Here is a 72089-nt window from a genome sequence, read left to right on the forward strand (position 1 = left end):
GGAGGTGCCCATTCCTTGGGAAGTCTGACTTGGCCACAGTGGTCCATGCTCTGGTTACATCCCGAATAGACTGCTGCAAAGCTTTCTAAGTGGGGCTGCCTTTGAAAACTTCTCGGAAGCTCCAATTAGTCCAATGGTCGGCAGCCAGGCTGTTAACCGAAGCGGCGTACAGGGAGCATACCACTCATCTGTTGCACCATCTCCACTGGCTGCTGATCAGCTTCTGGGCACAATTCAAAGTGCTGGATTGAACCTTTAAAGTCCTGAACAGTTCTGGCCCAGATTACCTGTCAGAACGTATCTCCTGCTATGAACCATCATGAAGCTTAAGATTGTCAGGAGAGGCCCTGCTCTCGATCCCACCACTCTTGCAAACGCGGTTGGTGGGAACGAGAGACAGGGCCTTCTCAGCAATGGCCCCCCGTCTGTGGAACTCTCTCTCCCTAAGGACATCAGGTTGACCACCTCCCTCCTGTCCTTTAGAAGACAACTGAAGACCTGGCTCTGGAGCCAGGCATTCAATTAGAGGCCAGCGGCAATAGGAAAAGGAATGTTGGGTTTTGCGACATGGATTTTCCCAGTTTGGTTTGGTTTTACTGGCACGTTAATTTATTGTTAAATTTATTGATCATGTTGTACAATGTTTTAAAATGATTTTATTGTGAATTTATGGAATTTGTGTTGTTAGCATCTTCTCATGCTTGTGTGAGGCTGCTCTGAGTCCCCCTTGTGGGGAGAAGGGCGGGATAGAAATATACAAAATAAATAAATAAATAAAATTTGAACTGTCAAAAAGTTTTCACAACTTCTGAGGATGCTTGCCACAGATGCAGGTGAATGTCAGGAAAGAATGCTTCTAGAACATGGCCATATAGGCCAAAAAACCTACAACAACCCACTGTTGAAAAGTTCTTCCTAATGTTTAGGTGGAATCTCTTTTCCTACAATTTGAATCCATTGCTCTGTGTTCCAGTGACTACAGCAGCAGAAAACAATCTTACTTCCTCCTCAACATGATATCCTTTTGAATATTTAAACATGACTACCATGTTCCCAAGCAGAAAGGATGCACCCTCAATTTTAAGGTCAGGCATTCCATAGCTGTTGAAAAAGAACTCTCCAAATGGCAATCCTCATTAGGGAATAAGGTCCAGCAACTGAATGGCTCCCATGAAACTTGGAGCAACTGTGGGAGGAATGGTCATAAAACCATGAGTGGATTCACCATCCCCACAACAATGGATTCGCCAGCTACTTTGGAAAAAGAGGGGCAAGAGGGAAAGCAAACTCAGGCACTACCGTAATAGATTCTTAGTATCAATTTCATGCAGAAGTTTCTCCAGCAGACAAAAGAAAGCAAGCTCTCTTCAGGGGATCCTTCTCCGGTGAATGTATGGGTGCAAATCTTTCTCTCTGTCACTGGGAAGTTTTTTTTTTCTTTCTGGCTGGTGCACTATGAATGGATGTAATCGGAACAAGTGTGGTCTTAAGCAGGTAGCCAGGTGTCCTCTATAGTGCTGTACAGGCAGTCCTCGAGTTACAAACATCCAACTTACAAACAGCTCATAGTTAAGAAAAGGGGTGAAACAACAGAAAGGGAGAGAAATCTATGACTAGAAAAAGGCAGTCACTCCTGAAAGAGTTATCATGGGGGAAAGGTCTGTCCAATTCTCACAGGGACAGGAAGTGAAGTGAAATTTTCTGAATAGGGGCACAGACAGCAAAACAAACACTACAGTGGTGTTAACCCTTCCTTGTGCTATCCAAAGATAGATAGATAGATAGATAGATAGATAGATAGATAGATAGATAGATAGATAGGGTTGAAATTACACTTTAAAATGTGACTGTTCTGATTTACATACAAATTCAACTTAAGAACAGACCTACAGAACCTATGTTGTTTGTAACTTGGGGACTGCCTGTACTCTGTGAAAATTCTGTTTAACGACAACAGCACTTTTTATATTGTAGAGTTAAAAAGCATTTCCCTTATTTGAAAAGATCATTGAGAACAATACCAGGCAAAAAAAAGTCTGAAAGATTTTTGAAACAGCTACTGAGAAATCTCCATAGTAAATATTTGACACCACTTTTACTGCCATGGCTCTATGCTATGGATTCCTGGGAGCTGTAGCATTGCTGTGCTTGATGGATACATTCTTAGGATTGTGATCTGAAAAAGTAACTTTTCCAATATTGTCTCCCAAGGTGAGCTATGATAAAAACAAATGGAGACTGAGAACATTTTCATACCTTGTATCGTTTCTATAAATCTGTTAGTACCATTGGGATTTGCATCAGTGTATTCCCTAAATCCAATATTCAGCTTATCTGTTTCACTTCCACTGTTATAATAAAAGAACTGCAGGCACTGGAATCCTCTCTTTGGGTACAGAAAGCGGCTCTCCAAAACAGCTTTGTCCCCCTGGTTGCCACTATTGGTGTTAAAATGTAGAAAATAGCCAGTTTCTGTTGAGGCCAGAAGAAGAGAGGGGAAAGACAAACAGACTGTTAGAGCACAAAAATGACCATCATTCTAATAGGCATGTAAGATAATGTCATGAATTGAAAGATACTCAGTTTTCAGATATAGATTATGGGGGTGACCAATTTGTTCTTTATTGCCCTCTATATGATTGCCATTGTCTCGTACGTCTGTTCCAAAACATTAATCCCTGGCTAGTGATCAATTATTCAATTCCAAAACTGGCTTTCAGTAGTTAATGGAATTGACATACATCCATGTTCAAATTGTCTGACAATGAAATGCCCATTTGTAGCATTTGGGGACAGGTTAGTAAAACTATAATCTAAATCAGAAGTGGACTGTTTTCCAAACCTGAAATTCCATTTTAGGGCATTTTCCAGGGACCAGGATATTGTCCCCCTCCTGTCAATATGTGCCAAGCTTTCCATCCCTGCTCTAAAACTATCAGTGGAGATGGCTGAAAGGCACATAGCATTTTTGCAGCTAGGTCATATACTGTTGGATATATTTCCCGGAAAGATGTGTATCAATATCTCTTGGAAATGTTTATCCAAAGCTTTGCTGCATATCTCTTTCATCTTTTGACTTACATTTACATACTTTCATTCCTTGCTCTCTCCTCCTTATGCTCTACTACAATCCCGTCTTGCATATCACCTCCTTGACTTTAGACACATTTTCACCCCTCCATCTCCAGAACAATCTTCACAAGTAACTTAAACTACTGCACGCGAATGCATTCCCAATAAAACTGACAATCTTATCTGTATTGTTTCCTCAAGTACCTTACATAAGTACACTATTTTCCAGGCCTCAATACAAAACTGCAGAATTTGCTCATGTGTATTTTGATACATATTTGGGAAAATAAGTCAGAAGCTTCTATTGCATATTCGGGAAAATAAGTCAGAAGCTTCTAATGCATAGCTCAGGGTGTATCTACACTGCAAAAGTATTGCAGTTTGGCACCACTTTAACTGTGATTACTCAAACCAGTGAAATCATGGGAGTTGTAATTTTGTAAGGCACAGTACGCTTTGGCAGAAAAGATTTTTAAAAAATGTAAAATTGAGTCAAAATTCCCACATAGTTCAATTTCCAAAAAGGCTTGTTCTCTGAATATGGAGAAATAGGTTTCTATATGTGCATCGATACTCATATTCTCAGAGTGAATGCAGTGGTTAATATAGTATCGGTAAGTTAACAGAATGATGCAAAGAAGACAAATGAAACCAGAGGAAATACTTCTCTAAGAGATAAGTATAGTTGTTGTACATTACCTTGGCAGGCTCCTGCATAGGTATGGTCCTTTTGTGGTCCACTAGAAACTTCAGTTATGCGCTGCCAGTCAGCATTATCATCTGAACTCTGAATCATGCCACACACATTGGCAAGTTCAAAACTGCATGTACCCATAAAGCTTAATGATGAAGCTACGGTGACAAATAACATGAAGGGAAAAAACCTTAAATTATTAATTTTTTGAAACTTAATAGAAATATTCACTCAAAAGAATTGGTGCTTAGATCCAAATTAGATGTAACACCAAAAGATTTGTGCATAGCGGATTTGTGCATAATTGGGCTAGGATCAGGGTGACAGCACCATTTAACATCATTTTTTTTCTTAAGTTGAAGATATAATCATAGTTATGTCTACATCTCATCTGTGTGGTTTAAAAAGAAACCCAAAAGATTCAAAGAATAAAGCTTCTACAAACTCTGCCATCTTACAATCAATGAATGCTGCCAGATAGTCCTACTTCAAAAAACAACTAGGTGTGAATTCACTTTATTTTATAATCAATCAAATTTACATTAAAATAATAAATTTTTCTTATGTAATGAACTGATTTGCATATTTCCTCCATGACTAGTGCAATAAAAATCTATGAATATGCTCAGAAATGTGCAAAAGGAAATAAAAAGAAAAACAAGAAGAAAATATGTGACACCTTTAATACAAACACGTTTTAGAGGATATGCTTTTATGGGCCAGATTCCAAATAGAACTGGAAATAGGAAAAACCAGCTATGCATACAAATAAGTCATCATAGAATCCTAGAGTTGGGAGAGACCTCATGGGCCAATCAATCCAATCCCCTACCAGAAGTAGGAACATTGCATACAAAGCACCCCCAACAGATGGCCATCCAGCCTCTGTTTAAAAGCCTCAGAAGAAAGAGACTCCACCACACTATAATCACTATCACAATTCTACCACTCTTACTCAAAGTTGTGGCCCCAAACCAGCACCAAAACTCAATCCATGGCAATTTCTAGAGAGAGAGAGAAAAATTACGCCAATGAGCATAAAATTAGTGCATAGTAAAGGTAAAGGTTTCCCCTGACATTAAGTCTAGTCGTGTCCGACTCTGGGCAGTGGTGCTCATCTCCATTTCTAAGCCTTCAAGGTCATGTGGCCAGCATGACTGCATGGAGCGTTGTTCCTGCAGAAGCAGTACCTATTGATCTACTCACATTTGCATGTTTTCAAACTGCTAGGTTGGCAGAAGCTGGGCCTAACAGTGGGAGCTCACTCTACTCCCCGGATTCAAACGGCCAAGCTTTTGGTCCGCAAGTTCAACATCTCAGCAGTTTAACCTGCTGCGCCACCAGGGGGCCAATAATAGGCAGTATCCCACATTGATTCACCTAAGGAGCACTGATCAGATCTGTTCTGCTCTTCAGTATATTTCTCCTTTTAAAAAAGATGAAAGTATAAAAATCCAAAAAGGATGAAAGAAAAAAAGTGAAATTGCACACGAAAGGGAGCTATGTATGCAATGAGAGATTCCATTTCATTTGATTCAAGCGTGCACACTTTTTTCAAAGGCAACAACATTTGCTTTTTCCAATAGCATATCACAATGTTCTTGTTTCAAATATCCCAAAATTATCTGCTGGACTACAAAATAATATACTTGCTATCAATTTTCCTGTTATTAAGGTTAATGAATATTAATCTTGACTGATTCAATTCTTAGAATCTAACACTGAACTTTGAGCCAAGCCTAAGGTGGAATTCTTTTGATAAGATTCCATTTCTGTTCATAGTTCTTCATTGAGCTTCCTTGTAGCTGGTTTGAGTCACCTTGTAGAGAGAAAAAGCGGGGTATAAATAAATATAAACAATTATTATTATTATTATTATTATTATTATTATTATTATTATTTCTTGGACGGATTTTTTGTGGGAGACTTGATATAGATTGGTGTGAAATAGGACACTGTCATGTAATTCAAGTGGACATTTGACATCCTGAGATTAAAATATGAAAGATGTTGAGTTTCACAAAATTCTTCATTTAGAAAAAAAACAGCTTTTCTTTGAGATGCCAATAAGAAACAAGAAAAAAGCAAAAAAGTTGAAGTCATACAGAAAAAAAAGTTGCAATAGAACCTAACATACTTACAGCAGTTGTATAGTCGACTCAGCTTCAAGACATCAGATTCACTAAAATCAATTCGCTGTCCAATCACATCAATGAAGGCTGGGATGTTTGTGACTATAGTTGGTTCGGTCCCATTCATGAAGGCAGTTTTACTGTAGTGCATTACTGAGGTGTAGTCATATGGGACGTTAAGGAAATCTGATGTTTTATCATCATACTTATTGAAATTACTTTCTTTGCCTGACAAAAAATGTAAATTAAATTGAAAATAATGAAATGAATGCCTTATCCCAATAGCATAGGCCCACTTCCACCATGTTAGGACCAGAAGCAGATGAAGGATCCCCCATCCATCCCAACTTCCACAGCCCTGGCTTCAGATTAAGAGAAAAAGAGGCAGTTTCTGCTTAACTTAATTCTGTTTACCTTTTACTTGTATCATGTAAAGTGATGACACTATATAAACAAATAATTTATTGAGCACCGAATACTTATCACTTATACTGATGAGGTTGGACTCTATTATGCTGGACTTTACATACCTTCAGCCCTAGCCGGCATAGACAAGGTGAGGGATGCTGGATGTGGTGACAGGTAAGAGGGCCAAGTTAAGCCAATTTAGATTGCTCAATCTGGCGAGGAATCTCACAATGACAGTACTGCCCCCCTTAACTATGTACTGCTTGGAAATGTACGAAGTGTGAAACAAGATGAAACATTTTCAGTCTTTTAAAGGAGAGTGAGATCTGTTACCTGCTTGAATTCTGTCTCTCATTATCGTGACATAATCATCTCGATCAGATCGTGACTGCTCATGCCAAAATCCCAGTGCATGAAGGAATTCATGCTCAATTGTTGCAATCCTGTCACAGTTGGCTCCTATGGAGAGTTCTTGCTTCCCAGTGTGGCGGTTTCCTACATAGGACCAGCAGCTGAGAAAGAATATAAACGTGAGCCAGATATGTGCTGTATTTAATCTTGTCCTAACCTGACCATACAGCGAAAGAAAGCGTAGTGATGTCACATGAACTGCAATGGCTCAATGCTGTGGAATCATGGGAGTTGGAGTTTACTGAGGCACAAGCACTCTTTGGCCAAGAAGGCTAAAGAACTTGTAAAACCACAGCTCCAATTATTTCATAGCATTGCACCATTAAAGTGGTAGCAATCTTCATTATTCTATAATATAAATGCCCCTTAGTAATATTTCCTAGCCAAAAAAATGTGCATACATGCAGTTTAACAGAAACATAATTCACCCATGCTCCAGTCACCAGAAGAATTGATCTTTTTTTTGGGGGGGGGGGGGGAAGCATTCATAACCTTTTGGGGGGAAAATGCCTTTTGAAGATAATAACTTTTTGGAAAAGCACAACCTTTCAGAGAAGAGTCAAAAACCCTTTAGAGAAGAATCTTCTCTTGTTGTATACAACCAGATATAATTATGCAAGGCAACGGTTACAGTTGCTAGACTGAATAACCTGTTACCTCTGATATGTTAGGAAAACAGAGATTTGCCAATGCATTAAAAACAGTGTTTTTCAGTGCCCAAAATTATATACTCTCCCATAAAACAACTTGTTTTATATCATGAACTCAAGAGACAAAAATGAAGTAGATTTTGATTAAAAATAGCATATTTGGTTTACTCGCAACCTTCATGTGTTCAGCATACACAGTAAAAAAAAACTTATTAGTCCAGTTTCAAATACCCTTGAGATGGTTCCCTGTGCCAGCTGTCTTGTAACAAAATAGCTATCAGCAGGTCACATAGTCAAAAGGAGAGAGAGAGTGTGTGGTCTGCAGCATGTGGTCTGCAGTCCCTTTTATAACTTCTCAGGAACCATAGAGTAAAGAAAGCTGGATAACAGAACATACATACAAACAGTAAGCAACTGGAGTATAGATAAACATTACTAGAGAAGGCTTGAAGAAGATTGTCATTTCCAACATTTTCCCCTTCCATGGTAAAGTAGGTTTATGGGGAAGGCACTATCATGACAATAGTGTCACAACCATGACCAAGTAATGATTGTGAATATAATAGTCACAACACTATTGTCATGATTGCATCTTCCTAAACCTGCTTTATTTTTCAAGGCATTGACCATAAAGAAAGAAGGAGATTTATATGAAGATAGGGAAATCATCCATTTCATTTCAAAACAGAGTATGGCTGAGCTCTACTCTGCCAAACACTTCCCTGCTTCAATGTGATGAAGTGGTTAGTTAAGTAAACTTAGCTACTTAATCAAGTGTAATTAACATACTAAACTAGGTAGCTGATATGGTGGAAGGAGGAAGTCTGTGATCAAGGCTCTTTGTCATAGAGGATGGAGTGACAGCACCCCCTGTGGCTGGAATTGAGCACAATCTCCAGGATGGCGAAGTTGGGAAAAAATGCCTCTTATCTGTTGTCTGTCCTATCTGTTAATGGCATTGCCATGTATGTGTTCTGTGATCCACCCTGAGTCCCCTTTGGGGTCAGAAGGGCAGAATGTAAATGCTGTAAATAGTAACTAAATAATAATAATAATAATAATAATAATAATAATAATACATGATTCTACCCATTTTTTTAAGTTAGTTCCCCTAATCCTCCTATTTTTTTTCTTGTAGATTCACTGACAGAACTGAATATTTTGCAATTACACAGATGTGAAGGAAAATATCATTATTTGAATTAGGAATGTGCAATGTTAAACTCTATCTACTTTATGGGATATGAATGATGGCATAAATTTGAATCCACATTTCAAATGAGATATGACTATCAGTTATAACCTGGTCCTCAAAACTTCCTTTACTTAATGGAGGGCTAGTTAAAATATTTAGGCATCTTGCTCAAGTTCTTATTCTCCCCGAGTCCATCTTTTCTTTGCTATTAATGTCACAGCTTTGGGCTTAAGTTGTTTAGTGACTCAAAAGGAAATCTCTCCTTCATCTATCTTTTTTATTTATTTAGGAAACCTAAATACAGCCGTGGGATGCAATCTCCAATGTGTGACCCTAGTCCCTAACAGTTGCTCATCCCTGCTATGTCCTATAACAAGTGATCCTGTATGAACAGCTGGTTTCTACCCTAAAGCTGTATGTTTAAGAGATATTGGTGGGAAATTTGTAATCTCTTAATCTTAGATTGTTTGGAAGAAGCTGAGACTATGAATCATAGATCAAAATCCATCCTGAATTTCTTTCAACAAGATCTAGTACTCCTTCAGTTAAAAAGAAGATTCTATTAAAATACTTAAAACGTATGAACTACAGCTAAAATCTAGTCACTTTATCACCTTTAATCTCTTCACATTCTATAATCAGGACTTTGCAAACCAGTGAACATGGAGTCAAGTTTTTATGCAATCGTTCTTCCAGAAGACAGTAAATTCACATTTAAAGGCTAAATAATGTTATCACCCTTTATGACTTTTAGTAATAACTAGCCACCATAAAACATAGGAACATACTGCACTAGGCAGAGAACAGAATCCTCTATTAACACTATTTATGCATCTATAAAAAAATAGCCTGCTCTATTTCAACATTCTGAGCAATGACAGATGACGTATGGTAGAAAGGAAGACAAATTCCAGGCTTAGATTAGATAAATCAATAGAATCTCATGAGATATGGTAAACTCCTCTATAGGTATATTCCTGATAGAAGGAAGAAGCAAGACTTAGGAATTCTACAGTTCTGTTTCTTATAAGTTTCTTCTTTTCTCAATTTTATGCATATTTATATTGACTGTGCAGCAAAATGTAGAAAAATCCAAAATACAGATCACAGTAATAGCATTAGGTTGACCAAAAGGTATAAATTACATTAAACAAGCTGTCAAATCTCACTGGTTTCTTCACCAGGCAAAGATGGTAAAAATCATACAGGGAAAGAAAAAGGATGGTGTTAGAGCCGTCTTGTTTGAGATGTTTGCTGTAAGGTGATATTTAAGGTGGTCTTCAGAGAGTATTGATGCAAAACAAAACTCAGCTCCTTTTTGGTCATTTGGGGAAAACAAAGATAGTACTAACCATGTAATAAAATATTGGTCATTACTAGAACACCATAACCTTCTCTGAAATCTCAGCCTTTTCCACCCTGTTTGAAGATAGGAGTAAATGTGGTATAGCACAAGTCCATTTTTGTAAGCATGTGAGCTCTTATTTGTTCCTGAAATCCCATTCCCTTGAGAGGTGATGACAGCTACACAGGACTGGTCTTGAATGAGGTAAATAAGGAAGCATATTATGATGATGTGGAATGTGCATCAACTGGAGAAAATTGTTTGCAAGACATTAATGTGATCTATGTAGGTGAAGTAGTCATCTTCCTTTGAGTGAAGATTGGAGATTTCCATGTGAACCAGCATAGCATGACCCTTCATTGGCATAACTCAATGGGATTGTTGAGATAATAAAAGCAAAAAGACTGGGGAGGGAAAGACAGAATTACAGGCCACTGGGGAATGTTGATAATGAGATCTCAGAAATTACTTAATGAGGGTGAAAAGTCTGACTGCTTGTGCAATCAACTGGCTACGCACCCATAAAGCCCCACAAGAGTTCTGAGCCCTTGTATTGAAGTTCTGAACCAATTTCAAAGGTATGTTCTTGCTGCCTAACATTTGTTACATAGATCTTATTTTAATTTAAATACCTCTGTGCCCTGCTGTTATACACATATCTCTCGGAAACACCAAAGAGCCCAGTTATTCCTCTTTCCCTGAGCTAGCATCATGTTGGAGTAGAACACTAGGAGACTAGAGTTTAAATGTCTTCGGCATGGGATCTTGGAGAAGTCTCATTTTGTCAGCTTCAGAGGAAGGATAAGCCCATGATAGGAACACTTTAGGGTCACCATATCTCAGAAATGACTTGAGGGCATACAACAACGGCAATCATTGTACCTATTCTGATTCTTTTCCTGTATTGATCCACTTGTTTTATTGGAGAATTGTGCCTCAGTATGGCTTCCCAAGGCTTCATTCTATTATTTTTTTTGTCCTCAAAATATTTTTAAACTGGGAGAAGGTGTTCCAAGAAGGACATGAGGCCAAAAACAAAGCTTTCAGGGCTATGTGCAACTTACAGGCTTCATAGTTCTCATCCCTGGCATAGGGGAACCCCTGTGGTTAAAAAAAAATGACCATAACAAGTGAAGAAGATCAGAAAAGAGTGATAGGATTCTGGGCCACTTTTAATAGCATGCATAGTTCCTCGCTGTTCAGTGAGTAAGCATTGGACACTGGGCATTTCCAAAGTGAAACTCTGGAATGCTCTTAATCAAGCATTGTTCAACTAGGTGCTACATGCAGGATTGCACTGAGAATATGTAGAAGGAGACAGGCATGTAGCCGGGGGGGGGGGGGGGGGCTTGAAGGGCTTCAGCCCCTCCCCCCAGAAATTGTCAGGGTGGTCCACAAGAAGGCCTTACTGGTACATTATTTAAATTGTTATGTTCATTCATATCATGATCTGATCACCATGCTCAATATATCCCATATGCATGGGGGTATTGGGATAACAATACAAAATATTTGCTAGGGTAGATCCTCACCCCACCCCCCACCCCGCACAAATCAAACTCAGCCCCCCTCCCCCCCCAATCAAAATCCTGGCTACTAGCCTGGAAGGAGAGAAGATCACTGAAATTATGATTCCTCTTACCCACTCCCTTTGAACACGGATATGTAATTTGCTTCACCTTCCCAGGGTTTGAAATCAATGCAGGTTTTCAATCTATACCGTTCAAATGCTTCCAGGATCAGCCCCTTTGCATTCATATCTGGAAGAAAAACAATGCATTACTTACTATTGGACTAAAGTTATGAATTTCATTACTTACTATTGGACTAAAGTTATGAATTTGAAATCTTTCAGCTACCTAATATCCCCTTGTAGTTCTGAACTATGATAACATCTATTTATTTGATTGATTCATTTTATTGATTGTGCCAGTTAAATAGCTGCAACTAGGAAGTAAATGTATACCATGCAAGTTATCTTGTTATAATGATTTCTACTGTTAATAAAATGATATGTGGCATATTTTCTCTTAAAACTTGCAGATAATTGTCCACTTGAAATTCCTTCCAATATGATATTCACACAAGCCAAGATTAATATTTTTCTCTCTCTGATGAAGCATTGGACACTTGTGTCATGTCAGTACATGTGCCAAAGTTGAGAATGAATTTTCCTTTTCTTTGGATACTTAAAATGTGATTCTAAATTCTCTGATGCAATTTTGTTTTCATGTCAGGAGTAACTTGAGAAACTGCAAATTGCTTCTGGAGTGAGAAAATTGGCTGTCTGAACTTTTTTGATATTTTACCATCCTGTGGGAGGCTTCTCTCATGTCACTGCATGGGGAGCTGGAGTTCATAGAGGGAGCTCATCCACAATCTCCCCAGATTCAAACCTCTGACCTGTTGGTCTTCATTCCTGCTGACACAATGGTTTAACCCATTGCACCACTGAGGGGCCCTTGCTGCAATATCAAACTTGGGTACTAAAGGAGGCTCTGCTTTCACCTATGGTGTTGGCTGTCTCCATAGAAATCTGATATGTGAGTGGTGGACTTTGATTGCTTGTTGGCCTCCCCAAGCTCTGCTTTCACCTATGCTCTCTGATCTTTACACTAGTAAGGCTCCAGTGATCTCAGGTATGTAACAACTGGAGAAGGGAATGAAAGCATTGGCCCTTCAATAGTATTTTCCACAATGGATATTTTCCTTTAGTGCAATACTAAACTTAGGTACTAAAGGAAAATATCAATTGTGGAAAATACTATTGGAGGGCCAATGCTTTCATTCCCTTCTCCAGTTGCCACATTTCTGAGATCATTGGAGCCTTACTAGTGTAAAGATCAGAGAGCATAGGTGAAAGCAGAGCTTGGGGACACCAACAAGCAATCAAAGTCCACCACTCACATATCAGATTTCTATGGAGACAGCCAATACCATAAATTGATTTCAAAGCAAATAATCATAGGCTAGCAATATAATATTTTGTTTACATCATAGTATCAGTCACCCGACCAAATTAACAAATGTATTCATGGAATTTAGAAACAAACTCATAACAGAATGGGATTTTTTGTAATGAAAACTTACATAAATACAACTATATAAAGACTGAACTTTCATATGACTAAACTGAGGCTGTTATACCTCAGGCGTATCATGAGATGGAAAAGAAAATAATGCTTGGGAAAATGGGAGGAATTTTGGGGGGGGGGGGGAGACCACAATACATTCAATCAAGGAAGCTGTAGCTCTGGGTTTGCAAGATTTGAGCAAGACAGTTGATGGTCAAGGAGGTTTTTCATTCATACGCTGGCCATGAGTCTAAGTCAGTGGTCCTCCAGGTGTTTGGGACGCCAACTCCCAGAGGACCTAGTAAGTTGTTCAATGGTCAGGAATTCTGGTAACTAATGTCCCAAATACCTGGCAGACGAAGGGTGAATACCACTAGTCTAAATTAATGTGATGCTTAGAGTAAACCGGATGTTCTAATAATAAGTATTATTCCTTTGCAACATTTTTAGCAGAATTCTTAGCTGCACTGCCATCTCCGTATATTGGTCTATCTCAGTGGTTCTCAACCATCCTAATTCTGTGACCCCTTAATACAGTTTTTCATGTTGTGGTGACTCCTCCAACCATAAAATTATTTTTGTTGCTACTTCATAACTATGATTTTTCTACTGTTATGAATCATGATGTAAATATCTGATATGCAGGATGTATTTTCATTCACTAGACCAAATTTGGCACACATATCCGATACACCCAAATTTGAATACTGGCAGGGTCACCCACAATCAAAGAGGATTCTGAACCCCGCCAACTATAAAATTGGGACAAACTTCCCACAAAGAACCCCCATGTCTTCAAGGGACTGACTGGTTTGAGCCTCCCTCCCTCCTTGCACACCCTCCCTCACCCTGCACAGGTGCACCACGGCATATGCCAAGTACACCTGCTTTCCCCTCCCTGCATGCAGTCTCAGAAACAGCCCTCTCCTTGTCTGAGAGGCAGGCCAATCACAGTGGAGGAGGGCTTTTGGTGGGAGGATTTACTGGCTGTTTCCAAAAGAGAAGAACAGGCAAAAGATCTTCTGCCTTCTCTGCCAAAGGGTTTCCTAAGACCATCAGAAATAGATGTTTTCTGATGATCTTTGGCAACTCCTATGAAACCCCGTTGTGACCCCCCCCAGGGGTCACGACCCCCAGGTTGAGAAACACTGGTCTGTCTGGTTTTATTAACATGACGACTCAAATCATATTGATTAGGTCCATTGAAATAGTTGTTGAATAAAGAAGTTAATGCATAAGTAAGTTTCATAGATTCAAGGGATGTGACTTAGTTGGGACTAGAGTCATATTCATGCCACTTTCTGAGCACTCATATCCTAGATATTTCTTTCTTTTTAAAAGACTATTCAATAAAATATTTTCTTTCTTCGTTTGTTTTTCATATATAACTTTAAAAAAATCCACTTGGATATTGCAAAGTTTATGTTTGCTTTTATCTTCTACTTCTGCCAAAAGAATTTCAAAAACAAATACTAAATAAATGAAGAAGTGCCCACTTTGAAACAAATAATTTTTAAGAAAATCATAACCATACCTAGGCTGTCCTCAAGGACATATGGAATGGTGTGAGGCCATCGATACTGACTGCCAATGATTGAGTTTCGTTCATGTCCCTGGAAATGAAGGCAAATATAAGAAATTCAGGGAAAGAAAACTGTCTGTTGAAACCATTGAACCATTCAATCCAATCATTTAAACTTTAAACACATGTAACATGGTGAACCTCTGCTTCTTATCATTCATCTTTATATTATAACATAAATAGTTGCAGCTAGTTTAGAAGATCACACACAGACTATGTATAAGACTAGACTATATGCAACTGTATTTCTTGTGCACTCCTGGGATTTGTGCTCTGACTCTTGAGGTGGACTCTGGTACAGGATATTCCTAACCCTAACCCTAAAATCTTTTAAACTTGCTCTTTGAAAACATTCTTGTTCATTTTTACACTAAATGAGCTGTCAGAATTTAAAACACATCTGAAGACCCGTCTCTTTCCCGTGTTGTCCGAAAAAGCATCTGGCAACGCTTTTACACTAATTGGAGGCAAAGCCACATGTAATGTCATCTGATGGCTGTTGTGGGGCTTTGTCCCCAAAGCTGACTCTAAGCATCTTTGGATGCTTATTTTGAGCCATGTGAGATGAAGGGAATTAATATAGTCAAAACGGTAATCAAATGGCTGAGTTGGTTATTCAGTGTCATAATACTCTGCTTTGTTGTTGTCTTAAGCAATCTATATGAATTCATTCATGCTTAATTACAATTTCATTAAGAATACATGTTAAGATAATAAACAAGGTTATTATCTCTTCACTTTAATGGCTCATGCTCTTTGGAGTTTCATAGACGTAGAACAACTTTTGAACTGATACATGGTTCTTTCTTTTAAACTGCTGGCTATAGTGTAATACAAAAGGTCTACTACTGAGCTACTAAACTTCCTAACCAAAAGGTCGCGGGGTGAGCTCGCATGGATAGCCCCAGCTTCTGTCACCTAGCAGTTCGAAAGCATGCAAATGTAAGTAGATCAATAGGTACCACTCCGGTGGGAAGGTAGCGGCGCTCCATGCAGTCGTGCTAGCCACATGACCTTGGAGGTGTCTATGGACAACAACGGCTCTTAGGCTTAGAAATGGAGATGAGCACCAACCCCCAGAGTCAGACACAACTGAACTTAATGTCAGGGGAAAACCTTTACCTTTTACTTATCGGGATTAATTTCCAAGACATAAAAATGGCAGTAGGATGAGCAGGACTGCTTCACACCACATATGATTAAATTGATTGCTTTTTTCAAATTGTAAGCTCTATTGTTTTTAGTGTTTAGTCATGTTTAAGAGAGCCAAGTGAGATGATGATGATGATGATGATGATTATGTTGCCAATTTGTATGGGGATTAAATAAATTCATGGAGCACAAGACTACCCACAGTTGTTGGTCAAAATGGATATATATTATGCAAAATATCAGAAACAGCATGTTTTTGAAAACCAGTTGCTGGAAAACACAAGCAGGGAGGTACTATATAATTGGATACTGATTATGATTTTGAAGTCTTTTTAAGGCATTGGAAAAATAGCATTAGAACATAATGAGCCCCACAAAGCTATGTCCTATAAGGCACATGTTGCTCAGGTAGGTGTTTGGCACAACCTAGCACAAGGAAAGGTGAGTATTTCACAGCAGTACTATAATGAAAATCAGGCTCACAAGCAGATCAGATAGCTCTCCCTTCTGAATCTTTAAGTCAGAGAAATATTTCGGATTTGTAATCTGTTTAGAATATGGATGCACATTCTCACCGTCTCCTAACTGGTGGCAATTTAAACTGATGCCAGTCATTTGAACTCACCCCATTATCAAGTCTGATATCACCCTCGAACAGGTCAAGTCCTAAAGCTGAAGGAAGAAACCCCAGTACAGGTTAGTACATTTTAATGAACGCTGCCATGCTAATTATAATTATAATGTAAATAGTAAAATTATGTTTTAAAAATAGATGAAACAACCTGCATTGATGTCAAAGATATCTTGATCTGTTCCATCATCTCCATCTATTTCTGAAAACCACAAGAAAGAAAGAAATGAGATTAGTAATTATTGTCACTTTATTCATGAATTTTAAGAGCTAGGCTGGCATCCTAAGAAGAGTATTTAGAAGTAGGAATCACAATTCAGATTTTTTTCCCCAATTAGCTATGCTTAGGATTAAAATGCCAATGTATTAATGGTAATAATAGTTCTTTTTTGTTTTGTTTTTTTATTTTAAAGATGTTTTCCCCCATCTCTCCCCCTGGACATATAATTTACATACTGATATTTCAAATGTAATTTCTGTAGTTTATTGTAAGTTTATTGTTTATTGTATTGTATGGTAATAATAGTTCTTGATAGCATTATCAATCACTACTAGGAATGATGATGATAGTAATCTGCGTTTATATTTTTTAAGTTTGATTTTTTTTTTGCCCATGTTTTACACTCTTGACTACGATATGACATTAACTCACCAAGTGATGCTTGAAGAGGCTAAAGGGAAAGGTAAAAACAGTTAGATGTGCAAAACTGTTGTTCTAAGAACTCAGAAATCTAATGCCATAGCTATTATCCAATTGCAATTGGCAAGTATTTCCCCCCAGAATAATTGAAGCCAAATTCATGGCAACACTTACATCCACAGTAAGCCACTCTTATGGCTTCATATGTATAACTGGGTTTTCGCTGACTTTGAGACATAATTTCTTACCTCGTTTTCTTAAATTATTCTTAGTTAACTGTATTTTTTTTTCTCAATAGCAGCTACATCTTAAAAACTACAATGATAAATACGACTGAGGTTTGGATTGGTGGCAATCATAATAATTAAAATTATGGAACATAGCTCACTGAGATAAGTGCTCCAATGACTTTAAGCCTGGAATCCTCCCTCAATATACTATGTTGTGACTTGGTTGAGGACTAATGCATGACGGCTAGTACTACTCAATCAATTCTGCTTTTTCTCCTCCTTCATGAGAGCCAGTAAACAAGCTGGGAATGGATAGTTTTAAGAACAGAGCAGAAAAGAGAGAAAGTTTAACTTTTCCCCCACCCAGCTACAGTACTGACACAAGTCAGTACCAACAGGAAATTTCCTTCCTATGCAAACAGCAGGTTCCGAGTAACATAGAATCATAGAATCATAAAGTTGGAAGAGACCTTGTGGGCCATCCAGTCCAACCCCTTGCATTCAAAGCACCCCCAACAGATGGCCATCCTACCTCTGTTTAAAAGCCTCCAAGGAAGGAGCCTCCATCACACTCCATGACAGAGAGTTCCACTGCTGAACAGTTAACAATTGATATTAAGACCACAGTGGAAGATAAGATGGTGAAACTCTAATACTTACATACACCAATTCTGATTTGTCTTTCCTATATACAGATACCACCCATGGTTATTAAATACAAAGTTACTCTTACTATTTCAAAGTTACCAATGATAAAATTGCATACACACCCACACAGATTTAATACAAAGTTACATATAACCACATGCTTACTTTTCTCTTTCGAGCTGCTAGTTTACTATTATTTCTTCCTAATGCTTAAATATGAAAATATGCCCTTTGTTGCCTTACCAGAGAGTAAGCAGTCTTTAGAATTCCACTCAGAAGCACAGCAAATAACCACAAATCCATGATATGTCACTTCTGTAAGAGCTGTGAACTTTGAATCTCTGTGCATTTTATATCACAAGTCTCATCATAAATTAGAACTTTGGCCCTTGTATTAAAGACTAGGCATGAAACATGTTCAAGGAAGTGAGGTTTATTTCAGCGGAGAGACCTTGAGCTTGATGCTAGTCTTACGCACGAGCAATCCTCTATGGTAGAGATGGAAACCATACACCCTCATGATGTTTTGGTGCATAACTTCCACAGCCCCTTACCATTGTTGGTGCTGGTTGCGGTTTTTTGAAGTTTAGAACACTGTGGTGCAAGCAGCAATCCCCAGTTACACTGGAAGCAAACTATTTTAACCCAAGGCCACTATGATGATTGTTGTTGTTTATTTATTCAGTTACTTCCAACTCTTCGTGACCTCGTGGACCAGCCCACGCCAGAACTCCCTGTCAGCCGTCACCACCCCCAGCTCCTTCAAAGTCAAGACAGTCACTTCAAGGATACCATCCATCTACCTTGCCCTTGGTTGGCCCCTCTTCCTTTTTCCTTCCATTTTCCCCAGCATCATTGTCTTCTCCAAGCCTTCCTGTCTTCTCATTATGGGGCCAAAGTACTTCATCTTTGCCTCTAATAACCTTCCCTCCAGTGAGCAGTCGGGCTTTATTACCTGAAGTATGGACTGGTTGGATCTTCTTGTGGTCCAAGGCACTCTCGGAATTTCCCTCCAACAACATTATTACCAAAAATGTTGTCTGAAGTTTCAGATGGAATAAATTAGCCATGTAGACATAAGAATAAAATTAAGAATGGGCCCCAACACTGTTCCCCAGGCATTTTACCAGAAGGCTTAACAAATGGTTAAATAAGCTGGAATCCTAAAATTCCCCTTAATTTATAGTTTAAGTAAGCTGTGCATGTGTCATTATATCCAAGCAATATCTGTGTTGAATATCCACCTTTTCAGTATGAGCTGATTCATATCAAACATTTTGCTGTTCCTTCACATCAGAAAGCCTGAGAAGTATTGGTCTTGCACAAGTAAAATGATATGGAATTAAATGTGAAAACCGCATTAATACATTTTTGCATTAGCCATTGATTTGTAACAAGGCCCTAAATATCCTAAATGCACCAGATCCCATCTGATTTTGGAAACTACCCAGGGATTGGAGACCAGACCACCAATTAATACCAGGTGCAGACATTCACCCGGGGGGGAGGGGGGGTTGAGGGGCTTCATCCTCCCCCCGAAATTCTCAGGGTGGTCCGCTAGAAGGGCTTCAGCCCCCCCCCCCCGAAATTTTCGTGGTGGTTCACGAAAAGGCCTTATTGGTACATTATTTAAACTGTTATGTTTATTCATATCATGATCCAATCACCATGCTCAATATATCCTATATGCATGGGGCTATTAGAGTAACGATACAAAAGGTTTGCTAGGGTAGACCCTCTTTCATTCAGACTCCCCCCCCCCCCCCGCGAATCAAACTCAGCCCTTCCCAAAACAAAATCCTGGCTACGGGCCTGCCCAGGTGCTTTATGATATAATTCAGAAAAAAGAATTGGTAAAGCAACCTTAACTAGGAAAGCTCTATGAAAATTCATGGCGCTTCAATAAGCTAACAGGCACATTCGTGAGGGGGGGGGGGCGGACAGGGGACTGAGGACTGAGAGAGAACATGTACGTAAGCTACAACTGAAGTTCTGGCAATTCACTTCCTTTTCTCCAAAATAGTTGAGCATTCTTCCCATGTCACCCTGAAGCTGCACAAGCATAAGCATGGTTTTACACTGTAACCATACAAATACTGGTGTGCCGAGTGTAAATGCAGGGATGTATCTGGCAACATGAACAACTCTTGAAAAGTTGCTTTTGCTCCACTTTCAAATAACAGAGGACTAATATCTAAGACTAAGAGAACCCGATGGCACAATGGGTTAAACAGCTAAGCTGCTGAACTTGCTGACTGACAAGTCAGTGGTTTGAATCTGGAGAGTGTGGAAAGCTCCCACTGTTAGCTCCAGCTTCTGCCAACTTAGCAGTTCAGAAACATACAAAAATGTGATAGGTACCGCTCTATGCAGTCATACCAGCTACATGACCTAGGAAGCATCTACAGACAATGCTGGCTTTTCAGCTTAGAAAAGGAGATGAGTACCACCCCGCAGAGTCAGACACGACTAGACTTAATGTCAAGGGGAAATCTTTACCTTTATCTTAATACCTAAGGTTATACCATAGAAATCTTGAAAGATGATGCTGTCAAGGTGATGCATGCCATATGCCAGCAAATATGGAAAACACAAGAATGGCCATCAGACTGGAAAAAATCAACTTATATCCCCATACCAAAAAAGGGGAATGCGAAAGACTGCTCAAACTTCTGTACAGTGGCCCTTATTTCTCATGCCAGTAAGGTAATGCTCAAGATCCTGCAAGGAAGATTCCAGCAATACATGGAGCGAGAGTTGCCAGATGTTCAAGCTGGGTTTAGAAAAGGCAGAGGAACGAGAGACCAGATTGCCAATATCCACTGGATAATGGAGAAAGGCAGGGAGTTTCAGAAAAACATCTACTTCTGCTTCATTGACTATTCTAAAGCCTTTGACTGTGTGGATCATAATAAATTGTGGCAAGTTCTTGGTGGGATGGGCATACCAAGCCACCTTGTCTCTCTCCTGAGAAATCTGTACAAGGACCAAGTAGCAACAGTAAGAACTGACCACGGAACAACAGACTGGTTCAAGATTGGGAAAGGCATACAGCAAGGTTGCATACTCTCACCCAGCCTTTTTAACTTGTATGCAGAACACATCATGCAATGTGCGGGACTTGATGAATGCAAGGCTGAGGTGAAAACTGCTGGAAGAAACATTAACAACCTCAGATATGCAGATGACACCACTCTGATGGCCGAAAGCGAGGAGGAGCTGAGGAGCCTTCTAATAAAGGTGAAAGAAGAAAGTGCAAAAGCTGGGCTGCAGCTAAACATAAAAAAAACCAAGATTATGGCAACAAGAACGATTGACAACTGGGAAATAGAGGGAGAAAATGTGGAGGCCGTGACAGACTTTGTATTTCTAGGGGCAAAGATTACTGCAGATGCAGACTGTGGCCAGGAAATCAGAAGACGCTTACTTCTTGGGAGGAGAGCAATGGCCAATCTCGATAAAATAGTAAAGAGTAGAGACATCACAATGACAACAAAGATCTGCATAGTCAAAGCCATGGTATTCCCTGTAGTAACCTACAGATGTGATAAATGGACCTTAGGGAAGGCTAAGCAAAGGAAGATAGATGCTTTTGAACTGTGGTGTTGGAGGAAAGTTCTGAGAGTGCCTTGGACTGCGAGAAGATCCAACCAGTCCATCCTCCAGGAAATAAAGCCCGGCTGCTCACTGGAGGGAAGGATACTAGAGACAAAGTTGAAGTACTTTGGCCACATCATGAGGAGACAGCAAAGCTTAGAGAAGACAATTATGCTGGGGAAAGTGGAAGGTAAAAGGAAGAGGGGCCGACCAAGGGCAAGATGGATGGATGGCATCCTTGAAGTGACTGGACTGACCTTGAAGGAGCTGGGGGTGGTGATGGCCGACAGGGAGCTCTGGCGTGGGCTGGTCCATGAGGTCATGAAGAGTCGGAGACGACTGAACGAATGAACAACAACATACCATAGAAGGTCCTGTAGTATTCAAAATAGTTTTAGAGCATTGGGTTGCTGATCTGTTTATCATCTTAGTTTTAGTTCATTTATTTTCTTTAACACTACTAAATTTATTTTGTTGATAGTGAATATTCTGAAATGTATTCCTACAAGACCTTGCATCATACATAAAGTTATTAAGAAGATCCAAAAGGCTTTGCCAAAGAATGACAGGAAAGTGAAAATGTTAAGAATATACTTAAACATTTTAAACACATAATAACAACAACAACAACAACAACAACACTTTATTTATATTCCACCCTTCTCACCCTGAAGGGGACTCAGGGTGGATCACAAGTACACATACACAGCAAACATTCAATGCTGTTTGTATGGACAGTACAGACAGAACAGAAGGAGTGCTGTTTCGATGCCATGGACAGTTGGGCTGGAGTCCACAAGGGGTGCTGTCGCTCCATCCTCTATGACAAAGAGCCATCAGGACTTCCTCATTCCAACATTTTCTGATCTTCTTTTTCTTTATGGTGTTGTAAAACACCTCCCCCACTTAGCCGTACCTAATTTCTCCAATTACAGCTAAAGCTCTTTTCTAACTGCTTAGGTAAACAGTGAGTAGAGCTGACTGTCGGCCGCTCACGCTGACCCGGGGGTTCAAACTTGCAACCTCTTGGTTGATAGATCTTATAGTTGCTGATGATTTACCAGCTGTGCTAAACCTACATGCTTTATGGTATACTTTTTCTGTGCATATGGTGTATCTGAGGGGAAAATGTTTGTTGCATTGTGGTATAGGTCATATACTTCGTTAGGCACACTTGAAAGTATCAAGTATTAATTATTACAGGACATACTTTTGACTGAAATATGCCTATTTAAAAAACATAGGTAGAAAACAGCTGCCTGTTTATCTACAGAAATACTGGATAGAAACATTTCCAATGTTTTTTTAATTAATATTTTACAGTCGTAGCTTTAAACATAGTGCTCTCTAGTGGTAGAATATTATAGCTGTTAAATTATTTTTACAAAAGTGTGTATGTGCCTACAAGTCAGCTGACAACTTATGGTGACCACACAAATTTCACAGATTTTCTTAGACAAGGCATAAAGAGAGGCGTACCACCTTTGCTTAGCAATCTCTAGCCCATACAGTTCTAGAAAGCAACTCCCAGTATTTGAGACTCCAGCAAGCATTGCAATGTCTTTTAAAAGCAGCCTATCTCTAAAACTTTGATTACTGGACACCCAGAAACAGTATTAATAGGACAATTCAGCACTTGTAAAAAAATTATGTGCAATTTGAGAAACTGCAAGTCACTTTTGGTGTGAGAGAATTGGTTCTCTGCAAGGATGTTGCCCAGGGGATGTCCAGATGTGTTACCATCCTGTGGGAGGCTTCTCTCATGTCCCCGTATGAGAACCTGGAGCTGACAGACGAGAGCTCACCCCACTCCCCAGATTCAAACCACCAACCTTTCGGTCAGCAGTCCTGTAGGTACAAAGTTTTAACTCATTCCGTCACTGTGGGCACTGTGTGTAAAAATAATTAGTACTCTAGATAGCAAGTGCTTGGGGGAAAATACCCAAATCTGCTGTAGGACTTGTAACAGGTGAGCACTGACTACATGAGAATTTAGTGTCCAACGGTTTGACTCATTTCCAGCTACATGAGAATATAAAGATTATATTTTGTTATTTTTGCTAATTGCAAAAAGAATCTATGGGAGTCTATAATCACTTTCTTTGTGTAAAAAAATAATGGGATCCATTTAAAAATTTCTGTCATCTTGCCTTGCAATTTTACATACGTTTCTTTTTGGGGCAGAGCTTAAGAAAAAAGTCAAGTCGCCAAAAAAAGATGCTATATATCTTAATGAGCATCACTCTTAGTCATTCTTCTCACAACTCCCTGTGAAAGGAAATTGACCTGAACGTTCTTAAGCCTTCTCCTAAACCTTTAAGACATTTTCCCATGCTTACATATCATCCTCTACCTCAAATCACTTCCTATGCCAGCTAGGAAATCAGGGAAATAACTGCTGCTCATTTGTTACTGAGCATAATTCAAAGTGATGGCTTTAGCTTATAAATCCCTAAATAGTGCCAGTCCAGCTTACCTATCCAAATGCATATCCCTTTATGAGCCAGTTAGAGCATTGAGATTAGCTAGAGAGGTCCTGGTCTTGGTCCTGCTGCCATTGCGGGTACAATTGGTGGGGATGGAATACAGGGCCTTCTTGGTTGTGGCCCCTTGGCTGAGGATCTCCTTCCCCAGCGAGATTAGATCAGCCTCCTCCCTCCTGGTGTTTAGAAAACAACTAAAAACTTGGTTATGCAAACAAGCATTTGGTGAGTGACAACAATAATGTGCAGATGGATCATAACCTAGGGATCAGTGCCAATGTCGAAATGTTTTATGATTATGTCAATGGTTTTTAATTTTAATGGTTTAATTTATAGTTATATGTTATTGTTTTAGATGTGTGGTATACTGTTTTATTGTATATGACATATTGCATTTTGCCATTTATTTGATGTGAACCTCTTTGAGGGTCCTTCCACACAGCCATATAACCCAGAATATCAAGAAAGAAAACCACACCATATCTGCTTTGAACTGGGTTATCTGAGTCCACACTGTCATATATCCCAGTTCAAAGCAGAAAATGTGGGATTTTATTCAGCCGTGTGGAAGAGGCCTAGGGGGTGAGAAAAGTGGTATATAAATACAATTAATTAATTAATTAATTAATATGTAGGGAGCAATTTTTTGCTTCTGCATCATCACATTAGCTTTGTAGATGAGGCAAATTTAATTTCAATAATAATAATACTTTATTTATATTCTGCCCTATCTCCCCAAGGGGACTCAGGGTGGATCACAGTACACATACATGGCAAACATTCAATGCTGTTTCGGACAGACAGGACAGAGACAGACGTAACAGAAAAGAGGTATGTTGTGTCGACATCTAGCTTTTGGGCATCTTGGAGGTTGTACTCAAATCCAGCCACAGGGGGGTGCTATTGCGCTATCCTCTATGATGGAGAGCCATCAGGACTTCCTCGTTCCTTTTGGTCGCCAGGCATTTTCTTTTTTCTTTATGGTGTCGTAAAATACCTCCCCCACTTGTTTTAGTGGATACCTAATTTCTCTACTTACAGCTCAAGCTGTTTTCAAATTGCTTAAGTAAACAGGGAGCTTTTGCTGACAGACAGGTGCTCACGCCGACCCAGGGCTTTGAACTCGCAACCATTTGGTTGGTAGATACTATCCTTGCTGGTGATTTACCAACTGTGCTAAAGCCCAGCCCATAAGCATTTCTCATGATAACTGTTGTTTTCTTGGATCAAGGAAAAACTAGGCAATTGTGTCTGGGTTCCAGATAAACAATATTTTGGGGAAGTGTTTGATGCCAAAGATGAATAGCTGCAACTGCACATCTTAAGATCATAGGAACAGCTGCATATCTGCAGTTTGTAAATACATAGCCATCTCATACTTCCTTCTACCCCACCATCAGTGTCCATGAGGTAAATTGTTACTTATTTACAATGTGGGTTTCTCTCTAATGAGGCCACCATATTTTGAAAGTTAGGGTATCCTCCCCCTTCTGTCCAATGTCAAAATGTGGAATTTGCCTTTGTGCAACCAATAGGCAACATTCCTTTTTGTAAAGATTCCTCATTGCTGAAGGAATGAAGGATAGAAATTACACACAAAAATTAAAAAAGGAAGCCAATAATACTGATTGTCTTCGAAATTAGTACTTACTGCTCTGCATCCTTGGTCATCCCTAAGAGAAAGATTATAAAATACCTGTCTTCTTTCATCCATTACACTGCTAATGCTTTTCTTTTCATTGCACTTGCTAATTAACTCAGGCTCACCCGAACCGCCTTGATTCTAAGTGGAATTTCAACAAAAAAGCTTTCAGGTTTTTTACTTCAAAAAATCATTCATTATTGTTGTGGATTTCTATGGCAGAAATAGAATTCTTGCCGAGAAGCACAACAAGATACTAGTGGATTCTGAAAATCCATTTAGTTTGTTTGCTTTGCAGAATGGTGCAAGACTTACAATGATGCTTTTGGATTCTTCTATCCAAATAGAAAGAATTGATTTGGGTCACCTTTTAAAAACATGTGAAGAAAGGCATTTTTATTTATTTTTTATTAAAAAAATAAAAATGAAGAAAAAACAATAAGCATAAATGGAAAATGCACATGCAGTTCATAATAGTGAGATGGATGACTCACATTCTACCATTATAAACAGAAAAAAGACGTAGAGGAAATTCTACAGAATACATCCAGAAAATGGCTCACCAAAACTTGACCAGCGGTATAAGACTTCCATTTCTTTGTCCTCTGCTCTCACTGAGAACATTTGCTTAGCTGCTGCCATTAAGGCTTCATTTCTGTTTGTGTTTCTAGTCAAGATGGACTTCTACTTACAAAGGAAAGGCACTGACAAGGATCTATTTCCACTAACAAGTTTGTGGACAATTACATTAACTTTGCAAGACTGGTTTTGTGAAGAATTTTGTTTCTGCAGCCATTCTTTTTGTATTGAGACAGCACAGCTTCGGCTGGGGCGTTGAGGCCTTCATCAATGTATGTATACCATGTATGTGTAAATTGGTAGAAGGGAACCCAGTGCAGCTTCTCGTCTGTGAGCACAGGTACATCTTCTGTTCTACAAGGGTATCCAGAAGTTTTTGTTGATGCTTAGTTGGTTTCCTTCTATGCAGTGCAGCATGTAATGGGGTGCATGGTGCCTATATTATTCAAGTTATTTCAACTTCTTCGCTGCATGGATGTTGGTGTTTGACTCAGAAGAAAATTATATTAAGTTATTAAAAGGGAAGGGTTAGATTCTGACAAGAACATCCAGAATCAATTGTCTAAGGTAGGCATTTTGTGGTTCAATAAGTTGCCTTCTATTAATCAAAAAATGGGAATTACTCTAGGTTAGTTGGGACATGCAAGGTGAGCAGGGAGGTTTGTTTTGCGCTTCTGAAGAACAAAGAGTTGGGTTAACTCATTACTCTGAGACACAGCAATCTTTATTGACCTAATGAAGTGCATTTATTGGAGGATGCTGACAATAACATCTATCAGCTCTGCATAAGGGATTGTTGGAGCTCACTGTGCAGTTGTGTGTGTGAGCGATTAACTGGGATTGATTGTACCTTTCTGGCATATCTGTGCAAGAATTTAGATGGCTTAGGTTGGTGAGCACCTTCAAGGTAACTGGGGGCTCCCAAGTCCTGCAGTTCAGAGCTCTGGAACCCATGTTCAGGTTATGGAATCTGTTTTGGGGCCAGTTTTCCTCATTCATTCAGAGTTTTGAGGAACTGGGTCTGTGATTTCATGGAATGTGTTATTTTGTATAGGTGGGCTCACCTTGCAGTATAGTCTTGGAGATAGTTTATCAAAAACTCAATTAACAAAATAACCTTTCAATTTAACATGTTATGTCAAGGGTTTTAATGTTCTCTGAAGCTTCAAAACACTGGCAATGTCGTTTTTAAGACTAATATCCTTAACAGATCAGCTATGTAGAGAAGAACTTTACCATGTTTTTGGTTCTAGATTCACCATTGTTTTTGAAAATAGATGGCTGCCAATGACAGTGTTCAATCTAAGTTCTTTCCTACATCATGTTAGGCTTACATTACCGGTTAAAGGGCAAGATATTTCAAATTACTTCAGATGTGCCAGGGGACTGGACTTTTTTAAAAAAATGCTAAGTAGATGATACTGGCTCACAACTGAGTATTTGTGATGTGGAATAATATCAGTTTCAAAGTCTATGAATCTCAATAAATAAACAAAACTGAGACATAGGTCAACCACTTTTCTACAGTTAGATATCCAGTTCCATCAGATAACATATGATATTGCCAAAATGTTTTTAATGAAATAATATTACACTGGATAAATAACAGCTGCAAATTCCTGGCAGTATGAATAATAAGAAACAGCAAAACATTTTCATTGAACACAAAATGTTAAAAAAATGTGAAAGATTAGGGCTCAAATGAATATCTTTTATTTCTTTAAAACATCTACAACAAAAACTAAGGCTTAATCTAAACACAGAACAACAGTTAGGTAATACTGGAGAAATCCAGTCATCCTTAATCATAATTATCACTAACATTTGAGTGATTTTCATCCAAGACCGAGCATTTTAAACAGGTGACATTCACTTGGTTTCTGGATATGCTCAATATGTAAGATCATTCTTCTCTATAAAGTCAGAACAACTGGGTATTGACCTAAGATACGTATAGACCCCAAAACTGAACTTAACAAAACCCCTCTTATTTATTACTGCAAGAACATTTGTAATATGACAACATTATAAACGTATCAGCAACCCCAATTTGACATTTCTATCCCATATTTTGTTAAAGAACCAGGAAAAGTTTTCATAAATCTTATCGGATGAATTCTGTGATCCTAAAAGTTATAAACAACAGTTCTCAAACAGACTCATGTGAAGCCATTGAAACAACATACAAAAATGAGTTGTAACAAAATAGAAGTAACTGGTTGGAGGAATGCATAGTGGCAGAGGTCCTTGTATCACTGAAATGAAATTGGCCAGGAAAACCATAGTATATCAGAGCCGTCAACCCTCTGGAATGTGACTATTCTGTCATACTGCTTAGTGAGTACGGGGCTTAGCTAATATTCACAGCAATTAAGCAAATCTGCCTATATTATATCCTGAAAATGGCTGGTATTAAGCCATGGTCTAGAATAAAACCATTTAATTTTGTAACATACATTAGAAAATAGATATTCGGTATGCAAAGGAGAAAAAATAACAAAAGACACTTGGCATTGCAATATTTTTCACCTCTTGTTCCATGGCAAGAAAAAAAACCAGGATTTAAATACACTCAACAAAGCAAATGAAATAGAAAAACTGTAGTTTTCTTTCAAAGACAGTGATATTTTCCCCAGCTATTTGAAGAACTTCTATTCTCACTTGAAAAAAAGAAAATTTCACAATGAAATATAATAATATGGCATGCGTTTTTTCATTGGTTTAAATAAGAAACATTTAAAAAGAGAATCTCATCTAAGGGAAACAACAACAATTGATATTCAAATAGATACCGAGTTCCCTTTTATTAACTTTAGGACCACAGATACAGTTTCCTCCTGGCAGGTAGCAGCGATGTGAGCAAATGATAGGTTTCAAAGGTTCACTTGACAAGATTCTTCAACTGCGTTTTGGAACAGAGTGTCCTCATCCAGCTGAAGGTTCTAAACACAAATAAAGAACAATGAATTAGAAACAAAACTTTCAGAGCTAAACCATTCTGCTCCATCTGAGGCGCTATCTATACTACCATAAAATCCAGATTATCTGCTTTGAACTGGTTTATATGGTAGTATAGACTCATAAAATCCAGTTCAAACACGATAATCTAGATTATATACTTTGATAATCTGGATTATATGGCAGTGTAGAAGGGGCCTGAGTTCAATGTCTGTTCAACGTTATTAACGGCAAGAAAAATTGAATAAAGGAAACGCCCCTACAAAAACAGCTTTCATTAAAAAGTTATGTTTCAAATGGTTTTCTAGACCAGGGCTTCTTAAACTTTTCCATTTGTAACTCCTTTCAGCCCAAGAAATGTTAATGTGACCCTGGGTATATAAGTATATAAAATAGGTATAAAAATCAAATATTTACTGATAACAAATAAGCATTTGCAAGGATTGCTAAACAGGCTGATTTTCTTTTTTATGAAGTACAGCTGAAACATCTTCTACACAGTCCATTGTAAACTGCACAATAGATTGATATAAATGTCTAAACAGCCACCAGATAACATTCAGAAAACATTTGCTATTGCTAAATTTTTCAGATCCCGAGATTGACCCATTTGGGGTGGGGACAAACAGTTTAAGAAGGAGTGGTCCAGACTTGCCTCAAATATCTAACAAAGTAATTCCTCAACTTGTCAAAAGAAACTGTAGAACTTCCAGACAGCATGAACCTGACAAATAACCAAGCTTTCTTAATAAAAGTTAGTTGGAAAAAAATGGAAGTGTTAATGTTTTAAATTCAAAACACACAATTCTTACCATAACATTTACATAGTCAAGCTGGTGTCTTTGATTTATATGGCCAACAAAATCTCTGGTAACCTGGTTAGGGACTTCCCATGGAAGAGACACACAAATAGGACAGATCTTGAAAGAGAAAGACAGTGTGTGTGTAAAAAGAGGCAACATATATAGGCTACAGAAAATAGTGATTTCATTCATGATTATGAGGAAATACAAGTAATTTCTCACATACATTACATAATAATTATAATACTACTATTATTTATCTAAAAACCATATTACATAAATACTTCGACATGAAACTTATTCTCACAGCAAAATAAGAGTGGTATAAAAAAGAGAAAATTTACAGAGGAAACTTTCTTCTAGCTTGTTTTATATAAAATATTATCTGATATTTCCATTTTTAATCTGTCTTGCCTCTCTCTGCCTTTGTGAGGGTGTGTTTTTACCAAAATAATAATAATGATCTAGAAACATTAGATGTTAGTGAAAGTAAAAAAAATAATGTAATTATGAGCCTAATTTTTCCATTTCTAGTAATACTGAATGTCACTTGTGACAGTAATACAGGGTTAGTCAAAATGAATAGGCCAATAAGAAAATTAATTGTACCCGAATTGGCCTATTCATTTTGACTAACCCTGTACTTAACATTTTCAGTGAATTCAATGAGATTCAAATGTTTTTTCACTAGGGCTGATTTGTGCCGCCTCTTCAGTGAAATTGAATAAAAATTACACATTAAGAGCAGTTCCATAATACATCAGATTGTTTAGTAAATCATAAAAAGAGACATCAGACTCAAAGGAGAAAACACCACAAAAAGAAATGCCATTAGATAAAAAACTTTGTGGAAGGAGGGAATCCTTAGCAGCTGGAAACAGTTTAAACTGAAACATTACTGTAGGGTGAAAAGGGCATTTTACTCTCGCTCAACTCAATACCTAACACAGTATTATACTTAACACAATTTCAAAAACCAAGCTTTTGGTATGAATATAAAAACTCTAGCAATATATACTCACTACTGGGTCTATTTGATAAAGATGTCTGTCATTACAATGATCCAATAAACTCTGTCTTGTGAAGTTATCTTCTTGACAGAGAGGGCATTTAAATGTAGGCTGTCCACTGAAAAACAAACCAAGATTAGATAAGGTTACAACATATATGCCAACATATATGCCAGGTGCAACATCCACAGTGTGCAAGGAGCTTCTTCACTCATCCAGAACCTCAACCATTTAGAACATTTTATCCAAAGAGGGTATTTGAATGGCAGTCAGATAAAACCATCAAGAGAAAAACCAACATTTTTGTATCTTATTGAAAAATTATAGACATCATTTATCCTAGCACACCTGATTTCTGAATACCCATCCCAAATTATACTTTGGTAGATTGAATTCTGTGTTATTTAAACTGTGTGATCATAGAAATGTTGTTAAACCACACAACGCCCAACAGTCCCATCAGCACACCAATGATAAGGAATGCTAAAAGCTGTAGTCCAAAATCTGTAAAACCATATAGTTCCCTCCCTGACTTAAAAGAGTCTTTTCAAGAATTTAAAACAGACCCACATAACATGCAGCCTACAACTCCCAGAATTCCTGCCCATTGGACAAGCTGGCAAAGGCTTCTGGGAGTTGGAGGTCAAAACAGCTGGAGGGCTGCAGGTTATGCAGGCATGATCTAGAACAAGCCAACAATGGTGAAGTTGCTTTGAAATAACCTTCCCCTCAAGTGTTTTATTCCCAAAAAAATGTATACTAATTTAAAAATAATTTATCAGAACATGGTGTTCCATGTGTTGTGATGGAGTCTTCGAGTAGTGATACTACTGGGAGTATTAGGAGGGGAAGAAAGACTACTCATGAGCCAGACTCTGATGAGAAGCAACAGAGAAAGCGGATCAAGGAAATACTTATGGAATCCAGTGATGATGAATCATTTGAGGGCTTCGCAGGGGACTGAGGAGAGTGGTATGGCAAGTTCAGAGGATGGAGAAATGGACTGGACTAAAGTGCGGGAGGTTCAGAACATTTGTGAAGAGCCCACAAGTAGGGACACGTTTGTGGGGTTCTCTGATTGGCACAGTGGGGATCCGGGTGAGTCCAGGGGAGTTATGGGTTTGGATAGAAGATGGAGAGACTGGAGAGATCAGCAAAGGGCTTCAGCTGAAAGGAGGTCTGGTGAGGCATTGTCTGATTCCAGTTCTGAGGAGGAATTGGGGCAAGGAGTTTCAGCTGGTAACAGGGTGTCAGCTGGTTCTAGTTCAGAGGATGATTTGTGAATAAAAGTAGGGTTGGGAGATGGGGTTTCTTGCAGTCAGCAAAGTGTTATTGTGTATTCGTGTGAGAGCTGGTTGAGAAGACGTGTTTGGGAAGACTTCTGTGGACGTAAATTTAATCCAGATTATCCATGGCTGCGGGGGTTGGAACTGTGGGGTTTTCTCTGGACTGCCTTTGTGTTGATCTTATGCTTTAGCTGCTGTGCTGTCGTTATTCATTTTGGCTCTGTGTAAGAACTGGACTGGATTATCGTGTTTGTTGCCTTCTCCCTCTTCGACCCGGATTGGATTCACCACGACGACTACGCCACGTTTTGACTGACGACTCCAGCCTTTCTGTTTGACCCTTCGTGCTCACTGATGTTCTGCTGCGGATTGGAGTGCTTTTTTCCTGCTGATTGCATAGCTTTATGTTTAAACCGGATTATATTCCTGTTTAATCCAGGTTATTTTCCAGGTCCTGTTTTTTGGGTTAACTGTGGGTAATACTGTGTTTCACACTGAAGAATAAGTGTTTTGAGTCTTTTTTATTTGTTTTTGAACTCTCTTGGTTGTGAACTAATAAACTTTATTGCTACTAAATACTGGTCTGGCACTTTAAGGGATCTGTCTTGCAACTCCATGACAGTCACTCCATAGTAGGGCAGGTATCTGTCAGCTGTAGTGTCGTTTCCTAATGCTGCTAAAGGAAGGTGTGGGATTAGACTTTGAAGGGTCAAAGGTTAAATAAAGATTTCCTGGGCTCAGTTGATATTTCATGGAATTAGCTAGTCAACATGAGTTCCCATGGCAACCGGTAAACTTTTCTGGGGCCAGTTAATTTTATTGATAGTAGCCTCTAACTGAATCCAAACAGCAAGAGAAGCAACAAAACAGGTGGGGATCTCCAGCAGTTTGTTGCTTTGGTCAATAACAACAGGTGGCAGCGGGAACAGGTCTTGGACCCAGCAAAGGCAGAGCAGTCGGGCTCATACTCCCAACAATCTCAATTTCAATGAGTCCTACACCACAGCCTCCTCTTTCTATGATCATTTCAGAAGTCCATCCATACGCTACCGTTATGAAAGCTGATCATTCCACTCATTATAAAATCAAAACAACACGTTCAAATATTAAAATCTACCAAGAGGGCATTAACAGCTGGTGAAGCTTCAACAAAAATTAGCTTAACATACTGACTGAAGCACAGCAGGTTAAACAGGTAAATGATTAAACCCCTTTGCATGTTCGAAATATATTTCTGCTGCTTCTTCTTGCCAATTCATGTTTGCCTTTCCTTCTCTGTCATTTGAACAATGTGAAAAATGTTTTAAATTTAACATGTCCCTAAACACCCTCAGCGGTGCCATTTTACCACGGTTTAGGTCCCAGGTTTTTTTCAGCCCCAATTGAGTAAATCAAAAAACCCCTCATTGATGGAAGTTGCTTCCATGGCTCCTAGAAACAATAGCAAGAGATATAAGAGGTCTCTCTCTTTTTTTTAAAATTAAAACATTAAATGAAGACATGAGATGCAGCACAGCAATGCAGTCCTCAAAGGTATTGCAAAGTGCCAGTCAACCCCCAATCCCTTGTAGTTTCTACTCGGGTTTAAGTACCATAAACTATAGCAATCTCAGCCTTCCCAGTGTTGTCTCTTCCCAAATAGTCTCATCTCATAAGAAAGATGATAATGATCACACTGATACCATACACACTGAGTGAGAATAACAATGACCAGTCTACCATGCTTATGGTCATAGGCATATAGGATATACAGGATAAACATCTGATTTACAAAGGACACCTAATTAAGAATGGGGCTAAGACGACAGAAAGTGAGAGAAATCTACTAATAAGAAATTCACTCCTGAAAGAGTTATCATGGAGAAAAGATGTCTCCACTGAAGCTTTATTATCAATCCTTGTTCTCACAATGGCAAATTCTTCAAAATTCAATTATAACAGGGACAGAAAGTGAGGCGAAATCTTCTGAACAAGGGCACAGACAGCAAAACAAACACCCCAGGGGTGTTAACCCTTCCCTATGCTATCCAAAGCATATCTATCTATCTATCTATCTATCTATCTATCTATCTATCTATCTATCTGGAGTTACACTTTAAAATGTATCTGTTCTGACTTACATACAAATTCAACAGGAACAAACCTACACAATCTATCTTGTTTGTAACTTGGGGACTGTCTATACCTGCAATATTTAAAGAGAGACTGGCTAGATAGTGGTGGACTTTTAGGAAACTAACTCTGAGGCAGTGTGGGGTTCAGTTCTACTGATGGAAAATGAAAGAGAAAAATAAGCCAGGTGAAAAAAGTGATCAAGTGGAAAAATAAGCACAAGTAGACAGAATATCCCTCTCCAACCTGCATTCACATTTAGGTTGTAGGAAGGAGGCACAAAAATGTTCATATAGCCCAGCCATATCTCCTAGAAAATTGTGTATGAATATTATAACATGTTATTCTCAGACAATTTTGTCATAATATTGAACCCCCAAATAAATTATGTTACAACAAGGACAGAGGAGACAGCTCCTTCTCAGTATTTGTTTTACTAGCTCTTTATTGCATAAGAAAATATGAATTTCATCTTGTTTATTTGGAATCAAACTCCACATATGTGAATGAAACTCACGTCAGAATAAATGTACCTAGATGTGGCCTAAAAAACCCAATTTCTAGCAAAGTGCTTACTGAGAAAGGGAGAGAGCCACACTGAATAATTTTCAGCTTGAAAAGCTCAATATATAATTTGGCATGAGAGTAGGATGGTCATTTCAAAGAAGCTCTCTGTCACCAATCATTTTTGTGTTAAAAATAGAATCCTGTGAAATTAGCTTGGTTTACTTTTGTTATCTATTTTTTTTGAAGTGTTATCTTTGAAGAAACCAAGCAAATGTCATGCCCCTAAGATAGTTTAGGTTATCATTAATATTTATTTTAAAGATTTAAACCTCACCTTTCAGCCAGTTTATCACTTATGGCAGTCTAATCACCCTCTCCCCTACTCCAAACCCCACACATTGCCATTGTTCATCTAGTTTGTGGCAAAAACTAAAATATCCTTTCTCTTGATTCATGAGGCAACTGCTACTTTAGGATAAAAGTATTTTTGGTAGGACAGGTTTCCTGAAAAATTTTCTTCTTGAAGCTAGGATGGCTTTTCCCTCTGGGGTGTTTTTTTGTTCTTGTTTTTGTGGTCAAGGGAAGCAATTCTCAATCTTTTTTGAGTCGCAACCCCATTTTATAGAGGCAAAGGGCCCTTCGACACAGCCCTATATCCCAGAATATCAAGGCAGAAAATCCCACAATACCTGCTTTGAACTGGGTTATCTGAGTATACACTCAGATAATGTGGGATTTTCCACCTTGATATTCTGGGATATAGGGCTGTGTGGAAGGGCCCCTAGAAACCCGCATCCCTGATACATTAAAAATAGGCTTTTCAATAAGACAAATAAGACACACCGAAAATAGATTTTTCAGTATAATATAACTCAAAATACTGCAATGCTACCGATTTAATGTGATGACTGACATTGTAACTCATTAACAAGATTAAAAATTATGGTTTTCGTTATTGTCAACCTCATATCATTCTCAATATTTAATCTGTTTCTTGTTTCGCTTTTCAATTGAAGAAGCGTTGAAAATCCGCTTTCACAGAGATATGTAAAAATAAAGGGGAATAAAACTTTTTAAAATTCCTTTTAAAAAAATTTCAGAGGTCACCACTGCATGGTGACACAGAAAACCATCTGAGGTCACGACCCACAGGTTGGGAACCACTGGTCTAGAGTGTCCTATCACTCAACCATATGTACTGCACAACTACCAAATCTCTTTCATTTAGCACAAACAGGCTGGCATCCAGTTAATGGCATAAGCACATGTTAAGTTTGTATTACAGTATGCCCTCAGTCTCCGCTGGAGTTTTGTTCCAGAACACCCCCTTCCCCTATGCGAAAGTCAATGGATGTTCAAGTTCCATTATGTGCAGTGATGTAATAAAAGTGTGTCACTTTTATAAAATCTCAAAATCAAGGTGCACCTTTTGAACATTTTTTTGGGAATAGGGAATACTTTCTCAAGGCATGGGTGGTTGAATCTGTGGGTGCAAAACTTATGGATATGGACAGACAATTGTATGTCCTTTTCTAGGCACTGTGGAAGTTAGTGTTCCCCTCTTCCCTCTGCAGCAACGCTTCTTAAACTTGGGGTTGGAGAACAGGGAGGATAGATATGGGCAGAAAATAAGGAAAAGGAAGGGGTGCCTCAAGAAAAGGAGATATATTTTATAAACCTATACACCCCATAAACATTTCTTGGATGAAAAGGTGTCATGACTGCAAAAAGTTTAAGAAGACTTGATCAACAGTATCCAGAGAACATCAGACTCTGGACTTACTGTACAGCCTCTAATGCCCCCACCTAATCCCTACATGGCCAGTCCATGCCTTGTGGAGTGTAAGCAGGATCAGAAAACAGCTTACTATGTGCCTGTGGCCAAACACAAAATTATTACAGCAACAATGAAACCAATGATGACATCCGGGACCTTACAACTGCTATAATAATTTTGACTCTGGTTATAGGGATCCTGTCTGCTCCCTATAAGGCACGGAATGGCTGTGCAGGAAGACTTCAGAAGCTGTAGGTAAATCTGGGGGATGGTATTTGACTTTGTGAAGGGTAGATCTGCATGCCAAGCGTGATCCCTGGGGAAGGCAATGGCAAACCACTCCAGTATCCTTGCCAAGAAAACTAAATGGACCAGTACAACCAGAGATATGTCGGTATGCCATTGGAAGATGGGACTCCCAGGTCGGAAGATGGCCAAAATGCTACTGGGGAGGAGCAGAGGATAAGTTCAACTAGCCCCAGATGTGATGACGCAGCTAGCTCAAAGCCGAAAGGAAGGCTAGCGGCCGACGGTACTGGAGGTGAACGACGAATCCGATGCTCTAAAGATCAACACACCATAGGAACCTGGAATGTAAGATCTATGAGCCAGGGCAAATTGGATGTTGTTATTGGTGAGATGTCAAGACTAAAGATAGACATTCTGGGGGTCAGCGAACTGAAATGGACTGGAATGGGCCACTTCACATCAGATGACCACCAGATCTACTACTGCGGACAAGAGGAACATCGAAGAAATGGAGTAGCCTTCATAATTAATAAGAAATTCGCTAAAGCGGTGCTTGGATACAACCCAAAAAATGACAGAATGATCTCAATTCGAGTGCAAGGAAAGCCTTCCAACATTACAGTGATCCAAATATATGCCCCAACCACAGCTGCTGAAGAAGCAGAAGTAGATCAGTTCTATGAGGATCTGCAGGACCTACTGGATAATACACCAAAAAGAGACATTATTTTCATTACAGGAGACTGGAATGCCAAGGTGGGAAGTCAAATGACAACTGGGATCACAGGCAAGCATGGTCTGGGAGAACAAAATGAAGCGGGACGCAGGTTGATAGAATTTTGCCAGGAAAACTCGCTGTGTATAACGAATACTCTCTTCCAACAACCTAAAAGACGGCTTTATACATGGACCTCACCAGATGGTCAACACCGAAATCAGATTGACTACATCCTTTGCAGCCAAAGGTGGCGGACATCCATCCAGTCAGTGAAAACAAGACCTGGGGCTGACTGTAGCTCAGATCACGAACTTCTTATTGCCCAATTTAGAATAAAACTAAAGAAATCAGGGAAAATACACAGACCAGTTAGATATGATCTCACTAACATTCCTAGCGAATATACAGTGGAAGTGAAGAACAGATTTGAAGGACTAGATTTAGTAAACAGAGTCCCAGAAGAACTATGGACAGAAGTCCGCGACATTGTTCAGGAGGCGGCAACAAAGTACGTCCCAAAGAAAAAGAAAACCAAGAAGGCAAAATGGTTGTCTGCTGAGACACTGGAAGTAGCCCAAGAAAGGAGGAAAGCAAAAGGAAACAGTGAAAAGGGGAGATATGCCCAGTTAAATGCGCAATTCCAGAAGTTAGCCAGAAGAGATAAGGAATTATTTTTAAATAAGCAATGCATGGAAGTGGAGGAAGACAACAGAATAGGAAGGACAAGAGACCTCTTCCAGAAAATTAGAAACATTGGAGGTAAATTTCAGGCAAAAATTGGTATGATAAGAAACAAAGATGGCAGGGACCTAACAGAAGCTGAAGAGATCAAGAGAAGGTGGCGAGACTATACAGAAGATCTGTATAGGAAGGATAATAATATTGAGGATAGTTATGACGGTGTGGTGAATGAATTAGAACCAGACATCCTGAGGAGTGAGGTTGAATGGGCCTTAAGAAGCATTGCTAACAACAAGGCAGCAGGAGACGACGGGATCCCAGCTGAACTGTTTAAAATCTTAAAAGATGATGCTGTCAAGGTGATGCATGCCATATGCCAGCAAATATGGAAAACACAAGAATGGCCATCAGACTGGAAAAAATCAACTTATATCCCCATACCAAAAAAGGGAAATGCGAAAGACTGCTCAAACTTCCGTACAGTGGCCCTTATTTCTCATGCCAGTAAGGTAATGCTCAAGATCCTGCAAGGAAGACTCCAGCAATACATGGAGCGAGAGTTGCCAGATGTTCAAGCTGGGTTTAGAAAAGGCAGAGGAACGAGAGACCAGATTGCCAATATCCGCTGGATAATGGAGAAAGGCAGGGAGTTTCAGAAAAACATCTACTTCTGCTTCATTGACTATTCTAAAGCCTTTGACTGTGTGGATCATAATAAATTGTGGCAAGTTCTTGGTGGGATGGGCATACCAAGCCACCTTGTCTCTCTCCTGAGGAATCTGTACAAGGACCAAGTAGCAACAGTCAGAACTGACCACGGAACAACAGACTGGTTCAAGATTGGGAAAGGCGTACGGCAAGGCTGCATACTCTCACCCAACCTTTTTAACTTGTATGCAGAACACATCATGCGATGTGCGGGACTTGATGAATGCAAAGCTGGGGTGAAAATTGCTGGAAGAAACATTAATAACCTCAGATATGCAGATGACACCACTCTGATGGCCGAAAGCGAGGAGGAGCTGAGGAGCCTTCTAATCAAGGTGAAAGAAGAAAGCGCAAAAGCCGGGTTGCAGCTAAATGTCAAAAAAACCAAGATTATGGCAACAAGAATGATTGACAACTGGAAAATAGAGGGAGAAACCGTGGAGGCCGTGACAGACTTTGTATTTCTAGGCGCAAAGATTACTGCAGATGCAGACTGTAGCCAGGAAATCAGAAGACGCTTACTTCTTGGGAGGAGAGCAATGTCCAGTCTCGATAAAATAGTGAAGAGTAGAGACATCAGACTGGCAACAAAGATCCGCCTAGTCAAAGCCATGGTATTCCCTGTAGTAACCTACGGATGTGAGAGCTGGACCTTAGGGAAGGCTGAGCGAAGGAAGATCGATGCTTTTGAGCTGTGGTGCTGGAGGAAAGTGTTGAGAGTGCCTTGGACTGCGAGAAGATCCAACCAGCCCATCCTCCAGGAAATAAAGCCCGACTGCTCACTGGAGGGAAAGATACTAGAGACAAAGTTGAAGTACTTTGGCCACATCATGAGGAGACAGGAAAGCTTAGAGAAGACAATTATGCTGGGGAAAGTGGAAGGCAAAAGGAAGAGGGGCCGACCAAGGGCAAGATGGATGGATGGCATCCTTGAAGTGACTGGACTGACCTTGAGGGAGCTGGGGGTGGTAACGGCCGACAGGGAGCTCTGGCGTAGGCTGGTCCATGAGGTCACGAAGAGTCGGAGACGACTGAACGTATGAACAACAACAACAGATCTGCATGCAGAACCACCATGCTCCTCTGAGTGATACAAGATTGCAACAATGATTTGTTTAGTATTTCAGGTTGACTGGGTTTGGAAAGAATTCAAAACAATCAAAAAGCTACACAAATATAAAAGTGTTTTGAATTCCTTCTTATTTTAGTGCATACAGATGGAAAGTGTTATTCCTTGTCCTAATTGTCAAACCTAAGCCCAAATGGGTATTATTTTCCAAAATGATCCTTACCTTGGAGCCTCCTCAAGGACATGAAGATTAGAATTTTCTCCAATTTCTGAAGTAGAAGAATCACTCCTAAAGCTTCATAAGAGAATGAGAATTTATTTCATATTAAATACAGAAAAGGTAGTAAGCCTAAGCAGCATCATTAATAAATAAACCTCACTGGTATTAGCAGGAGTTGTTGTTGTTGTTCATTCGTTCAGTCGTCTCCGACTCTTCGTGACCTCATGGACCAGCCCACGCCAGAGCTCCCTGTCGGCCGTCACCACCCCCAGCTCCTTCAAGGTCAGTCCAGTCACTTCAAGGATGCCATCCATCCATCTTGCCCTTGGTCGGCCCCTCTTCCTTTTGCCTTCCACTTTCCCCAGCATAATTGTCTTTTCTAGGCTTTCCTGTCTCCTCATGATGTGGCCAAAGTACTTCAACTTTGTCTCTAGTATCCTTCCCTCCAGTGAGCAGCCGGGCTTTATTTCCTGGAGGATGGACTGGTTGGATCTTCTCGCAGTCCAAGGCACTCTCAGAACTTTCCTCCAGCACCATAGTTCAAAAGCATCTATCTTCCTTCGCTCAGCCTTCCCTAAGGTCCAGCTCTCACATCCGTAGGTGACTACAGGGAATACCATGGCTTTGACTAGGCGGATCTTTGTTGCCAGTCTGATGTCTCTACTCTTTACTATTTTATTGAGACTGGACATTGCTCTCCTCCCAAGAAGTAAGCGTCTTCTGATTTCCTGGCTACAGTCTGCATCTGCAGTAATCTTTGCGCCTAGAAATACAAAGTCTGTCACGGCCTCCACATTTTCTCCCTCTATTTTCCAGTTGTCAATCATTCTTGTTGCCATAATCTTGGTTTTTTTTATGTTTAGCTGCAACCCGGCTTTTGCGCTTTCTTCTTTCACCTTTATTAGAAGGCTCCTCAGCTCCTCCTCGCTTTCGGCCATCAGAGTGGTGTCATCTGCATATCTGAGGTTGTTAATTTTTCTTCCAGCAATTTTCACTCCAGCCTTGCATTCATCAAGACCCGCACATTGCATGATGTGTTCTGCATACAAGTTTAAAAGGTTGGGTGAGAGTATGCAGCCTTGCCGTACGCCTTTCCCAATCTTGAACCAGTCTGTTGTTCCGTGGTCAGTTCTGACTGTTGCTTCTTGGTCCTTGTACAGGTTCCTCAGGAGAGAGACAAGGTGGCTTGGTATGCCCATCCCACCAAGAACTTGCCACAATTTATTATGATCCACACAGTCAAAGGCTTTAGAATAGTCAATGAAGCAGAAGTAGATGTTTTTCTGAAACTCCCTGCCTTTCTCCATTATCCAGCGGATATTGGCAATCTGGTCTCTCGTTCCTCTGCCTTTTCTAAACCCGGCTTGAACATCTGGCAACTCTCGCTCCATGTATTGCTGGAGTCTTCCTTGCAGGATCTTGAGCATTACCTTACTGGCATGAGAAATAAGGGCCACTGTACGGAAGTTGGAGCAGTCTTTCGCATTTCCCTTTTTTGGTATGGGGATATAAGTTGATTTTTTCCAGTCTGATGGCCATTCTTGTGTTTTCCATATTTGCTGGCATATGGCATGCATCACCTTGACAGCATCATCTTTTAAGATTTTAAACAGTTCAGCTGGGATCCCGTCGTCTCCTGCTGCCTTGTTGTTAGCAATGCTTCTTAAGGCCCATTCAACCTCACTCCTCAGGATGTCTGGTTCTAATTCATTCACCACACTGTCAAAACTATCCTCGATATTATTATCCTTCCTATACAGATCTTCTGTATAGTCTCGTCACCTTCTCTTGATCTCTTCAGCTTCTGTTAGGTCCCTGCCATCTTTGTTTCTTATCATACCAATTTTTGCCTGAAATTTACCTCCAATGTTTCTAATTTTCTGGAAGAGGTCTCTTGTCCTTCCTATTCTGTTGTCTTCTTCCGCTTCCATGCATTGCTTATTTAAAAATAGTTCCTTATCTCTTCTGGCTAACCTCTGGAATTGAGCATTTAACTGGGCATATCTCCCCTTACTATCACTGTTTCCTTTTGCTTTCCTCCTTTCTTGGGCTACTTCCAGTGTCTCAGCAGACAACCATTTTGCCTTCTTGGTTTTCTTTTTCTTTGAGACGTACTTTGTTGCCGCCTCCTGAACAATGTCGCGGACTTCTGTCCATAGTTCTTCTGGGACTCTGTTTACTAAATCTAGTCCTTCAAATCTGTTCTTCACTTCCACTGTATATTCGCTAGGAATGTTAGTGAGATCATATCTAACTGGTCTGTGTATTTTCCCTGATCTCTTTAGTTTTATTTTAAATTGAGCAATAAGAAGTTCGTGATCTGAGCTACAGTCAGCCCCAGGTCTTGTTTTCACCGACTGGATGGATGTCCGCCACCTTTGGCTACAAAGGATGTAGCAGGAGTTACTTTCAAACAAATGCCTTTAAAATTGGGATACAGTACATATCTAAATTTGATAAACAAAAATATTTTAAAACCCCTGAATCAAGAGCTTGGATAGAACTGCTTCTTGGTTCAGAGATTACTCAAGATCAAATTAGTTTATGTGGTTAATTCCAACCTGTCTTCGGTGATCCTTGTGCTTGCAACCATGTCGAGGAACAGAAGGCAGGTAACTTCAACAGAAGCAACAGGAGGAAATTCCTGCAATCATGTTAATGCTTTTTCTGTATTTTTGTAGGAATTACTACAACATCGGGCACATGACTCCCTCCGATTTAATATATTTACACTTTGTTATTATTATATGAACCACCAAAAGAAAGCTATTACCTAAATACTGACTGTAAATGTGTCTTTTTGATAGTGCCTGCTAAAGTAGATAAACTGAATCAACAAAGGAAGCCTTGACTATTGCAAGACCTGTCGATTAGGGGTTCTAAAGGTCTCAAATCACAGTCACCCTAAGTTGAAACTGACTTACAATAAAATAAGAAAAATGTGGGTCAAATATACAAAACAATATACAAAATAATAGCAAATGTGAGTGATCTTTCTTAATCATGCTTCCAAAACCTAAAAGATAGGTTGAGACGTATTATGGCACAATTTTAGGAATACAGTAGCTCACCTGGAGACGCCAGTATAAAATATAGTTATATCAACACTTTGATATTAAGGAAATGCTAAGATTTTTTTTGTCTTGTCAGGAGCGACTTGAGAAACTACAAGTCACTTCTGGTGTGAGAGAATTGGCTGTCTGCAAGGATGTTGCCCAGGGGACGCCCGGATGATTTTATCATCCTTGTAGGAGGTTTCTCTCATGTCCCCGTATGAGGAGCTGGAGCTGATAGAGGGAGCTCATCTGCCTCTCCCTGGATTTGAACCTGCGACCTGTCGGTCTTCAGTCTTGCTAAGATGCTAAGATGCTCTGCTAATATTTTATCCCATGGCAAATATAAGGAAGGCAGTAAGTATATATTATCTTTAAGTGCATATTAACATTAATAAAACTAGTTGCAAATATGAATTACCTGTTTGCTGTTGAGTCCTGAGATATTTCTAAGTTTGGAATTACGGAAGGAACACCATATTCATCCTGATACTTCTTACACGATTTATAATGCTGTCTCATGCGATAGATTCTAATCTGAAAATGAAGTTATAATTAATTTGGATTTTTAAAAGCAACACTGTATCTGAAAAAAGCTTTTATGAGTATTAACTTGTCATTCATTTATGCAAAATTTCATAGAAGACCCTTGATCCCATTGTGAAACTGCATCGCAACCAAGCAGTAGCACATGAATTAATGCTTTTGCTAATATTTCTCAATATTTTTGTTTAACGGATAGTCAGTGTACTGATTAAACTAATCTGATGATATTGAACACGCACCTAAAGCTAGATCTTCACTGAACTTTACAGAATGGATCAAAACACTTAAAGAAGACAAGATCGCAAACTTAGTTGTCCTTAAATTAGCCTAACCAGGACTTAAAACACAATTAATTTGTCCTATGATTTCAGTGGATCCACTATCTAAATGTTTTTGTTATACAGTCTGCTCATAAAAAATCCCTTCCTAGGCACTAGGTCACTATGCATCATTGGCATACTTTTTCTGACGTGAATTTCAACAAAATAATTCAAATGTAAACTGGAAAAAATGTGTATGCATTTTTCTATTAAGTTTGTGAGACCGCTCTCATGGGTATTTTTGTAATAGAAAATGCCAATTTCAGAAGAAAGGCAGGATGTAAATCAAGTAAAAGAAAGTGAAAGACTAGTTTGTGTGAAGGCATCTCACTCCATATTAACTAAGGAATTTGGCTTGTCTGAGCCTTCATAAAGCACAAATCTGAAAGCAAACAGTTACACATCATCATCTATCACACAGAAAGAACAAGAAATTTTCAGTACAGTTCTATGGCACATCCCATCGGATAAAGACCCAAATGAGTCAGTATACATAGGACTGAATCAAGTCTTTATTTTTTAACAGAAATTATTCAAATAGACTGGTTTGAAGCTAGTGGATGACTTCTATTTCAATTATTTAAAACCTTCTATATATATACCCGTTTGCCACAGCATCTACAACTTCCAACGAACTTTTTCATGCTGTTTTCAATATCTATGGCTCTGTTGGGACGTGATTCTTCTTTTCCAGTTACAATGCCTCTGCACAATGGACAATGTGTTCCACCTCCTTTCATAGCCATTAAGAAACATTTCCTGCAAAATCTGAAACCAAATATAAATTAGTATACAAAAATAAAGACCACTTTGTCAAAAACTTCAATATATAATACTATTTTAATTACAGGGGTTTCATATATGCTAAATGTCATAATCCATATACACTTTTCTTAACAGTGACCACATTTTCAGGTGACAGCATATTATTTTAGGTTTCAAAGAGGAAATCTCAGTGTTGGGTGAATTGGTAAAAATGGCAAATGAGTATCAAAGTAAATGATTAGCTCTAGCACAATTTTTTCCCCAGATTTCACAATTACTGATCGAAAATGTGTTGAAACCAAACGTGAGTAATGAAGAAAGACATGTTGGAGAGGCTATTTATTTATTTATTACTTATTTACTTTCTTTCTACCTCGCTCAATCTCACTCTGAGGGGATTCAAAGTGGCTTTCCGTTTTGTCAAATATTCAATGCCACAGTTATACAGGGATCAAACAATATATAACACAATTAACTGTTAAAATCAAAGAGACATATAAAATACAAATTAAACCATTAAAACATGTAAAACATAGCATCAATTCAGAAATCATCATCCAGGTTGCTCCTTATGTCAGTTCTGTGAGAATCTATTTCACTTTAATTATACTACTCACCAAACACCTGCTTCCATAGCCAAAATTTAACTTTTTTTCTAAAGATCAGGAGGTAGGAGGGCGATCTGATATCGCTGGGGAGGGATAGCTGAGGGGCCACCACCGAGAAGGCCCTGTCTCTCATCCCCACCAATTGCACCTGCAAAGGGGTGGGACCAAAAGCAGGGCCTCCCCAACAGATATTAACACTTGAGCTGATTCATAGTAGGAGATACGTTCAGACAGGTAAACTGGGCTGGAGCCATTTAGGATTTTATAGGCTAAAGACAGCACTTTGAATTGTGCTCGGCTGAAGACTGGCAGCTAGTGGAGCTACATGAAGCTTCCAAGCAGTCTTCAAAGGCAACCCCATGTAGAGCACGTTGGAGTTGTCTATTTGAGATGTAACGAGAATGTGGACTACCATGGCCAAGTCTGACTTCCCAAGGTACGGATGCAACTGATGCACAAGTTTTAATTGTATGAAATCTCCCATGGTCACCACCAAGACCTGGAATTCCAGGCTCAGTGATGAATCCAGGAGGGCTCCCAAGCTGCAAACCTGTGTTGTCATGGGGAATGTAACCCCATCCAACACAAGCTGTAACCCTATACCCTGTTTGGCCTTTCAACTGACCAGTAGTACTTCTGTCTTGTCTAGATTCAATCTCAATTTGTTTGCCCTCATCCAGATAGTCACAGCTGCCAAGCACCAGTTCAGGACCTGCACAGCCTCCTTAGCGGCAGGTGGAAAGGAGTGATAGAGTTGGATGTCATCTGCGTACAGATGGCACCAAACTCCAAAACTCTGGATGGTCTCCCCCAGTGGCTTCATGTAGATGTTAAAACAACATGGGGGCAATACTGAACCCTGCGGAACCCCACATGACAGTAGTTGCAGGGCCAAGCAGGTGTCCTCCTACAACATCTTCCGGGAGTCTAAAACAATATGAAAATCAATATAGCAAATACCGGCAATCAAGTTGGACAATGATAATAATTACAAAAGGGCTTCAAAATAAAACTTGTCATTGCAAAAATTTAGGTACGTTTGGAACAGTATGCAAACTTCTTTTCAGCCCATCTAAAAGTGGGATAGGAAAGATCAGCACATGGTTTTTAGGTCAGAGTATTTACCAAATGCTGGAAGAAAGATGTAACCGTTATAGGATGTTAAAATGTGTTTTCAAAGGTATGTTTAATCAGTTACTAGTTAAGACAGTTGATAGGATCAAGCTTGTTGTTTGAGCCATTAATGTGTATGTTATTACAATGTTTTAATATACGCTCTGTAATTTTATAATGTTTTTGTGTAATATCTACCCTTACAGATTTAAGAAATCAAAAGTGATTGTGCAAATATTAATAAATATGCAGTACCTCCAGGATTAGAGAATGAAAGCTTCTAAATACCACTTCCTAAAACTGTATTCATATGGGCTTCCTGTTGGCAGCTATTCTGCCTTTGTGGACACAGTAAGTGTGAAACAAATTCGTTGCAACAATCTAACTTTAAAACAACTTGTAACAGTTCTGTCCCTTTCACAGGCTGCCCTCCACTAGAAGAATGTGAGGAAGGAGATACAGAAATCTCCCTAATTTCTTCCTCCTTCAATGTTTCTATTTCCCTCCCCATGATAATAATGCTAAAACATTCAGTTTAGATATTTGTAGTCTGGCAAGAACTCGGCAGATGCATTTTAAGAAAAAACTATACATTTTCACAAGCTGTATTATTCATATGCACAAAAAACAGACTATATGAATAATCATTTGTTTTGCATCCCTGAAATAATTTTCATTCTTAGTAAAGGAGTTAAAATGAAAACAGGCTTTCTAAAATATAAAAAGTGGAAACCCATGCTACAGGATATTTAATGGCAGACAGGAAAAGGTGTAGGGAAAATAGAAAAAATAAATAAATCTAGTTCACAAGAAAAGACAAAAAAACTCTCAGAAATGGATAAGACAAAAATACTTACACATGCTGGCAAATGGAAATCCTCACAGGTGTTTTAAATACATCTTGGCAAACAGGACAATAATAATCATCTTCATTGAAACAAAGTGTGGCAGGTTCCTCATTCAAGGCAGCAAATTGTGTTTTTTCTGAAAGAAAAATAGAAATATTTTTGTGCCAGACAAAAGAGCATTTGTCATAATTAAGTAATTCACTTTTGGATGCAGGGAGTATTCACACAATATATTGCATATTTAAGACTACCTTTATAATTTTCTTAAATCCAGAAGTACCTGGATAGAATGAATGCATTCATGTTTATATAATGAGAAAAACATACGTTTGCTTTTTTAAAAAATGCATATTTTTAAAAGGTAAATGTAGCTACCAATAGCTGCATTGAGCACAACCTCTTTTGTCCTTAAGCAGATGTCATAAAAAATCTGATGTTTGTATGAGAGAGGGAATTTTGTAATAGAGCCAACTTGAGTGGAAAGAGGATGAAGCCAGTTCAAAGGCAGTATGTGAATAAAAAGCACAATGAGAAAATACAACAGAGGGCACAACTGCAGCTGCTTTGAGGTCAGAATGTGGCTTAATTGCTACACTGCATTATATAGTATTTTAGTAGGAAACAGAATCGAGTACTGAAATGGTTTTGGTTTCAGACTTAAATTGTACAGTTATCTGGGGTCCCTTCCACACAGCTGAATAAAATCCCACATTTTCTGCTTTTGACTGGAATATATGGCAGTGTGGACTCAGATAACAGAGTTCAAAGCAGATATTGTGGGATTTTCTGCCTTGATATTCTGGGTTATATGGCTGTGTGGAAGGACCCTGAACTATTACTACTTTTTTCATCAACACTAATTCTTAATACATTCTTAATTTTAAATTTTAATTAATACATTCTTTTTAGCAATTATATTTGGCCTTGCATGAGCATTCATAACACTGTTTTGCTGGGTATATAAAAATGTTCAAATACTTTGCTGTGAATAGAGCAGGTTATATTCATAATTCTTTAGTTACTTCCCCAGTAAGCACAATCGTTCTGTATGTGTTGGGAGTGTTGCATTAGTGTTTTTTAAAAAATAGTTGCTTTTGTTTGAAAAAGTCCATTTACAGAAGGTTGACAACATTCCTTGTCTCTATGGCTTCTAAACAAGCCAGAATATTGGAACTGCTATATGAAGCCTCTGTACGAATACAGGCATAGTTCATACATATGAGTAAGTACATCCATGTATGGATCAACGATTTGGGTACAGTACTGACTGCTGTGTATGAAACATTAAATATTAGAAAACTCTGTTCACAGAGCAACAATCTGTGTGCACATGCATGTAGTCTGTCCATGGAGTCAATGTAATATCCTTAGGGTCAAAGAAGGATGGGTGGAAATGCATGTTTCATCTTGGGGCCCTTCCACACAGTCCTATATCCCAGGCAGAAAATCTCACATTATGTAAGTGTGGACTCAGATAATCCAGTTCAAAGCAGATATTGTGGGATTTTCTGTCTTGATATTCTGGAATATAGGGCTGTGTGGAAGGGCCCAAAGAGAATGGAATCCTGTATAAACTTCCAGTTCCCATAATTCCATAGCATTGAAGTTGGTACCAATCTGCAGTGTTGCTCCCTTTGTGCTCAGCTCTGTTAGGCATGACTAGGGGCCCTTCCACACAGCTATATAGCCCAGAATATCAAGGCAAAAAATCCCACATGATCTGCTCTGACTTGGAATATATGGCAGTGTGGACTCAGATAACCCAGTTCAAAGCAGATACTGTGGGATTTTCTGTCTTGATATTCTGGGATATAGGACTGTGTGGAAGGGTCCTCGTAGTATCTGTTTTGAATACGGTTATCTGTGCCCACACTGACATATATCCCAGTTCAAAGCAGATAATGTGGGATTTTATTCAGCTATGTGGAAGGGGCCTAAATCCAAACTTAGCTAATGTGGGATTTTCAGCCTTGATATTCTAGGGCAGTGTTTCTCAACCTTCCTAATGCTGCGACCCCTTAATACAATTCCTCATGTTGTGGTGACCCCCAACCATAACATTATTTTTGTTGCTACTTCATAACTTCAATTTTACTACTGTTATGAATTGTCATGTAAATATCAGATATGCAGGATGTATTTTTGTTCACTGGACCAAATTTGGCACAAATACCTGATACACGCAAATTTGAATACTGGTGGGGTTGGGGATTGATTTTGTCATTTGAGAGTCATAGCTGCTGGGATTTATAGTTCACCTACAATCAAAGAGCATTCCAAACTCCACCAATGATGGAACTGAAGCAGACTTGGCACACAGAATGCCCATGACCAACAGAAAATACTAGAAGGGTTTGTTGGGCATTGAACTTGAGTTTGGGAGTTGTAGTTCACCTACATCCAGAGAACACTGTGGACTCAAACAATGATAGATCTGGACCAAACTTGGCATGAATACTCAATATGCCCAAATGTGAATACTGGTCGAGTTTGGGAAAAATAGAGCTTGACATTTGGGAGATGTAGTTTCTGGGATTTATATCTCACCTACAATCAGAGCATTCTGAACCTCACCAATGATATGTTTGGGTTAAACTTCCCGCACAGAACCCCCATGACCAACAGACAATACTGTGTTTCCTGATGGCCTTTGGTGACTCCTGGGACACCCCCTTGTGACCCCCTAGGGGTCCCAACCTCCAGGTTGAGAAACACTGTTCTAGGGCCTTTCCACACAGCCATATAAAACATAGTATCATGGCAGAAAATATCTGCTTTGAATTAGATTAAGGGCCCTTCCATGCAGCCATATAACTCAGAATACCAAGGAAGAAAATCCCACCATATCTGCTTTGAACTAGGTTGTCTGAGTCCACACTGCCATGTATTCCAGTTTGAAAAAGAAAATGTGGGGTTTTATTCAGCTGTGTGGAAGAGGCCTGAGTCCACACTGCTATATATCCCACTTCAAAGCAGAAAATGTGGGGTTTTATTCAGCTGTGTGGAAGAGGCCTGAGTCCACACTGCTATATATCCCACTTCAAAGCAGAAAATGTGGGGTTTTATTCAGCTGTGTGGAAGAGGCCTGAGTCCACACTGCTATATATCCCACTTCAAAGCAGAAAATGTGGGGTTTTGTTCAGCTGTATGGAAGAGGCCTGAGTCCACACTGCTATATATCCCACTTCAAAGTAGAAAATGTGGGGTTTTATTCAGCTGTGTGGAAGGGGCCTGAGTCCACACTGCTATATATCCCACTTCAAAGTAGAAAATGTGGGGTTTTATTCAGCTGTGTGGAAGAGGCCTGAGTCCACACTGCTATATATCCCACTTCAAAGCAGAAAATGTGGGGTTTTATTCAGCTGTGTGGAAGAGGCCTGAGTCCACACTGCTATATATCCCACTTCAAAGCAGAAAATGTGGGGTTTTATTCAGCTGTGTGGAAGAGGCCTGAGTCCACACTGCTATATATCCCACTTCAAAGCAGAAAATGTGGGGTTTTATTCAGCTGTGTGGAAGGGGCCTGAGTCCACACTGCTATATATCCCACTTCAAAGCAGAAAATGTGGGGTTTTATTCAGCTGTGTGGAAGAGGCCTGAGTCCACACTGCTATATATCCCACTTCAAAGCAGAAAATGTGGGGTTTTATTCAGCTGTATGGAAGAGGCCTGAGTCCACACTGCTATATATCCCACTTCAAAGCAGAAAATGTGGGGTTTTGTTCAGCTGTATGGAAGAGGCCTGAGTCCACACTGCTATATATCCCACTTCAAAGTAGAAAATGTGGGGTTTTATTCAGCTGTGTGGAAGAGGCCTGAGTCCACACTGCTATATATCCCACTTCAAAGCAGAAAATGTGGGGTTTTATTCAGCTGTGTGGAAGGGGCCTGAGTCCACACTGCTATATATCCCACTTCAAAGCAGAAAATGTGGGGTTTTATTCAGCTGTGTGGAAGAGGCCTGAGTCCACACTGCTATATATCCCACTTCAAAGCAGAAAATGTGGGGTTTTATTCAGCTGTATGGAAGAGGCCTGAGTCCACACTGCTATATATCCCACTTCAAAGCAGAAAATGTGGGGTTTTATTCAGCTGTGTGGAAGAGGCCTGAGTCCACACTGCTATATATCCCACTTCAAAGCAGAAAATGTGGGGTTTTGTTCAGCTGTGTGGAAGAGGCCTGAGTCCACACTGCTATATATCCCACTTCAAAGCAGAAAATGTGGGGTTTTATTCAGCTGTGTGGAAGAGGCCTGAGTCCACACTGCTATATATCCCACTTCAAAGCAGAAAATGTGGGGTTTTGTTCAGCTGTATGGAAGAGGCCTGAGTCCACACTGCTATATATCCCACTTCAAAGTAGAAAATGTGGGGTTTTATTCAGCTGTGTGGAAGGGGCCTGAGTCCACACTGCTATATATCCCACTTCAAAGTAGAAAATGTGGGGTTTTATTCAGCTGTGTGGAAGAGGCCTGAGTCCACACTGCTATATATCCCACTTCAAAGCAGAAAATGTGGGGTTTTATTCAGCTGTGTGGAAGAGGCCTGAGTCCACACTGCTATATATCCCACTTCAAAGCAGAAAATGTGGGGTTTTATTCAGCTGTATGGAAGAGGCCTGAGTCCACACTGCTATATATCCCACTTCAAAGTAGAAAATGTGGGGTTTTATTCAGCTGTGTGGAAGGGGCCTGAGTCCACACTGCTATATATCCCACTTCAAAGCAGAAAACGTAGGACTTTATTCAGCTGTGTGGAAGGGGCCTGGGATATAGGGCTGTGTGGAAGGGCCCTAAAAGGGGCCTCCTTTTCCCCCCACCCGTTTCGAATTCATTTCGGCTTCTGCCCCTCGGCATTCAAGCGTCAGACAGCAAAGAAAGCCCCGATTTGCCTGAGTGGGAGAGGGAGAGCAGGCCCTGCTTGAGAGTGGGGCAGAATGAGAAAAGGCCCGAAGAGAGAGAGAGAGGAGCCGCTCCTCCTCCGTCCAGGCCTGACCGACTGACTGACTGACTGAGGGGCTCCCCGCCCTGAAAACATGCCCCCTTCCCTTGGTTTCGGGGCGGGCTACCTGTCGGGAGGACGGGGGGGTTCCCGCTGGGGGGCCTGGGAAAGGCTGGCCCGGGCTCTTCGGGGTTCCGCGGAGCCCCGCCGCTGGTCAAGCCGCCGCCGCCGCCGCTCTCCATGGCGCTTAGGCCGCGGCGGAGGCGGCGGCGGCCTCTTCCCCACAGGGCCCGCGTTGCCATGGCGACAAGGCCTCCCTCTCCCTCCCTCACGCCCCCCCGCCCGCCGGGAATTGTTATTATTGAACAACAGACGGAGGAGGCGCCGGCCTTGGCAGCAGCAGCAGCAGCGCCTCGCCCTCCCTTTCCTCCTCAGAAGAGAGGCAGTAGAAAGCCCCCTGGTCTCCCCCTCGTGCCCTTCATAGGGAGGGAAGTCCACTCAACGTGTTACACCGAAACCAGGCTTACTTATAAAGCATAAGCCCCATTAGTTTCACCTCTGAAAGGAACTGCCAGGGAATGGGCCTGGCAGTCATTCCTCACAGGAGTGGGGCACTATTGACCTACAAAACCCTATAGGTTCCGGTCCAGCGTACCTGTCTGAACGCATCTCCCTCTACGTCCCACCCCAGAGTTTGAGATCATCTGAGGAGGCCCTGCTCTCGACCCCACCGCTATCACAAGTGAGGTTGGTGGGGAGGAGGAGCAGGGCCTTCTCAGTGGTGGCCCCTCACCTGTGGAACTCACTCCGGGGAGAAATCAGAACAGCACCATCCCTCCTCTCCTTCAGGAGGAGGGTGAAGACATGGTTGTGGAACCAGGCTTTTGGGCAACCAGGCAATTAAATAAGGACAATCAGACGATCAGGACTGACAAAGTGGAATTGGAAACTGAACTATAAGATGGCAAACGCTGACCGTTAATGAGGTGTAATTGGTTTTTAGTGGTTTTATTGGCTTTATTGGTTTTATTGTTATATGCAGAAACTGTTTCTTATTTATTTATTTATTTACCTTGCTTATATACCACTGTTCTCAGCCCGAAGGCGACTCACAGCGGTTCACAGCAAGAGACAGCAAAATTCAATGTTACAGTATAAAAGCAGTTAACAACTTAATACAGTTGCACAATTAATAAACAATAAACAGTTAACAAGTAACATTTACTACAATATCTATTCGCTATCATCTCATCCTCAAAAACATGATCCAGATTCGTCATTCAATGATCCATTCCAGTGTTCTTAACTGTTAATTGCTGCTAGATTGTTTTATACTACTGTTATGTGATGTCGGCATCGAATTGTGCCGTTGTAAGCCACCCTGAGTCCCGTCTGGGCTGAGAAGGGCAGGGTAGAAGTAACCGAAATAATAATAATAATAATAATAATAATTTGTGTGTGTTCGTTTTGTGGCGGGCGAAAATTTTGTATTCCTAAAAGGGGTCAGAGGAAAATACTGAAAAAAGATCCAAAGGGTCTCAAGACAATGCTGGAGTTCAAAAGACAAAAATCAAATAACACTAAATAGTGTAAAAATATGTATACCCTGCTCCCATGGAACAACAAACTGGTACAAGATTAGGAAAGGACTACGGCAGGGTTGTATACTGGGTTGTTGTAGGTTTTTTCGCGCTATATGGCCATGTTCTAGAGGCATTCTCTCCTGACATTTCGCCTGCATCTATGGCAAGCATCCTCAGAGGTTGTGACGTCTGTTTTCCTAGTAACAACAGACCTCACTACCTCTGAGGATGCTTGCCATAGATGCAGGCGAAACGTCAGGAGAGAATGCCTCTACAACATGGCCATATAGCCCGAAAAAAACCTACAACAACCCAGTGATTCCAGCCATGAAAGCCTTTGACAGGGTTGTATACTCTCACCTGACCTATTCAACTTGTATGCAGAAGACATCATGCACTGAACAGGCTGCGCTTTGGCACCACAAGATGCAGAGCTCACCTTAAGAAATGGGGCTAAGTTCCTTTTTTTCATGTGATGGACTAGTAAAACAGTTTCAAAATTGGAAAGAAATACAAGAAACAATTCAGAAGATGTTAGACATAAAGTTGCACTTAAAACCACAGTACAGTAGAGTCTCACTTATCCAACTTTCGCTCATCCAATGTTCTGTATTATTAACTACACATAGGAAACCTGCTACAAAACAGGAGCTTTTTTGTTGAGTTCCAGGGCCAGAGAAGCAGATGGCGAAAACAGAAGAACGGCTTGCCTCAGGGGAGCGTGCTTGCTCCATCAATGTTCAACATCTACACAAATGACCAGCCATTGCCAGAAGGGACAGAGAGCTTCATCTATGCTGATGATCGTGCCATTACCGCTCAAGCAGGGAGCTTTGAGATGGTTGAACAGAAGCTCTCTGAAGCTCTAGGTGCTCTTACTGCCTATTACAGGGAAAACCAGTTGATCCCTAATCAATCTAAAACACAGACATGTGCTTTTAATCTTAAGGACAAGCATACTGAACTCTGAGGATTACCTGGGAAGGAATACCACTGGAGCATTGCAGTACATCCAAATACCTGGGAGTCACTCTGGACCGTGCCCTGACCTACAAGAAGCACTGCCTGAATATCAAGCAAAAAGTAGGCACTAGAAACAATATCATACGAAAGCTGACTGGCACAACCTGGGGATCACAACCAGACACAGTGAAGACATCTGCCCTTGCACTATGCTACTCTGCTGCTGAGTATGCATGCCCAGTGTGTAACACATCTCGCCACGCTAAAACAGTAGATGTGGCTCTTAATGAGACATGCCGCATTATTACGGGGTATCTGCGCCCTACACCACTGGAGAAATTACACTGTTTAGCCGGTATTGCACCACCTGACATCCACCGGGAAGTAACAGCCAATGGTGAAAGGACCAAGGCAGTGACATCTCCAGCCACCCCCTGTTTGGGTATCAGCCAGCACGTCAACGACTTAAATCAAGAAACGGTTTTCTAAGATCTAGAGAGACACTCGCTGGAACACCTCAGCAAGCAATGGTATGGTTGCTGATGACACGATAAATAAATAACCTCAGCAAGCGAGAGTCCAAAAGTGGCAGGCTAAAACCCAGAACCTCAATCAATGGCTGATACCAAATGAGAGACTCCTCCCTGGGCACACAGAAAACTTGGAAGGCACTGAACAGATTGCACTCTGGCACCACAAGATGCAGAGCCAACCTTAAGAAATGGGGCTACAAAGTGGAATCCACGACAAGCGAGTATGGAGAAGAGCAAACTACAGACCACCTGCTGCAATGCAACCTGAGCACTGCTACATGCACAGTGGAGGACCTTCTTATAGCAACACCAGAGGCACTCCAAGAGGCCATCTACTGGTCAAAGGACATTTAATCAACTACCAAGCTTGCATACTTTGTGGTTTTTTGTTTGTTTGTTAAAAAATGCAATACAACTGTTTGGTTTGCTCTTGACACAATAAATAAATAAACTAAACAGAACAAACTGCAGCTTTCCAGATGTTACAGTATCATAACTCACACCCGCTCTAGTCTTGATGTCTAAGGATGAGTGAGACAGGAGTTGTAGTTGAGCATCTGGGGAGGGGAGGGGGGGGCACATAAAATGACATGGAGGGGCAAATTCGGCCTGCAGTTCTTGCATTTGACATGTGCCCTAAAGGCACCAAGCCCCATCTGAAAAATGGAAGCTAAGCAATAACTGGGAGGCTGCCAATGAAGACCAGGTGATATAGGCTAAATTTCATGGGAGTGAATTAACAAAACTCATTTTACTTTACTCTGGAGACTTTTGGAACACCCTGTATTCCAGAATAAAGAACTGGGGAAATCACCTGAGTATAAAACAAGGTGTACTCAGAGGTTGTTTTCCCAATTTCTTCCTCTGAAAATATAAGCTACAGCTGCTTATATTTGGTGGTGATCTCCCATCCAAGCAGTAACCAGGACTAACCCCATTTAGCTTTCAACGTCAAACAGGAATACGTTTATAAAATGCTTCCTTTGGAGTATTTTGAGCGGGTTTTTTTCTGTTGTTTTTTCTGTTTACTTCAGGCCAGCAGGAATACATTTTATAAATTCTACTCATATCAAATGTGCAAGATTTTTTCCACCCTTGTTTTGTTACCTTTCATACAATATGCAGCAGACTATGGTATTTATTACCTCTTGGCTTCATCTAATTCTTAATTGCAGTTAATGATAAATGGTAGATCAACAAAATCAATTGAGTTTAAGCAAGTGTTGATTTAACAAGTCATATTCATTCATTCATTCATTCATTCATTCATTCATTCATTCATTCATGGATCTAACAACTGGATTTAGCCAGAAACCCAGAAGGCCCAAAAGGCCATGTTGTCCCAGAATTTTTAATGCTATATTTTCAATGGGATTTTGGTATCTGTGAATGAAGTGAAGACCTGACTGTTCAAATAAGCATTTGATTAAACAGTGTAATTGAACATAGGAATATGGAATAATGGATGAGGAGACTGGATTCTGATTTTACTGTTGAGGCACTAATGATTGTTATACGGATATTTAATTATTTATGTTACAATTGTTTTTAATTGCCCTATACTTGTCTCGTGATGTTTTGTATTGATGTTGTTCACCGCTTTGAGTCGCCTGAGGGCTGAGAAAAGCGGTATATAAATAAATAAGTAAATAAATGCCTTACTCATATTTTGAGGTAAGTCCGTTTTCAGGCCCTTTTAAATAAATAAAGATGAAACATGAACTGTTTAAATAAATAAATGTTCCAAGTAGTTTTGAGAAGCAGATGGTAAAATTCTCAGTCATTTCATAATGGGGTATGACCTGTGCTTAACAGTGGTCAGCCCTTTGTATTCACATAATCTGGGTCTGTGGATTCAGTCATCCACAACATAAAATCCAGAAGGCAAAGTTTGATTTTGCAATTTTAAAGGACATAATTTTTCTATATCATTGTATATATTGGAGCTTGAGCATTCACGGATACCAAAATCCCAAGCCTGAGGGGATGCTAAGGGTCCATTGTATTCTAAAAAGCAAGGGGCAACTACTGAAGCTAGACTAAATCTGCCACCCACTCCATCTTTGTTAAACGTGCCCTGGAGCTTTGTGACTATACCTCTGATGGCTATTTACAGGATGCAAAGAACTGTAAACGTGCTAGACAGCATTGGCCAATTTGTGGTAAGAATATCTGATAAGAGAAAACAATGGGTAGCTTGTTGATCAAGTCATCTGAATCAGATGTGGGAGATAGACTTTGGTGGCAGATAACTAAAGACACACTCAAAACAATGTGTGGACAGCCTGGAAAACCCCACAACAAACCAATGTGGGGATATGATGGACTGAATTGTCATTTTTTTTTAATTATAAGGGAATTTTCCAACACAGATAATGCTTTAGATTACCATTGGGATACTTTTCCTTCCCTCCAGAACCTTTCCCTCTTCATTGTCCCTAGTAGCCTTATTTTGCATAGTTGCAAACAACTTCAATAAAAAAAATGTTGGGGACATTATGCAGATTAAATCACACTATTTCCAAAGAGTTCATTATGTTACTCTATCTCAGCAAAGGTGAATGGTAATCTGTGCTATCAGACATTGATTTTAAGTAGTAGACTTAGTGAAGATTCCATAGAAGCGAACCATAGTTCTATCCAATGCCCCATCTTTAATATGTAGATTAGCATAACCGTCTTGAATGGCTGCTTAGTATTACACAGAGATCTCCCCATTTTGTTAGATATGACTGTCCTTTGACCTAGTTAATACAATCTTATACTCCTGACAGACATTTCAAATCCTTTCTGGGGTTGAACAAAGGGCAAAGTTTAGCCTCAGAATGGTTTCATTTGACACTCCTGACCACTATTTTGAATGAACTACAGCATCATTGTGTAGATCCAACAGGATTTAGTGTCCAAATATAAGTGAAATTTGAACTTTCTTCACTATTTCCACTACAGTCTTCTGGTTTGCCAAGGGAGGTTTTTAGAATGCATGAGGTAGAATGGTTAAAGGAGGAGCCTTGATTCTCAGGTCAACTATGGGATCAGGCACAAATGCCCTTTTGGTTCCAAGCCTTTACATGTTTTGCCTCACAATTGCTAAACTGACTAAAATTCATAACAAGTAAGATTGATAAGATTTAATCCGAATGGTATTTAAGACACGTGTTGAAGAATAGCTTGTGTCTCATTCTTTGGGTTTTGGCAGCAAAACCTTACATTCATTGGCAGAAAATATTGTAATCAGTCCTTTAGTTCAACTATAATGTTCCTGGGTTTTAAGTATCATTTCCAACAAAATCTTAGCCAAAAATTGCATCATTTATATTGGTTGTGTTGGTGCTGGTTATTCTAAATATACCTCATTATCTTTGGAATAGTGATTTATTTGAATATTACCACCTTCCATGTTATTTTCCAATACTGAAATGTTATCAATCTACTACAGGACACGAGACCATGTTTATTCTTAGCAAAACAATACCAAGTTGGAATTAATTCACCTTAATTTCAATGCAATAAGTGTATATAGACACGTGCCTGTTTTAATCTTAACAGAATCAGCTTTCCACATAATAGTCTCATTTTGTTTGCAAACATTTCCATTTGTCAGTAGATTCTCCACACTGATAGTCTATTTGCTTGTCCTGGGTCCTAGCATAATTAAAAATTGTAGGTGCTGCTGACCCAATGTCACTTTATTTCCAAGATTATGCACAGCTGGACTGCCCAAGAAATATATATCGATTGGTTGGAACTATCTTAGATTTTCCACATCAACATAAAATCTGTGGAGATAGTCCATCTGGGTTAAATTACCACAGGTTTTGTTTTGGCTACAACACATTACAACTGTATTTCAAGGCACATTTGGAAATCATCCATATACTATATATGACCTAATTTTAAACCATCCTGAGGGCTGTTGACTGGCAAGGATACATGTTTTAAAACAATTACATTTGTATTATCTTAGGAGGAAAACAAGTAGAATGGTTACCTTTTCTGGAAAAAAGAATGGACCATTCATTTATTTGTAAAATATGATTGTAGACATTTTGTTCATGTATAAAATCATGTCACATATGTAGTAGTGATATTGCAACTTTTGTGTGTGTCAGGAGCAACTTGAGAAACTGCAAGTTGTTGCTGGTGTGAGAGAATTGGCTGTTTGCAAGGATGTTGCCCAAGGGATGCTCAGATTTTTTTATATATTTTACCATCCTTGTGGCTTTTCTCATGTCCCCGCATGGGGAGCTGGAGCTGACAGAGGGAGCTCACCTGCACTCTCCCCAGATTCGAACCTGTGACCTATTGGTCTTCAGTCCTGCTGGCACAAGGATTTAACCCATTGCACCAGCAGGGGCTCCTAACTTGTAAGCTAAAGCGAATAGTTGTTTTTTTCCCCAGTGACTAAAAAATCTTTGCAAGAATTACTTATTAATTATAGCATATCATAAACAACTGTCTAATATGGCAAATGTTTACCTCTTCAACCTTGTTTTCAGGCTGGATGGAACTAAACCCCAGAAGCCCTAGGAGATCTTTATCTCACCCTACCAGGGAAGGAGTGAAATCAACTTCTGGTTGATCAAAAAAGGCCTCAACTGGGCTTCAAACAGTCAAGAGGGGACCCCCCAAAATATGGCAAACATTCTCCCCACATCACTATGAAGGACATTAGGGAGACCAGTAGAAACTGCTTTTGGGTTGCACTTTTCCCATTTCTGTCCTTGGCACAGTAATAAAGGTGTTTGTAATGATCTGTTATGGACATTATAACAGTATCAAACTTCTGAGAGATCTAAAAAGATTGACATTACAAAGATAAAAGTAGTAAATTGTACATCCCAAGACCCTAAGAAATTTTCTACCTTTAACTTAGGGGTAACAGCATTTTCAGATTTGTCTAGCATTTGAGGTTTCCCAAGACCCTTTAGTTCTCAAACATTTTAAGCAGAAGGCAGATTCACACTCCTTCAGATTACTTTGGCAGCCTCACTATAATTTGAAAAAAAGTGAACAAATCCCTATATACACTGCACATATCGTATTTATAGTGCAAAAACTATATATGAAAGAATGCAAAATGAAGAACAATTTTAACCAACCACCTTTAATGGGAAGTGTGGACCTGCTTTTGGATTGTTGTGTGCCTTCAAGTCGTTTCAGATTTAAGACAACAGTTAAATCTAAAGTTTAGGGTGGGTCCGGGTAAATTACCTTGGGAGGCTACATCTTGTCCATGAGCCTTAAGTTTGGGGACCCCTGCTTTAGACCTTTCCATAGCTATATATACATTATGCTTTTCCACGATACAAGTGATGTAGGATTGGAACAATGTTGATTAACTAAATGGTAGCTTTTGCCATAAGTTCAGCACCATATGTTCAATCATTATCCATATACCTGGCTATTTTTTTTAAACAACATTCCCAGCCATAAGGAGCTCTCCATGGAACACAACTCCCCTCCAACAAGCTTGTTATAATGCTATGAAATCTTTGAAGTTTGAAGTTTTATAAGATCTTTAGCCTTTTCTACAAATCCTAGGATTCTATAGCATTGAGCCATAACAGTTAAATGAACCTCTGAGGATGCCTGCCACAGATGCAGGCGAAATGTCAGGAGAGAATGCTTCTAGAACATGGCAATTCAGCCTGAAAAACCTTGAACAACACTGTTAAATGAAATGTCAAATTGCATTCATACTTCATTGTACATGCAGATGCATGCTCAGACAATATTTCAGATGTCTGGTATTTCCAGTTATGTGCAAGTCACTGTTAATTTTGATATTTCCCTGAATCAAGTGGACAAACCAAGTCAGACATGAATACTTTTATATAGGTACAGTTAAACAACACATGTCTTATGAATTCTTCTCATGATTTCAGATATTTGTGTATAAATGCACATTTTAATTTTTATAAAAGATATTTACAGTCAGTTGCATTATGAAAAATACAGTGTTAAATACTTAAAATATAAAATTCATATTAGTCTTCCTGCCCTGCTACAAAAATTGGAGATATTTAGCATAGCATTGAACCAGATGAGGGGAGAAATTAAATTACTCACAGTAGTTGCTATACTGTACATTATTTTACATATGTCAATGACAGTTTACTGATAAAATGCAGCTAGGTATTTCAGCTGCTAACACTGTAAAACGTATGAAGAATTCTACAGAGGTCAATCCAACTATACAATGATGCAAAATGTAACTGATGTTTCTCTCGTTTTGCTCTCCACTCAGTGATGCATGATTTTAAAAAGCAACTTTTTTTTCTCCCTGGCACCCCATCTTCATGATTATGAAAACTCTAGCTGGCTCTAAGAAATACATTACAAGATGCTCTGAATTTGGTAATTTTTCAGTAGGAAAGAAGTATGTCAGTAACTCTTGCTGGGGAATGAAAAAAGGTGTTGATTCATATTTTGAAGAGTAACTTGGTCAAATTATCTTCCAAAATGAAGTCAATGAACCAAGGCAAGACAAATTTCAGTTCATTTAATTTTGAAGGGATGTTGGAGGGTTTTTTAAAAAAAATAATTCTTTTTCATTACTAGTTTGGAAGATGCCTCCTTCTTGCCTTTAACAGTCTTGAAGATTTGGGTCTGAATCAGAATTAGGTAATTGCAATGGAAGCTATTTGTACAGCATGCCCTGTGTCATTGCCCATTAAAAATACAACACATCAACTTGTTTGACAGAAATCTAAAGGTGAACACAGAATTATAATTGCAAACATTCTTGTGCTGTATTGCTTTGAACATCCTACGGTATATCAATGGCACATGTTTGTGTAAATCAGCTTTCAATACAGGCTTGTTCCATTGTATTAGTCTTCTTTGCTGGAAACAAAACAAACTTCTTAAAGAGTATTTTAACCAAATGTAATTTTTCCAAAAATTAAATGAGTTATTGCTAGCAGAAATCAGATGTTGTGTGAATCAGAGAATTCTTGATGCAGTGGCATCCCAATTGGGAAAGAAAGGAGTAAAAAAAGATGTCATTTGCCACTTCTTTTTTTTCAGGAAACTTTCTCTCTTTTTTTTCCAGCAGAGGATCCTTGGGTGTGTTTCAGTCTCAGTAAATCATAAAATGTCCAAATTCCCTCCATGGCATAAGAAAATGTGGGTTTTTACAGGCTTAAATATAATTTGCTGTTAGAAGGGTTCATCTAGAGTTGTAAAGAAGCCAACAAGGAGTGTAACAGCCAATGTTTTAATTTATAATGTAACAAATTGCATTTTCTCCAATTGTTTTGATAGGATTATACGACATTCGAACTGTTCACATGCACATAGTCTAGAAATGATTGGTCCAGAACTCTTTCAATGAGAACTTCTTCAACAACATCTATATCCTACAAAAAGAAAAGAAAGACATTCAGGTGTTCATATTAAAAATGAATTATATTAAGCACACAACACTATTATTTGGTGGAAATCATAGTTGCAACCATCATAGTTGAAACCAGACCACAACTACAATCATCAGCCCGAGATATGTAAATCTGGGTTGCTTCATCAACAACCTAATTTTTGTTGCCTGTAATGGCTTTACAAGGAAAGTCCAGCCACAGTTGGTGTGTGTGCGTGTGTGTCAGAAGTGACTTGAGAAATTGCAAGTCACTTCTGATGTGAGAGAATTGGCTGTCTGCAGGGACATTGCCCAGGGGAGGTCTGGATCTTTTACCATCCTGTGGGAGGCTTCTCTCATGTCCATGCATGGGAAGCTGGAGCTGACACACAGGTGCTCACCCCGTCTCGCAGATTCAAACCACCGACCTTTAGATCAGCAGTTGAACCAGCACAAGAGTTTAACCCATTGCGCCACCATGGCTCCAACAGTTGGGTATAGCCACCATACACAACAACATCCCATTTTTTTCATAATCAGAAGCGAAGTCTCCTCAATTTCTGTATTTTGGGTGTTTTTAGGCAGCTTAGACTGTCCTAGGTCAGAAAACTGGCCCTAGACATCCTGGGGCAGAGGGGAAATAGGTGTATAGACAACAAAACCTTGACATTATCTAGCCTGACAGTGATGTGCCAAGACATCACATTTGTAGTAATATACTGCCAGGGTTCACATAAGGACACTGTGACATCAGGTACTGTTACTATTTGCTTTAGAATAGCTGAAGCATTTACTTGACTCAGCAAACCCAAGACTCCATTTGTTTGTCAAACAAAACGTGAAAAACAGACATGTTTTCCCTTCTCAAGGCAAAGCTGGTAATATTTTCCTCCTCAAATATTCAGAGAATCTTGGAATCCTAAAGCTGGAAAAGACCGCTTAGGCCAGCGTTTCTCAACCTTCCTAATGCTACGATCCCTTAATATGGTTCTTCAAGTTGTGGTGACCTCCAACCATAAAATTATTTTCGTTGCTATTTCCTAACTGTAAGTTTGTTACTGTTATGAATCGTAATGTAAATATGCAGGATGTATTTTCATTCACTGGACCAAATTTGGCACAAATACCCAAATTTGAATACTGTTGGGGTTGGGGGGGGGGATTTGTTTTGTCATTTGGGAGTTGTAGTTGCTGGGATTTATGTCACATACAAAGAGCATTCTGAACTCCACCAATGATGAAATTGAACCAAACTTGGAACACAAAATTCTCTTGACTAACAGAAAATACTGGAAGGGTGTTTGGTGGGCATTGACCTTGAGTTTTGGAGTTGTAGTTCACTTATATCCAGAGAGCACTGTGGACTCAAACAATGATGGATCTGGACCAAACTTGGCAAGATTACTCCATATGCCCAAATGTCAATATTGGGGAGTTTGGGGAAAACAGACCTTGACATTTGGGAGATGTAGTTGCTGGGATTTATAGCTCACCTACAATCAAAGAGCATTCTGTACCCCACAAATGATAGAATTGGGCCAAACTTCCCACACAGAACCCCCTTGACCAACAGAAAATGCTATGATTTCTGATGGTCTTTGGCGACCTCTCTGACACTCCCTCACGACCGCCCCTAGGGGTCCTGACCCTTAGATTGAGAAATGCTGGCTTAGGTCATTCAGTCCAACCCCCTGCCATGTATTCAGTCTGCATACTGAATATTTGGGAGTCTGTAGTATCTCCCTTCTATCAGGTCTCTTGAATGTCTGAAAGAGGACCAGAATGATTTTCTGACATTCTGTTTTCGCCCACATGACCATGTCCAGGATTTAGTATCTTCAAAGGAAGATGATTGTATGTATTGGTCACATCTCCTGAGAGTCTAATTTGAACTGAAGAAAACAGAGATTCCTCTATAACAGAAATGCAATCGTACAATTCAATATGGCTCTTGGTTCTTAAAAATTATTATTAAAGATTGGCTTTCATTTTTTTAAAAAAGGACTTGTAGGCATTAAACTATTTCTCCACTGAAATCTTACACCCGTGTACCCTTTTCTATTTACAACTTTGCAATCTACGGATGTCCTCATATGTCAGGAGAAAATGCCTCTAGAACATGGCCACAAATCCATAACCTACAACAACCCTGTCCTCATATGACTTATCAATGACAGGAGATATGGATAGAATTGAAGATAAATGAGATAAGGGCCTCGGCAGTAGCTTAGGAAAAACAAGCATATCATTTACTCACAATATAGTCTTCGTAATAGAAGGTATGTCTGAGCTGAAGGTGCCGTATAAAATTCCTGCTGTAATAACTGGGACCACCACTAGGGAGCAAGCGACAAATTGGACAGCACTGTAATAAGCCAAGAAGAGAAAAATGAAAAGAAACTACATTAGAAAGGCATTTTCTGAGAGAAATGTGACATATCTGGGACAATAACAACTACAGGGGTTGGGGGGATGTAATCTAAAGAGACATTAGCTTTCAGACACAATACACTTCTAGTCTAACAGTACATTCAATTTATCTCAAGTACACATTTTCTATTTTGTTTTCTATACAACCCAGATGCCATGTATAGGAGCATGAATGATGCACACATTAATACCAGGGAATGTTTTTGTTACATTGTTCTGTGCTGCATTGATGCTCTTTTTCTTTCCACAGCTTATAATAGAAAAACCCTACCAGATTACAGATAGCCAATCTCCAGGATCTAACATGTCCCTGTTCATGTGGCTTCACTGCAGACACACAGCTAATCTTGCAACAATGGTTTCCATTTCTTTGTTTGCAAAAATTGGATCTACCATTTAAATGCATGCGAGCACACATGCATCTTAGAACTAGGTTTAACATTTATACTAGAATATAGAAAGGCCACAATGCATTTATTTTCCTTAGAATATTTCAGGCATACATAAGTCTCTTTTTGGACATAATACAGACTCCCTTTCCCACCTGCAAGTGACAACAACATCAGGGACCTCTCATGGGGCCCGAGAACTGCTGAACAATGGTAGGAACCATGTAGACTTTTGGCTATTATCTGTTTTGGGAGTACAGGAAACAACTACCAGTAATGAAGGCAAATGCATATTCATCCATCAATCCATCTGCTATGCTTACAAACTAAATCTGGCACATTATTTTTTATTTATTTAGACCATTTGTATCCCGTCCTTCTCAACCCCTGAAGGGGACCTCAGGACGGCTTACATTTGGCAGTCATTAGATGCTGACAAAGAAACAGAGCACAACAATTCACATAAACAAGTCAACATTAAAAAAAACAATAAAATACATTAAAAATATTGACCCTTAAAATATTAACACAACTAAGTGTGAGTCCACAAATCCAAATCATAGTCCAGAGTTCCAGTCCAAGGTCTCTAATTGACAATTCTCACATGGAACTATCTCTCAACCCTATTTTTCTCCTCCTCCTGTATGGATTAATACAATCATGTAACTTTTTTAAATGTCCGGAGCGACTTGAGAAACTGCTAATCGCTACTGGTGTGAGAGAATTGGCTGTTTGCAAGGGGATGCCTAGATGTTTGCTGTTTTGCCATCCTTGTGGGAGGCTTCTCTCATGTCCCTGCATGGGGAGCTAGAGCTGACAGAGGGAGCTCATCCGCGCTCTCCCTGGATTCGAACTTCTGACCTGTCAGTCTTCAGTCCTACCGCCACGAGGGTTTAACCCACTGCACCACCGGGGACTCCTGGATCATACAACTGAGATTATTCCATTAACTACAGATTTCCATGAAACAGATGTATTAAAGAAGTCAAGAGTGTCCCCTGCCCTGCCCAAAATAACTTTTCACATAGTGTTTTTAAATACATTCACACCACAAATATGCAAATAGTAGTTCAGATTAACTATGTGACACATTTTGAACATACTACGTCATTTAATATGACTCCTTCTTTTATGTAACTATGACTAATCCAAAGTCTAATTTCTATTTATTACTGTGTTGTGTAAAGTAAATAAATCATCTTGAAATAGATATTGCTGAGGAAACTGATACCAGAAACTTTAAACTGGAGATTTACTTCCCTTTTATTTCTTAAAACAGTTGGGATTAATCTTTTAATGAACAGAAGGACTCCTTCTGTTCATGGGAGTGAGTGAGGAGTGAAGGCGATTTTTATCAGCTTCCCCTTCCAGCCCCTGAAAGATCCATATCTTTCAGGTGGGTTGCTGTATTCTGTAAAGCGGTTCCCCAGGGGCCAGGGGGAGAAAAAAGAACTGACAAACATAATCTGCTCTTCCCATTTTCCATCTGGAGAACCTAGTAAGTGGATTCTTGCTTACATGGAACTTCAGTCCATGTATTTAGCGCTGTTAGAGTGTAGACGGATGAGGATTTTCTGACTACAGAAGATTCCAAGGCTTCTTTCTTGTTTTAGTTGCATTACTGATTATTCTAAAATGGTTACTAACACAGAGGTCCAACATGCAGACCCTTTCAGTAAGCAATTTTACTACTTATTTAGTGTCAAAAGCATTGCATTCGTAAGTATAAAAACTGATAAAAGTAGAAGGAGCACAAATGGCTAAATAATTTTTGACCAAAACCAGGCAACAGCAACCACATTGTCTGTAGCTTTAAACAATTCTTCCTCTTACATGAGGCAAGGCACTGTGGACAAACATACAGGTGCGGAATTATTTGTTCTGCTCCACAGTTGCACAAGGAGGAGATAGTGCCATTTTGTTAGGTTGTCTTTTGATCTGCCAACTCCATTTCTAAGTCTGTTCAGGGACTTCCAAGATGCCCATTCTTGGTTTGCCCCTAGAGGCAGATCCTCATGGGGGACCATCCAATTGGGATTTCCTGGTTTAGCTGCCCAGGGGAATGCTCTTGCTGTTGCTGGGGGAACATTAAGAGGAGTGGTGGTTCTCATGAAGCTTTCCCTTGATTTAAGTCTACTGAGAGGAGGCTGATAGTCATGCAGTGGATAGCTTTCACAGAGTTCAACCTTATTTCTCTAACAGCACATCTGGGGGACAATGCCAGCTAGCTTGTAGAGTTCATCCTCCTCCACAATTCTACTACTGTCTCTCTGCTTTACAAAGATCTATCCAACATTGCTATTTTAAGAGAGTACGGGTAGTGCAACAAGTCAGAGAGATAGTGGGCAGCTTCCACATATACTGTTTTGCTCATATAGGTTTTAATGACTCTACCACATTATTTTTAAGGCTCGTTAGAAGTCTTCTCAAGTGTTTCTCAGCAGACATTGAGAATTTGTGCTTTGAACCATTGTGTTATAGGAGATAAATTTATTTAAAAGCAAGTATTTCTTGTTTGTATTTATAGAAATAAAGCTACAGAATTACTGGATTGTTATTTTGGCACTCCTCTGATGCAAAACAAGCACAACTGCCCAGAAACAATTTGGATTTCTTGGAAGAAAACATTGGAATGTTTTGCAAGCAGAAGCAAAACTGGATTGGATACTTCTGGAATTTATTGTTTAACAAACAAAACAGTTAAGCTTTCATATATATACAAAAAAGGTAAAGACGCAAAAGGATATGCAAAATACATCCCTGTTACAACAGTATGTAAATTTCTGCAGTCATCCTTATCTCTTCTTGAGCTATCACAATTTCCTAAGGCAAAACATTCCCAGGATGGCTTTTCAGTACATGGAATATAATTGTCAAAAGCAGCACATCTTCACTTAATATTTAACAGCATAAAATAATATGGACGGTCCAGTTTCTACAACTTTACCTAAAACATAATCAAATGACTAATTACCGAAGAGAAAGACAATTATATAGACCTAAAATTAGATATTTACCACTGGTCTCCTTTCAGATCTGTGATAAGTAAGGAAATGGTCCAAGAGATCATTTTCATTCAATTCGTACTGACATAAAGGACAAGGATACCTGAGGGGGGAAAGAGAAAAATATTATTCATAAAGTCTTTTAGCATCCTTGTGGTGAACAGGTTTGCTTCTGATAATCCACATTAACTCTAAGGAGTGAGCACGATTTCAGGAGGATTTTTCTACATTCACCTTGATGGACATCTCATTTCTCCAATCATACTTTGTTTCAGAATTCATACAGAACATGATCTATAAGATAAGCATGTTACAACATTATCATGTGATGAACTCCAAGGATAAGCCTAATTTCAGCCACTAATGTACTAATTATGTGCCACAAACAACAAATGAAAAACAGTGTATAAAATGTCCTAATGATGTTGCTTCCTTCAATTGGGGATACTTTTTCTGCACCAGTCACGGTAACGTATTATGACAAAAATGTTTCATGATGTTTTTGGCAAACCATAACACTAAAATACACAAATGACATATTCTGGTTGTCATTAGACCCATCAGGGGAGAGTGTGCAATTGCATGGGTTTAATTAAGAAATACAAGATATGGAAGACTGTTGCTTCACTGAAATGTGAATGGTGTCAGAAAAAACACAGAACATATTTATTTTTAACTACCTGGATTAGATATTGTGAACATGGACTCTGCCATGTAGCTAGTCCCTTATTATTCATGGTAGTCTAACAGAGGCAAATACTTTGAGCTTATACTTGCACAATCAATGGACTCCAATAGCTTTTTAAAGGCTGGATGGCATTGGAACTTCTTACCAGAATCATTTCTGAATTCACGCCTGATATGAAAAACAAAACAAAACAAAAAACCAAAATCATATCTAGATGCCAGGCATGTTCCCCTGTTTAGCGTGGCAACACTGCTACAGGATCTAAAAGGCCACATATAACAGTGCTACTTAAAAGTGGTGATCCATGAACCACTGTCAGTTCAAATGCCACCAGCTAGCAAAGAAGGACAGAAACAGCTGTAGCCAATAGACACAAATGGGCCACTCCTTGGATTTTTTTTTAAAAAAAATACCAGCACAACAGTGACAGAGAAACACTGATCTACAACGTAAAGTAGATCACACACTCTCATTTTCCTGTGTGGCATATGCCTGTAGTTGCTAGCAACACCCGACTGCATTTTATTTTATTGGCCAGTCTCTATACCAGTACTCTGAATTATCTTGCCTTCCACAGCTCCCAGGATTCCCCATCACAGGCTATGCTGGCTAGGATTACTGAATGCTGCAAAACAACATCTGGAAAACCACACTGCCCATTACTGTCCTTTGCAAAAGCAAAGATACAAATCTGACATGAGAAATGGCTGTATTCAAAGTCTCTTACAACACTATCTCTGACCTCAGGTTATTCTTGAACAAAAGGATCTTCAAAAACAAAAGCCAGTGTGGAACAACTGAGTAAAAGATTCAACTCTGTATCCTGGGGCTTGAATTAAAGACAAAAGAAGGAAAAACAAACCTATCACACGTGCTAAACAGATAATCAATGCAAGCACCCCGATACTGTTTGTTAATGATAAAGATAAAGAACTGTTTTTACATTTCAATTCACCTATCTGCATTTTTTTTTAGCCAACTGAGGCAACACTCCATGAATCAGATAAGAGTCTTGCACTCTACAAAAATAAATGTCAAATAAATTGGGTAGGAATTAATTAAAAAGGGCAAGACACTTTACAGTGTTTCACACCAACACAGTAACTAATAGCCTTGTCTTTGCACTGGATTTCAAATTTCTGGGCTCAACATAAGAGTACTTCTTGAGATTATAGACTGGGGAAACACATGTTGCCTTGGAAATTTGCCTAGAGTTCAAAGTCTTTGAATCTTAACAGAAATTCTGTGAAACCTTTTGTTTGTCCTTCTTTCAGTTGCTAAAATTCAGTTGGACTAATATTCACACAGGCAGCAATCCTATACACATTTGCCAAGAAGAAAGTTCCATTAAAATCAGTGAAATTTACTTCTGAATAGAGCTACCAAGGATCACTCCATTAAAGGTTTTCAATCTAATTTTCAAGTTAACATTAACAAATAGTGGGTCCTTATGGATTCCATGCCACTGAAATACAACAGGGTTACATGGTGAAGGAAGAAAGAAACAGATTGGCTGGACAGTATAATTTTTCCATCTAAATTTTATTTTGAAGTACCTTACCTTGTTTCTGGATATGCAACCTCTTGAAGAGGTCCATATTTCTCTATATATTGCTCACAATTCCTCAAATGAGCTCTCATTTCACTAAGGCACACCTAAATTACACAAAGAAACATCATCTTAGTTTTTAATGTAGGTTATCATCCTCTAAACCAGCTTTTCTTAATCGTTTTACTCTGGAGGGTTCCGTGCAATATTTTTAAATTATTAGGGATCCCCCACATACAAATTATAGACATTTGCCCGTGGAAATACCCTAGAGGCACCAGATCTTACATGATCTTGGAAGCTAAGCAGGGTCAGCTTTGGTTAGCACTTGGATGGTAGACTGCCAACAAATACCTGATGCTGCCAAGTTATATTTAAGAGGAAGGAACTGGCAAAGACAACTCTGAGTATTCCTTGCCTAAGAAAATTCTATGAAACTCACTGGGTTGCAATAAGTCATATAAGTCAATATAACCTGAAGGCATATGCACACAAGTTCACTGAACTCAACCACTAGATAGACCATTATGCTGTTACTTGCTGTAAAAATATACTAACTGACTAATCCTAAAATATGTTTATATAATACTCAGCAGTTAATTATGTTTCCTTGACTATAATACCACAAAAAGTGAGGGTTGCCAAATTTGAATAAGAAAAAAAAATCCAGGGTCTTGTCTAGTCCCTTCATGCTGTAAGAAATATATTTAATGACTGATACTAAAACATGAAAATTGGAAAAAAAATCCAGAGTCCTTCATAGCTGCAATTCCAAATTCTAGCCTTCTTCTTGACTGAATCTCCATTCTGATTCATAACTGAGTCAAGGCATGGAAAATCCTTTAATTATTTTAATTCCTTCATTGCCTATTATACTAGGTAGTAGACAACTCAAACCTTTGACATTCTACATTTATAGTTTTAAGTAAAGTAGTTTTCATGAAGATAGCAAATGCAAAAGTAGAATCCATTCTTATTTCTCTGAAGCTATTGTGTATTCAGTAACTTCACTGTATTTAATACATTGAATTTGTTTCCAAATATAAATACATCAATCAGCAGACTTGGGATGTCTTAGACAGGAAATAGCTGTTTACCTGCGTTTCACATTCTGTGCAGTTTTGATGTATGT

The 72089-nt window shown here is 39.4% G+C and overlaps 3 protein-coding genes across 4 annotated transcripts in view; all 3 read right to left on the reverse strand.

The window, feature by feature from the left end:
- MEP1B (meprin A subunit beta) overlaps nucleotides 1–18213 on the reverse strand; it is a 37630-nt gene extending 19417 nt beyond the window's left edge. The window contains exons 1-9 of the mRNA XM_067467075.1: nucleotides 18108–18213; nucleotides 16498–16548; nucleotides 16341–16387; nucleotides 14516–14594; nucleotides 11550–11667; nucleotides 6640–6818; nucleotides 5908–6126; nucleotides 3772–3924; nucleotides 2257–2472 (exon numbers count right to left, since the gene is read on the reverse strand). Coding sequence (XP_067323176.1) covers nucleotides 2257–2472; nucleotides 3772–3924; nucleotides 5908–6126; nucleotides 6640–6818; nucleotides 11550–11667; nucleotides 14516–14594; nucleotides 16341–16387; nucleotides 16498–16548; nucleotides 18108–18213 — 1168 coding nt within the window. The remainder of the gene's footprint in view (nucleotides 1–2256; nucleotides 2473–3771; nucleotides 3925–5907; nucleotides 6127–6639; nucleotides 6819–11549; nucleotides 11668–14515; nucleotides 14595–16340; nucleotides 16388–16497; nucleotides 16549–18107) is intronic.
- A 9642-nt stretch (nucleotides 18214–27855) lies between these two features.
- Nucleotides 27856–52769, reverse strand: RNF138 (ring finger protein 138). 2 transcript variants are annotated; one of them, XM_067467435.1, is made up of 8 exons: nucleotides 52585–52769; nucleotides 47526–47652; nucleotides 44785–44950; nucleotides 43738–43853; nucleotides 40267–40338; nucleotides 30949–31054; nucleotides 29936–30043; nucleotides 27856–29107 (listed from the first exon to the last, which is right to left on the reverse strand). In XM_067467435.1, the coding sequence occupies exons 1-8, from the start codon at nucleotides 52757–52759 to the stop codon at nucleotides 29039–29041; spliced, it is 939 nt and encodes a 312-aa protein (XP_067323536.1). In that variant the 5' UTR covers nucleotides 52760–52769; the 3' UTR covers nucleotides 27856–29038. The 2 variants fall into 2 exon arrangements, with proteins under 2 accessions (XP_067323536.1, XP_067323537.1); XM_067467436.1 differs by lacking the exon at nucleotides 40267–40338.
- Nucleotides 52770–62077: 9308 nt separating this feature from the next.
- Nucleotides 62078–72089, reverse strand: part of RNF125 (ring finger protein 125) — a 19604-nt gene continuing 9592 nt past the window's right edge. The window contains exons 2-6 of the mRNA XM_060775228.2: nucleotides 72055–72089; nucleotides 70970–71064; nucleotides 68733–68823; nucleotides 65154–65261; nucleotides 62078–62900 (exon numbers count right to left, since the gene is read on the reverse strand). The exon at nucleotides 72055–72089 is cut by the window's right edge and continues 119 nt beyond it. Coding sequence (XP_060631211.2) covers nucleotides 62808–62900; nucleotides 65154–65261; nucleotides 68733–68823; nucleotides 70970–71064; nucleotides 72055–72089 — 422 coding nt within the window. The 3' untranslated portion in view covers nucleotides 62078–62807. The remainder of the gene's footprint in view (nucleotides 62901–65153; nucleotides 65262–68732; nucleotides 68824–70969; nucleotides 71065–72054) is intronic.

Source organism: Anolis sagrei, chromosome 4 (assembly GCF_037176765.1).
Source record: "Anolis sagrei isolate rAnoSag1 chromosome 4, rAnoSag1.mat, whole genome shotgun sequence".
Lineage (NCBI taxonomy): Eukaryota > Metazoa > Chordata > Lepidosauria > Squamata > Dactyloidae > Anolis > Anolis sagrei.

Excerpts from the sequence above, each read along its gene's own strand:
- RNF138 (XM_067467435.1), bottom strand. The coding sequence starts at position 52,759 with ATGGCAACGCGGGCCCTGTGGGGAAGAGGCCGCCGCCGCCTCCGCCGC. Across the intron at positions 40,339-43,737 it reads CAGGACTCAACAGCAAACAG|CTTTAGGAGTGATTCTTCTA; the intron begins GTAATTCATATT and ends TCTCTTATGAAG. Across the intron at positions 29,108-29,935 it reads TTGACTATGTAAATGTTATG|AACCTTCAGCTGGATGAGGA; the intron begins GTAAGAATTGTG and ends ATTTGTGTTTAG.